A 72,089-nucleotide genomic window follows, 5' to 3' on the forward strand; every position below is an offset into this window, starting at 1 on the left:
GAAGGCCCTGACCCGACTCCTTGAGGGGAAGAGACACCTGGAGGTGTCTGCAGCTTCCTCCAAATAAAAGGTGTGGCTATGGGTACCCGCATGGGCCCCAGCTATGCCTGTCTCTTTATGGGGTATGTGGAACATTCCTTGTTCCAGTCCTACTCCAGCCCCCTCCCACAACTCTTTCTCCAGTACATCGATGATTACTTCGGTGTTGCTTCATGCTCTCATCTGGACCTGGAAAAATGTATTAATTTTGCTTCCAATTTCCACCCCTCCATCATTTTCACATGGTCCATCTCTGACACTTCCCTTCCCTTCCTTGACCTCTCTGTCTCAATTTCTAGTGATAGACTATCCACCAACATCCATTACAAGCCCACCGTCTCCCACAGCTACCTCGACTACAGCTCCTCACACCCTGCTTCCCGTAAGAACTCCATCCCATTCTCTCAGTTCCTTCGTCTCCATCACATCTGTTCTGATGATGCCACTTTCCAAAACAGTGCTTCTGACATGTCTTCCTTCTTCCTTAACCGAGGTTTCCCACCCACGGTGGTTGACAGGGCCCTCAACCGTGTCCGACCCATCTCCCGTGCCTCTGCCCTCACACCTCTCCTCCCTCCCAGAACATGATAGGGTTCCCCTTGTCCTCACTTTTCACCCCACCAGCCTCCACATTCAAAGGATCATCCTCCGCCATTTCCGCCAACTCCAGCATGATGCCACCACCGAACAAATCTTCCCCTCACCCCCCCGGCGGCATTCCGCAGGGATTATTCCTTCCGTGATACCCTGGTCCACCCCTCCATCACCCCCTACACCTCAACCCCCTCCCATGGTACTTTCCCATGCAATCGCAGAAGGCGCAAAACCTGCCCCTTTACTTCCCCCCTCCTCACTGTCCAAGTGAACTCCTTTCAAGTGCAGCAGCATTTCACTTGCACTTCCCTCAACTTAGGCTACTGCATTCGCTGCTCCCAATGCAGTTTCCTCTACATTGGAGAGACCAAACGCAGACTGGGTGACTGCTTTGTGGAACACCTTCGGTCTGTCCGCAAGCATGACCCAGACCTCCCTGTCACTTGCCATTTCAACACTCCACCCTGCTCTCATGCCCACATGTCCATCCTTGGCCTGCTGCAATGTTCCAGTGAAGCTCAACACAAACTGGAGGAACAGCACCTCATCTTCCAATTAGGCACTTTACAGCCTTCCGGACTGAATATTGAGTTCAACAATTTTAGATCATGAAATCTCTCCTCCATCTCCACCCCTTTTTTATCCCCTTTTTTTCAAATATTTATTTTTTAAACTTTTTAATATATTTTTTCCCACCTAGTTCTATTATTTTTTAAACATTTATTCCCATTCATTGTTTTATCCCCACCTTTTCGTCTGTTTTGATCTTTTTCCCCCACACCGTTCCCTCCCCCCCACCCCACCCCACCCCACCCGGGCCATCTGCCACTTGCTCATCCTGCTTTCTACTCTTAATGTCACCATTAGCACCTCCTTTAGCCAGTATCACCACCATCAACACCCCTTCCACCTTTTGTTAATGACATCTTTTGCAATCTCTCCTTTGCCTCCACCTATCACTGGCCTTCTATCCAGCTTCACCTGTCCCACCCCCCTTAAACAGTATATATTTCACCACATTTCTACTTCTCTTTATTTCTGAAGAAGAGCCATAGAGTCATTTACTGCACAGAATGAGGCCATTTGGCCCATTGAGTCTATGCCAGCTCCCCACAGAGCAATCAACTCAGTCCCACTCACCCGCTCGATCCCTGTAGTCCTGCAAGTTTATTTCCCTCAAGTGCCCATCCAATTTCCTTTCAAAATAATTAATTTTTTCTGCTTCCACCACCCTCATGGGCAGCAAGTTCCAGGTCATTACTATTCATTGCATAAAAAGTTTTTTCTCACTTTCCTCCTGTGTCTCTTGCCCAAAACCTTCAATGTGTTTCCCTCTAGTCCATGTACCATCAGCTTATCCTGGTCTACCTTATCAAATGCTGCCGTGATTTGTACACCATTATCAAATCTCCCCTCAATCTCCTTTTGCTCCAGGGAGAACAATCCCAGCTTCTCCAACCTAACCTTGTAACTATCCCCCTCCCTGGAACCATCCTGGTAAATCTCTTCTGCAACTTCTCAAGGACCCTCACATTCTTCCTAAAGTGTGGTGCCCAGAACTGGACACAATCCTATAGTTGGGGCCTAACCAGAGCTTTAGAAAGGCTCAGTGTAACTTTTGTACTCGATGCCTCTATTTCTAAAGCCCAAGGTCCCATATACTTTACTAACCGCGCTCTCAACATGTCCTGTTACCTTCAAAGATCGATGCACATGAATCCTCAGGGCCCTCTCTTCCTGCACACTCTTTAGAACTGTGCTATTAAGTCTATATAGCCTCTCCCTATCCCTTCTGTCAAAATGCATCACCTCCCACTTCTCTGAATTAAATTCCATCTGCCAATTATCTGCCCATTCTGCCAGCCTAACTCTGTCCTGTTGCAGTCGATTGGTAATATCCTCACTGTTTGTCGCTGTCAGGAAAATATAACACTTTTCATAATGTTATTGGAATTTATTGTAAGGTAGGAATAGTGTGTGTGTGTGTGACTTAACTAAATGAAAGACTGCTGGGCTGAGTGTGTGTGCTCTACTCAAAGCAAAAATGAAACTAAGACCAGATTGCACAACACATTTCCCATCATGATATCATGCTGATATCCCTTAAAGGCATATTAGAACAATAACTCTGTCTTCTATCCAGAAGCCATTTTCTGTCATCCAATCAGATACTGACCCTGCTATTCCATAAACTGAGATGATTGACCTCCAACAACCACAACCATCTTCCTTTGTGCTCGGTATGACTCTGACCAGTGGAGAATTTTCCCCCGATTCTCATTAACTCCAGTTTTGCTCGGGCTCCTTGATGCCACACTTGGTCAAATGAGGCCTTGATGTCAAGGGCAGTCACTCTCACCTCACCTTGGGAGTTCAGTTATTTTATCCATGTTTGAGCCAAGGCTGTAATGAGGTCAGGAGCTGAGTGGCCCTGGCGGAACCCAAACTGGGCATCAATGAGCAGGTTATTGCTAAGCAAGTGCCACTTGATAGCACTGTTGATGACCACTTCCATCACTTTACTGATGATCAAGAATAGACTGATAGAGGGATAATTTGCTGGGTTGGATTTGTCTTGCTTTTAGTGGACAGGACATACCCGGGCAATTTTCCACATTTCTGGGTAGGTGTAGGTGTTGGAGCTGTACTGGAAGAGTTGGCTAGGGATGCTGCAAGTTCTGGAATACAAGTCATCAGTACTATTACTGGACCTATTGTCAGGGCCCATAGCCTTTGCAGTATCCAGTGCCTACAGCCGTTTCTTGATACCACGTGGAGTGAATTGAATTGGCTGAAGTCTGGCATCTGTGATGCTGGGGACCTCCGGAGGAGGCCGAGATGGATCATCAACTTGGCACTTCTGGCTGAAGATTGTTGCAAACATTTCAGCCTTATCTTTTGCGCTGATGTGCTGGGCTCCCCCCATCATTGAGGATAGGATATTTGTGCAGCCTCCTCCTCCAGTCAGTTGTTTAATTGTCCACCACCATTCATGACTGGATATGGCAGGACTGCAGAGCTTAGATCTGATCCATTGGTTGTGGAATCGCTTAGCTATGTCTATCACTTGCTGCTTATGCTGTTTGACATGCAAGTAGTCCTGTGTTGTAGCTTCACCAGGTTGACACCTCATTTTTAGGTGTGCCTGGCACTACTCATGGCATGCCCTCCTGCACTCTTCATTTGAACCAGGGTTGATCCCCAGGCTTGGTGGTAATGTTAGAGTGGGAGGTATGCCAGGCCATGAGGTTACAGAGTGTGGTTGAGTACAATTCTGCTGCTACTGATGGCCCACAGTGCCTCATGGGTGCCCAATCTTGAGTTGCTAGATCTGTTCGAAATCTATCCCTTTTAGCATGGTGGTAGTGCCACACAACACGATGGAGGGTATCCTCAATGTGAAGGTGGGACTTTGTCTCCACAATGACTGTGTGGTGGTCACTCCTACCAATACTGTAATGAACAGATGCATCTGCGGCAGGCAGGTTGGTGAGGATGAGGTCAAGTATGTTTTTTCCTCTTATTGGTTCCCTCACCACCTGACCCAGTCTAGCAGCTATGTCCTTTAGGACTCGGCCAGCTCAGTCAGTAGTGGTGCTACCGAGCCAGTCTTGGTGATGGACATTGAAGTCCCCCACTCAGTATATTCTGCGCCCTTGCCACCCTCAGTGCTTCCTCTTAGTGATGTTCAACATAGAGGAGCACTGATTCATCAACTGAGGGTGTGGCAGTACATGGTAATCAGCAGGAGGTTTCCTTGCCCATGTTTGACCTGATGCCATGAGACTTCATGGGGTCTGGAATCAATGTTGAGGACTCTAATGGTAACTCCCTCCCAACTGTATACCACTGTGCCACCACCTCTGGTGGGTCTGCCCTGCCTGTGAGACAGGACATACCCAGGGATGGTGATGGTGGTGCCTGGGACATTGTCTATAAAGTGTGAGTATGACTATGTCAGGTTGTTACTTGACTAGTCTGTGAGGCAGCTCTCCCAATTTTGTCACAAGCCACCAGACATTAGTAGGGTTGACAGTTTTTCCTGCTTCCATTTTACTCTGGCTAGATCCCTTCTTATCTCATTGAAGTTAGCCTTCTTCCAACCTGGATGTTCTAATTCATATTGTTTCTTGCTTTTCTCCAGTATTCATCTAAACCTTATATGATGAAGTGATGATCACTCTTACTCAAGAGTTTCCTTTTGGCCCACCTCATTCCCCAGTAGCAGATCCAGCAATGCCTCCTTTCTAAGTTGGGCTGAGAACATACTGATCAAAGGCATTTTCCTGAACACACATAAAATTCTTACCCCTTCTTACCCTTTACTCTAACATTCTCCCAATCGATATTTGGGGAATTAAAGTCCCCCAATATCACCACGCTATAGTTCTTTCACAGTCTCTGATTTCCCAGCAGATTTGCTTCTCTATCTCTCCTTCACTATTTGAAGCACATAGGATACTCCCCTGTTTACTTCTCAGCTCTAACCAAATAGATTTGAACCATGCTCCCTCAAAGGCATCCCCTCTTTCCAACAGCACAATGTCTTCTGTAATCAGTACTGCCACTTCACCTCCCTTTTTTTCCATAAGCAACTTCTTGTGGTGAATCCATCCCTTACCTACTGAGCTACATAAATATGGGGTGAATTGAGCTAAATATATAGCGTTAGATACCACATGATCCCACCAGCACCTCCCTTGACCTCTCCAATGCCTACGACTTGTCAAGCTGTTTATCTGACTGGATGAGCAGAAATTCCCTCCAATTAAATATTAAGAAGGCTGAAGCCACTATATTTTGTCCCCAACACACTCCCTCGCTACCAACTCCATCCCTCTCCCTGGCAGCTGTTGAGGCTGAACCAGACTGTTCACAATCTTGGTGTCATATTTGACCCTGAGATAAGTTTTCAACCATATATTTGTGCCATCACTAAGATATATCATTGACCGACTTCACACCAGCTTCAGCTCATCTGCTGCTGAAACCCTCATCCTCCTTAGTTACCTCCAGACCAGACTGTTCTAATATGCTCATGGCTGGCCTCCTACCTTTCACCCTTCATAAAGTTGGGGCCACCAAAACTCTGCTGCCTATGTCCTTACTCACATCAAGTCCAGTTCACCCCTCACCCCTGTGCCTACTGACCTACATTGGCTCCAGGCCAAGACATGCATCAATTGTAAAATTAAAACCCTTGTTTGTAAACTCCTCCATTGCCTCACCCACTCTCATCTCTGTAATCGCCTCCAGTCCTCTGAAATCTCTTTGCTCCTCACATCCTGGCCTCCTGAGCATTCCCAATTTTAATCACTCCACCATTGGTGACTGTGCCTTCAGCTGCCTGGACCCCTAAGTATGAAGCTCCTCCCTAAACCTCTCTATCTCTCTGTTATGTGTTCATTGGTTTGCTGTATTTATTATCTTATTTATCTCAGAGCAATGCAGAGATAACAGTAGTTCTAAATCCAAGCTGTTTAGTTACAGAACGTTTAAACTATCTCAGAACTCACAAGAGCTCCAACACATATGTTCACAGCTCAGAGTCCAGATCCTTTATGGAACATTCCCTGTGTCGTGTCAGTGCCTGGAATGGGCAGGTTGCCTTATGAGGAAAGGTTGGACAGGTTAGCCTTGTATCCACTGGAGTTTAGAAGAGTAAGAGGCAACTTGATTGAAACATATAAGATCATAATGGGTCTTGGCAGGGTAGATATGGAGAGGATGTTTCCTTTTGTGGGAGAATCTAGAATTAGAGGTCATTGTTTAAAAATAAGGAATCGCTCATTTAAGACAGATGAGAAATTTTTTCTCTCGGGTTGAGAGTCTTTGGAACTGTCTTCCTCAAAATGTGATGGAAGCAAAGTCTTTGAATATTTTTAAGGCAGAGCTAGATAGATTCAAGTATCCTGATCTGCTCACTATCAAGTGCCTCATGTTCTACTTTGTGTTGTCATCCAACAGTACCGAGCAACCACTTGATCTGCTTTAGACCTGATGGAGATGATGTTAGTCTGTGGTTGTGATTTGACAGTTTAATATGAATCCAATCTCCAACTTCAAATCCTGGTTCCTTTGTCCCTGTTCACTTGTTAAAGTATGTTTTTATGTTACCTTGTCACTTTGTGATTTCATCTGCTTTTGCTCTGAAATGCTTGTTAAAGACTTAAGAACAGTTGTGGCATGCGAAAGTTACAACCTATCACAAGTTCGGCTGGTGTCTTCATCTATCCATCTAAGCCCCTCTTCTGACTAAATCCTTGTTACATTCTGAGTACATAGTTTTTTCTGTGTGTGTTCTAATATGCATCTTTAATCTATCATTCTTGATGAAAACATTGTCACAGTGGGGATGCTAGTAAGGTGTTCACCAAATGTGCAATGTCATTGCTGGCCACACCATGGACAAATCTCTTTCTCTCCAGTATGTGTCTTTTTATGACTCTTAAACACAAAGGCTTTATCACATAGTTCACAACTGAGAGTTTGTTCACTTTTTGTGTCAGCAGGTGTAGAAGTGAGTCCGAAACAAAGCCTGACATTGGAACGGTCACTTTTCAAAGTGTGTCTTTTTGTGGTTCTTGTACACATTTCTGTGGGCAGATCCTTTCCCATAAGGTTTGCATTTGTAGGGTTTGATCTCGACTGAGCACTCCTTAAAATGCCCTGCTGTTTTACCATTTGTGACGTTATATACAGGCTGTACCTCACTCTTAGGAAGAGACTCTCCCATGTGCTGAACTGATGAAGTGTTATTCTTTGACAACTGCACACCTTAAGGCATGAGTCGTACTTTTTTCCTCAAGCTGGACATGGTGTTGTGGGTTGTTAGCATTTCCACAGTTTGGACACTGTTCTGAAGATCATGATGGGGCACAGGGAGAGCCAGGGAGGCTATGCTGTACGTGTATAAAACATCAGTTAGGCTGAAACTTCAGCACTGTGCGTAGTTCCAGTCACCTCATTACAGAAAGGATGTAATCGCATTCGAGAGGGTACAGAGGAGATTTCCGAGGATGTTGCCCGGATTGGAAAATTGCAGCTATGAGGAGAGATTGGATAGGCTGGGGTTGCTCTCCTTGGAACAGAGGAGGCTGAGGGGAGATTTGATTGAGGTGTACAAAATTGTGAGGGGTCTGGATAGATTGGATGGGAAGGGCCTATTTACTTTAGCAGAGAGGTCAGTGACAATTTAAAGTGATTGGTAGAAGGATTAGAGGGGAGATGAGGAAACGTTTTTTCAGCCAGAGGGTGGTGAGGGGGTCTGGAACTCACTGCCTGAAAGGGTAATAGAGACAGAAACTCTCCACTCATTTAAAAGTTATCTGGATATGTACCTCAAGGTGCAGGGCTACAGACCAAATGCAGGAAAGTGGGATTAGACCGGGTGGCTCGTTTTCAGCCGCCGCAGACACGATGGGCCGAGTGGCTTCGTTCTGTGTGGTAAACTTTCTACGATTCTATGTTGAGGAGATTGCTGAGATCCCTGCCCGTAAACCTTGCAGGTGAGCTGGTTGGGCAACCCTGAAACTGAGGGTGCACACTGTGTAACCTCTTCAAATCTAACATGGCAGATTCGATTTGGACTGTCAAGGTTGCGCTTTTTCCAGGTTAAATCATCACCTTCCATGAGGAAGCATTCCTTAATTCATGGAATTGAAGTCTTTACAATTAATTGATCATGAATTAGTTAGTTGGTTATTGTACAAGATTTACGTCCAGAAGCCAATTGCTACAACACTGTCACGTATTATTTGATTGACTCACTGTTTCCCTGGGACCTCTGATGGAATGTATATCGTTCAATCATCACACTTTCCTCTGGCCCAAAGTATTTTTTGGAAGCATTTACTGCCGTAGCAAACATAGGCATATCTCCTGTGAGCTGTTCGAATATTTGCTGGCTGTCTGCTCCAAGACAATGTACAAGTATTGCTTTCTTACAGATTGCTGCTACATCTGGACTGCCCATCGCTATAGAAAGAAAGTAGGTCTTGAACCCCAAAATCCACCACCACAACATGGTAGGAATTCCCACCAATGAAAGAAATGATCCTGGAACTGGGAAAGTTAAACTTTTCTCAACCATCCTCATGGCCAATTTTTGTTTTGTATTCACCAGTTCACTGTATATCTTATTTATCACAGAGCAATGCAGAGATAACACTAGTTCTAAATCTTCATTTATAATAATTCAAAATATCTTAGAACTTACAGGAGTTTCAACACATAAGTTCACAGCTCAGAGCCCAGATCCTTTCTGGAACATTGTGTGTGGTGTCAGTACTTAATTTAGTTCCACCCAGAGGCTTAAGCAATCGAGCGAGTATACAATGATGTAAGAACAGATAATCATAATCAAACATGGAACAAATCATTGGACACTACACTCTCTTGCTCTCTCTCCATTTTATAATTGTTCCTTAAAGCTCAGCTTTTGAACAATCTTTTGGTCATCTGTCCTAACATGTGACCTGGAGTCAAATTCAGTCTGTTAATACTCCTGCGATGCATCTTGGGATGTTTACCACATTAAAGGTGCTAAGCAAATGTAAGTTGCCATTGATTATGTAGTGACTATCTGAAAACCAAAATATAGGACAGTTACTGCTAACTGACCCATTTTTGTTGAATCTTATTTCATTTCATTCATCAATCATTCAGTCAAGCTGAGTCGGGGCCCGAAACTTGTATTTCACAGGAAAGCCTTGAGTTTTCTCTGGATAATATTACAAAGAACGATATTAGTAATAACAGTAATATTGTCGTGAATACATCTAGCTGATTCATACGCTGTGAATCGGTGAATGAAGGTTCAACTGAACTGTTATTGAGCCAGCCAATGCTGAGTGATTATCACAGAATGACATCAGCACTCATTGTTTAAACTCATTGAGCAGAATTTAATCCAGGTGAGAGGGGTCTCATCTATCTTTGGGTGTAGCCCGGTGTCCAGTCACTTAAGTGGCCAGCCCTGAGTTCGAGGACCCTGGGGACAGAAATCCTGACCCCCCGCCCTCCGAGAGCTGCTGGCCAATCAAAATCCAGCTGTCCATTGCCATAAGCCCCACCGGGAACGGTAATGCACCCACTAGAGGCCCAGGATCAGTGAGGCACCCATGCCACAGGTAAGTGAGGGTGGGACGGGGGTCACAGGGATGGGTATGCTGGCTCAGGGGGTTTCGGAAGAAAGGGCAGGGGAGTGGCTCTTGGCGGCACCCCCTCTCCCCTCCTCCCTGATGTTGGGTCTCTCAATCAGGCACTGACTGTCTCACAGCAAGGGATATTCACCGGATAGTGTTGCCAACCCTCCAGGATTGGCCTGGAGTCTCCAGGAATTGAAGATCAATCTCCAGGACATTGCTGTGTGCAACCCTGGAGAAAAATCGGGGCATTAAAAAAAATAGTTTTCTTTCAAATTTTCTTTGAACATTTCTCTTTACCAGATACAAAAATATTGTAAATGGTTGGGTGGAGGTGTGGAAAGGCTGTTTGGCTGACAGTGAATGACTGTCTCTTTTGTAATGAGTCTTTTTGTCTTCCAATCACCATAGGAAGGCAGCACATCTCAGGGATGGATGGCTGGAGCTGGGAGGCATAGGGAGCAAGTCATGTTGGGAAGCCTCCAGGAATACTTTTAGTCACAGTCGGTAAACCTACTCCAGGAGCCAGCAAGCAAACCTGATGAGGGAACCACCTGGCCTGCTGGTTGAATACCATTAAATTGCCCACTTAAGGGCCTCAATTGGAAGCAGGGTGGGGGGAAGCTGTCCATGAGCCTTCCTGCTCCAGACTTAATCAGGGTGGAGGCAGGAAGGTGGTAGGATCCCCACTCCGCACCCTCTAACTTGATTAAATCCCTTTCCCGCCGCCAAACATGTTTCGTAGGAAGGTATTAAATTCCACCATTGTCAATTTTGCATTCTTCAGATATGAGTAATAGCTTGTTATTGCCTTCACTTTAATATCAATATAAGCAAAAGGCTGTAGTGGATCTGGGGAAGTTTTATTTGGGTGCACTATTTCAATCCACCAGACGATGGCACTGAATGCCTTGACCTGGGGAGTGCTGTGACTCTGGCCTCCTTACGTTCATGTCAACATCTCAGCTTGTGTCGGGAAATCTAAAATAACTGCACAGTCGCAGAGTGACATCGGGGGAATGACGGGAATCTGTTATTTGATGAAACAATGTCCATGTCAGAACCAGGGAACTGGTCACAAAGGTGTCACAGCCTTTGCAGCTACCTTTGTGTTTAAAGAAAGAACTTTCACTTATTCAGGCAGATGTGGCAGTCAATTTATGTACAATTAGTGCCCCATGAATAACAAACAAGATAAACACAGAAGAATAACAGTGAGTTACATCAAAGTGTGCTCCATTTTTAGATTGAAATGAGTGAGTCCCACTCCAAATGAGAGATGTTCGGGAAGCATTTTGCTTGCCAAGCAGAATTCCATGAAGATAACCACCCTCCCCCTCCACCACCTACACACGTGAATGGAGCTAACAGATACATTGAAAAAAAGGACTTACATTTAGTTTTGACTTTTCACATCCTCAGGCTGTCCCAGTGCTTCACACTCAATGAGTTGCTTATGAAGCAAACTTATTGTTTCACAGAGAAACACGGTAGCCAATTTGTATATAGCAAGCTCTCAGTAACAGCAGCGAGATACCAGGTTAATCTTAGCTTGATGTGATTATTTGAGGCATTAATGCTGGCCAGGCCATTCCAAAAACCCCTGCTGTTGATTGAGTCATCCTGGAATGCAAGGATAACCCCCATCTTCTCCACGCAAACCCTATTAAACCCCTTTCTCCTGCCCCCTCCACTCCTCACCTCCAACAAGTGTGAGGAGCTCATATGAATTTCTTTGTCACTATGATTGAGACAATCTAATTCAATGTGTCTGCCACTTCCCTCCCTCCCACTAAGCCACTGGATCACACTACATCTAATGGTTCCCCCGTCATAGCATTGAACTTGCATCTTTGTCTAGTCTGTCTCCCATTTACCCTTGTTTGTCCCCTTATCTTGTCTGTGAGAGCCATCTCCTGTTCCCTTGACACTATTCCAATGAAACTACTGGCCATCCAATTTCCCCTCCTGGCCTCCATGTTAGCCGATCTTGTAAATGATTCTCTCTCCTCAGATGTTGTCCCTCTCTCCTTTAAATCTGCTGACACCACCCTGTCGTCAAAATAAACCAGGCCCCTCACCAACCCCTCATTCCCCTATCACCCCTGTGCCCATTGACCTACATTGGCTTCCTAGTCAAGCAACGCCTTGATTTAAAAATTTTCATCCTTCTGTTTCAAATCGCTCCATGGTCTCACCCCTCCCTATCTCTGTAATCTCCTCCACCCCACAACCCTCTGAGATATCTGCGCTCCTCTAACTCCAGTCTCGTGTGAACTCTTGATTTCAATTGCTCCACCACTGGTGGTCGTGCCTTCAGTTGTAAGGGTCCCAAGCTCTGGAATATCCTCCCTAAACCTCTCCACCATTCTACCTTGCTTTCCTCTTTGATACTTCCCTGTTTGACCAAGCTTTTGGTTATCTGAGCTAATCTCCTTCAGTGGCTTGGTGTCATTGTTTCTATAAGCTCCTGTGAAGCATGTTGGGATGGTTTATAATGTTCAAAGCACTATTCAAATATAAGTTGTTGTTGTCGATTGATACGATGGTGGCTTTTACATCTACCCGAAAAGACAAGTTTAACGTTTCATCCTAAAGAATGCATCTCTGACAGTGCAGCACTGAAGAGTTAGCCTGGTTTGCCATTAATGGGCCAAATCTTCCGGTCCCTGGATTGTTGGAAGTTTCAATTTCCGGTGGGCAATCCCCCTGCTCCCTGCTACCCTCCGCAATTGTATCGGACTCTGAATTAGAGTCGGAAACTTTAGCACGCTACTTACCTGGATAGTTACCCAGGAAATGTTAGGCAGATTACAACCTCGGCTAACACCTGGGCAACTACAGAACAGACAGGTCCACCAATCAGCTCCCATGACCCTCTGACTACCTCTGACCACCCCGACCCAACTCCCCATCCGATCATCTGATGACTCCCTGCCCCCTCGACTACTCTCCTGATTACCCAACTACCCCCCAGTCCTACCTGACTACCCCATCTACCCCTTCACCTGACTACACCCCTGGCCTGACTACCCACTCAGCTGCTTACCACCTCGTCCACTTAACACCTCACCCACTTATCCACTACCCACCTCACCCACTTATCCACTACCCACCTCACCCACTTACTCACCTCACCTACCTCACCCACTTAAACCTCACCCACCTATCCATTCACTCACTTACCCATTCACTAACATTTACACTGGACTTTTGAATTTACCATACGGCAGTGAGTGCCGTATAAAAAGGTGTGAAGCGTCTCACCCTGACTCTACACTGTTCCGATGGAATTCCCGAGCGACACCACACTGCACATTTCTCTAGAAGCTCGGCTCGGAAGATTCTGGAGGAAATGCATAGCAGCATTAAATCAGGGGAATTTTCAATCACATGGCAAACTGACAATCATTGTCACCACTCAGAAGATCCAGGCCATTAATTTCCTTGGAGCTGCTACATGCTTCTTGGAGCTATTTACATCTCCAGAAATTCCATTAACATGAACAGGAATTCCACTAAACCTCAGGCAAGTTATAGTAATTGAGGAGCTTGAGCACACAGATAGTGAAGAGGATTGTCAAAGGATACAACGGGATATAGATCGGTTGGAGACTTGGGCGGAGAAATGGCAGACGGAGTTTAATCCGGACAAATGCAAGGTAATGCATTTTGGAAGGTCTAATACAGGCAGGAATTATACAGTAAATGGCAGAACCCTTAAGCGCATTGACAGGCAGAGGGATCTGGGTGTACAGGTCCACAGATCACTGAAAGTGGCAACGCAGGTGGATAAGGTAGTCAGGAAGGCATATGGCATGCTTGCCTTCATTGGCAGGGGTATTGAGTATAAAAACTGGGAAGTCATGCTGCAGCTGTATAGAACCTTGGTTAGGCCACACTTGGAATATTGCGTGCAATTCTGGTCGCCACATTATCAGAAGGATATGGAGGTGTTGGAGAGGGTGCAGAGGAGGTTTACCAGGATGCTGCCTGGTCTGGAGGTTATTAGCTATGAGGAGAGGTTGAAGAAACTCTGATTGTTCTCACTACAGCGACGGAGATTGAGGGGTGACTTGATAGAAGTTTACAAAATTATGAGTGGCATGGACAGAATAGATAGTCAGAAGCTTTTTCCCAGGATGGAAGAGTCAATTACTAGGGGACATAGATTTAAGGTGAGAGGAGAAAACTTTAGAGGAGATGTGCGGGGCAAATTTTTTACGCAGAGGGTAGTGAGTGTCTGGAATTTGCTGCCAGAGGAGGTGGTGGAAGCAGGTACGATAGTGGTGTTTAAGAGGCAGCTTGACAAATACATGAATAGGATGGGAATAGAGGGATACGGACCCCGGAAATGCAAAATGTTTTAGTTGACGGGCAATATGATCGGCGCAGGCTTGGAGGGCTGAAGGGCCTGTTCCTGTGCTGTACTTTTCTTTGTTCTTGTTCACAGCAAGACTGTATAGAATAAGTCAATGGAGTGGATGACAAACCAGTGTTATAGAGGACAGCAATGGTTAATATGGGTTTATCACTGGTTAGTGTAGATTTATCATTGGTTAATATGAGTCTTTCACTGGTTAATGCATGGATCTATTAATGTTTTTATTTTTGTCAATGGTTAGTGTAGGTCTATGATAGGTTAGTGCAGGTCTATTAGTGGTTAGTTTGGGCCTATCAATGGTTCGTGTGTGTCCATCACTACTTAGTGCCTGTCTGTTAATGATTAATGTGGATATTTCAATGGTCATTGCAGGTCTATCACTAGTTAGTGTGAGTTTATCAGGTTAGTGTGGATTTATCAATGGTTATGGTAGGTCTATCACTGGTTAGTGTGGGCCTTTCAATAGCGAGAGTGGGTCTATCACTGTTTAGCGTTGGTTTATCAGTTGTCAGTGTGGATCTATCACTGGTTCATTTGGCCTAGTATCTAATTCCATTCCTTGCTCCTTGTATGAACTATCTTTCAGTAATTTGACTCCACTGGAATTTAATCTTTGGTCGTTGAAGAGATCTCCACTCCCTCCAGTGGTGAATGTGCTCTTATTTTGGATATATGATCAGTTATTGAGGTTTACTGAAGTGTTGCCCTGTAAAGTGAGTTCTCACATGTTTGAAACATGCTGAAACCTCTGAGACCCAAGTGGAGTTTGATGTGTTAATGAACCAGCTACTCTATTGTTTATCTTAACAATCAGGAATTAATTATAACACTGTAGATGGCCTGAGGCAATCCATTGTAGACATTTGTGTGGTTGGAGTGGCCTCTCTGTTTAGAAAACTTTCATCGGAAGGAGGTTAGCAGTCTGGTTGACAGGCTGGAACAGAATGGCATTTGAAAGCACTTTCACAGCCTATAAATGTGAGGAGAAAAGAGAGGAGATACACCTAAATCGAGGATTTTAAAACTGTCAGGGGTTGGCATTAGCCTCAGACTAGGCGCAAATACACAGGATTTTAGTTCTTGCAGTTAGAAGGTGTCTAGAAAGGTGAAGCCAAAATATAAGTCAAGAATTGGATGAGTTTATTAATTATTCTTATTTTTCAAAGAGAGAAGTGAAATGGGCAAGGGGCACTGGTGACTATCAGTCTGCATGCTCCATTAATCTATATGTGGACCATTTCCCATGTCTCGGGAGCCTCCTCTTGATAAAGGCAGATATAGATGACAAAATTCATCATTGCCTCCAACGTGCCAGCTCAGCCTTCAGCTGACTGAGGAAAAGAGTATTTGAGCAGGATCTTAAACCTGAGACTAAGGTCATGGTTTACCGGCAGCAGTGTCCCCCATGCTCCTAGATGCTTTGGAGACTTGAATGACCTACAGCAGAAACCTCAAAGTACCACCAGCGGTCCCTTCACAAGATCCTCCAAATCCAGGGGTAAGAAAGGCAGTCCAACAGCAGCGTCCTCCCCCAAACAAACATGCCCGACATCGAGGCGCTAATCACCCAAAACCAGCTCCGCTGGGTGGGAATGTCATTCGTATGCCTGACACCAGACACCTGAAGAACTGCTCTACTCAACTCAGTTACAGCAGGAGACTCCCAGAAGGACAGTGGAAACGCTTTAGGGATATCTTCAAAGCATCCCTGAAAAGATCAAGCATCCCCGCCAGCCTGTGACCGACCAAAATGGAGAAGGCTTATTCGGGAAGGCACTGAACACATCGAGACACTTTGGCGGGAATGTACAGAGGAGAATTTGAGGCATCAGAGAGAGGACACAAACTTCCAAACAACCCATCTCACCAGCCCTTCAAACACCACCTGCCCTGCATGTGGCAGAGTCTGCAGGTCACACATTGGACTTATCAGCCATCTCAGAACCCACTGAACCAAAGTGGAAGCAAGTCATCCTCGATTCTGAGGGGCTGCCTAAGGAGAAGCTAGAATAAAGCCGTTTAATGGTTCATATTTTGCCTTGGATAATTTGGTGAGATGAGGAGATGTGTCTGTGAGGGCATGTGTGGATGCCACAATGGCCCAAAAACTCCTGCAACTGATCAATGAACTGTGACATGGCCATGCCCCTTTTACCTCTGATGTTTTGTGCTGCAAGTTGCTAGGAGAAAGGTGGAAATGGCGTGGCATCCTGTACAAGATATTTGGGATCAGAATGAACAAGGCAAGCAACTAGATATCTCCTTAGCCAGATTCAGAGATTGTAAAATGATTAACATAACACCTGAACTGAAGAATGTTCAATTGAGAATGGTGAATTCAACTTCATATCAGGTATATAGAAGGAAAAAAAATTGGAGTAACAAAAAAAAGAGACAGAAAGAAAATAGTTTTAAGAAGAATCTCCAATGTTAATTCCACTAATCATACATTGAGGAAAGAATGAATCTGAAGCCACTGTTCACCTTAAGACAGGTTTCTTTCCAAGACTACAGAATAAGGACACTGATTCTTCCAGTTCCCTCCAACACCCCGTGTGAACTGGTTTTTATACTCTTGCAATGAATCCCTAATCCTTCCCCAATTTGGGATAGCTGCTCTTAGTTACCAACTGAGAGCATGTCCTCTGTTATAGCATAATTTCAACATTACCATCCGACAACAGTGAAAACCTGCAAAATGAGGATTCACACATATTCATCGTCAAAGAGATTGATTTGCAATAATGAAACCTTCGCTTACTGGTAAAAGGCTATTTTAATTTTAAATGGCTTGACTAAACTCCCTCTGACATATTTCCTTCACATCTACAGTTCATGGACCAGGACCCCTCGTCACTCAATGCCACTTTAATGGGGAACCCCAGATAACAAAATGCCATTTCACAAAGATAATGATGGAATTGTTCATCTCTAACAGTAACTTGTTGATCTGTATGAAACTGTGCAACGGCCTTCGCCTAAAGCTGGGTGGCATTTGCAGTTAAATAACGGATGGTGAACACACTTAGTCTGGCCATTGTTTTGACAGGAATTTTTAGACTAGTTAAGATTATGGCATTGTCCTTTGGTTACAAGCTCCAGATTTACCATTCTCTACTTAGGTATTGTCGGCATAAGACCCTGAATGTAAGAGCCTCAAACCATTAATGAGGATAGCCAATACCCCCAGAGCCATGGCAGAGATATGGAAGCTTGTGTTGAAGTGAGCTAGAAATATTTTACTGTTCCCAGGTTTCAGTATCATTTACCTGCAACGTTTACAGAATATATTCTGGAAACCCTGTCCTGCTAAATAATATAACCTGTCCATAACATCATCAAATGTCATGATAAAACCCTTAATGGAGTTTAAAAATAAGATGATACAGGTAAATAGAAGAAGGATCAGAGGCAGTGGCTAAAGACAAGATTAAAGGGATAGTTCAAGAGTAGGTTTTTCAAGCGAGAATGAGTTAGAGAGACTAGGGTCGGAATTTTCCAGCCCTGTTGACGTCGGGTGTCATGGCATGGTGGGGGTGGTGGGGGGTGGGAAATATGGCAAGAAGGCCAAAAATCGGTTTCACGCCAGTGTGAAAGCACAGCGGGATCATCCAATGGTGTCCGCCATGGCAGAACGCCAATCCCGCTGGAGGCCAGTGTGAACCCGAATTGCATCTCATTAATGGGATGCAAAATAAGGCCTGACCGGAATGCCCACTTGCCCAGATTTACAGTTACGCTGGTGGGAAAACACGCCGGCCCAGAGCACGTCTGGACAAGTGTGACGTGCAGAAGTTGGGACTTACCGTGAGGGCCTTGCTCAGATCGCGGACATCCGAGGAGCAGAAGATGCTGGAGTCCTACAGCTACTGGACCCTGGAGGAACACGTGCTTCGCAGGCTGGGTGGATCCTCATGGACATGGCTCTGCCGCGAAGCAGCTCTCGGAAGGTGGGAGGTCTCCATAATGTCTGGGCTCTGCTTCGGAACAACATGGTCTTGGGTCCATGAGCTGCTACAGATGATCGATGAGGAGGGTGAAGAGGAAGGTTCAGCTGTGTGTAGGAGCGGAAAGTGTACCGGGTTGGGGGGTGGGGGGAGCGCGGTAGGAGAGGAAGGTCTAGGTTTGACTGGGAGAGGAAGGTGTACCGGGGAGGGGAGGGTGTGGTGAAATTGGGAGGGTGGGTGGGAGAAGGTCTTGGGGGGCTGAGGTTGGGAGGGGTGGATGAAGGTGTCAGGGTGGGGGTGAGGTTGGAAGGGGGAGGAGGGTGTAACGGGGGAGAATGCGGCAAGTGGGAAGATAGTTGTAAAGGGGGAGGAAGTTGTAAGGGAAGGAGTTTGGAGGGGGGTAGGAGCCTAGAGGGTGGAAGGTGTCCAGGGCAGAGGAAGGAATTCCAGAGGGTGGGAGGAGTCTGGGGAGAGGAAGGATTTCAGAAGGGGGAAGAAGTCCATGGGGAGGAGGGAGTAACGGTGGAGGAGGGAGTAACGGTGGAGGAGGGAGTAAGGGTGGAGGAGGGAGTAAGGGTGAGGATATCAAGATGAATGTGCAAGGGAGGGGTCTGTGGAGTCAATGCCTCCTGGGGAGTGAACTGAGGGTGGGCATGGCAGGAGGGAATGGTGAGTATGAGAGTGGGCAGAGGGAGTCAGAAGGTTAGGAGGGTGAGGGTCCGAGAATAGCGGTAGAAGGGAAGTGAGGGTGGTTGGTGAGAACTCAGAGCCAGACATGGACCCTGGGATGAAAAGTAGGAGGTTGGGGAGGTCAATGTGATTGGGGCTGGGATTCTCAGGAAGGTAGAGAACGTGCATGTTCACCTGGACATCCTGGAAATAGAAGGGTTCGGGTTGGTAGGTGATGGTGGGAAGGTGGAGGGTGATGTCAGGGGGGTCAACTGTGATGGGGGAAAGGTGACTGGGGGAGGAGGGAAAGGATGGGGGAGCTGAGCAAAAACTTAATGACTACCATACTGTGTAAATGGAAAGTGAGCAGAGCCTCGTGTGGAGAGGTGACAGAGGATGAGGTTCAGGGGCTCACAGGTGCTGCATGGGAGTGTGATCAGTGCGTGGGGGAGATGCAGCTCAGCTCTGAAAGAGAGCCCCAGCAGGCAGCACTGAAAATGTTCAGGACATTGAGATGAGTGTGATGGATGAAGGATCTGCGTGTGTGGGAGAGGCTTGCAACAGTCTCTGAAAGGTCCTGTCACACACTCCTCTCCCTCCAGAATCACTCATGGTCCAGCTATGTGCAGCTGAAATGCTAGTGGGTCTGGATGAGGGGGGTTGAATGCAGTATGAGGACTCGCAAAGCCTGTAAATAAAGCTGAAAGATCATTACACACTATTCAATGCAAGTGAATATGTTTTCAGATTATAAAGTGACTAAATGTGTTCACACATGCAACCCCTTGTGATCAGAATTTCTTAACTTTTCTAGGCCGAACACTTCTTCTAGGTGCTGCCCTGACATCCGCAGCAGGGCTGGAGACAGCCTGTGCAATGGTTGACCCCGTTGCCTCTGATGACTTCGGTGTGTGTCCTCTGGAGGGACGAGGCCTTGAGGCTTGGTTTGGCTGACCTCCTGTGGGCCAGCTGCTCCCTCTGTGGTGACAGAGGATGAGATTGAGTGGGTCACAGGCAAAAGGGACTCAGAGGGAGCGGGCAGCCTCTGAGATTCCTCAGCGGATGACCCAGGGGTGTCCAGCTGCTGCTCCTCCTCCCTTTGGGTGCCCGACTCCTGACTCCTTGAGGGGAAGGAGCATCTGGAGGGACGTTGAGGTGCCCATTTCCCTCTTGCGTTGGCACTGCAGGAACTGATCAATGCTGGCTGTGATGGAGTGTGGGTCTGCACACACCTCTGCATTCTGCTGGACCAGGGTCTCCATGGTGTCTGCCTTCCTCCCCATGGAGACCTCCATACGCGCACATGTGGGCACCACTTCATCAGAGAGCAGGCAGACACACTCCTCCGGCTCATGTGCTATTCTGTTGAGGGCTTCCAACAGCTCTGCGTGATGTTCCCACGCCTTCTGCTGACTCTCCACGATGAGTTGGAAGGCCGAATCCAGGGGCTCTTCATCTGATTAGGACCTCACTGATGCCTCTTCCCCAGTAGTCCTCCAAGTGCCGGGGAGCTCGGCTGAACCTGCCTCCTCCAGCTGTGGACACGTGTCCGTACGGTGACCGGCAGATTGTGAACCCCAGCCTGCTCTAGATCTAGGTCCCACCGAGGTGTGTGTCTCTGTGCTGGTGGAGGGTGTGGGTAAGCACTGTGACGGGTCTTCCAGGCTGCTTATCTCCAGCTCTTCAATGGAGGAGGAGTCCTCTTGGCTGGAGGTGAGGATGTGGTTGGAGCTGAAGGACTGGCTGGCTGAGGGTGTCGCTCGCTTGGCAGAGCTCCCTGTGAACCAAAGTAGAGATAATTAGTGCATGGCAGCAGGGTCAAAAGCAGGAGAGAGAGCACTCACAGCTGCGTTGACAGAGGGATGATGTGGTGCAGGATCCTCATGAGGGTGTTCACCGCTGACCTCACCATCACCGCACTCACGGTCCATGTCCTCACCAGTCAGTGTGATGGTTCACTCCTCAAAGTGAGTGAGGGCCTAATGTGGGCCACTCCACTCCCAGTCTGGGACCTGTTCCTGCTGTTGTGAGCCAGCTTCTCCTGCATGAAAACAGATGGAGAGAGTGTGAGCAGGACACATGACACTGTGTGGAATGTTTGTGTGGTGAGCGGAGACACGGACAGGATGAGGATGTGAGCTCGAGAGGATCTGATCCTGATGGAGATGTGAGGGTGTGTGTGAGAGTTAGTGGTGTTGTCCCTCGAGGTGTGAGATCCCTGTGGATGTGTGAAGTGTTTGTGAGTGTGTGAGTTGAGAGTGATGAGGTGGTTGATTTACTCTGGTGGAACAGAGGAGACCATTCATCCTCTTCCTGCACTGGGTGCTGATCTCCTCTGTGCTCTGGTGGTGCTGACCACCGCTGCCACCCCCTCCCAGGCCGATTGGTGACTCTGGACCTCCTGTGGCCAGAGAGGGGGTAGAGCACATTGTGGTGGCCTTCCACTGTGTCCAGCAGGCGCCCCAGGGAGGTGTCACTAAATTTGGGGGCTGCCGTCTTCTTTGCTTTTGGGTCCACCTGACACCTAGAGCAGTCCTGGTCTGAACAAATGAAGCAGGCTGTGCTCTCGTGCGCTTTAAACATGGCGCCCAGAGTGAGGAAGCGCTCAGGTCACGGCAGGATGGGGCGTGTAAATCCCAGCCCGCCTGCCGGTGATCCGGAGTGCTTCCCAGATGATACAGCGTGAAAACCTGCCATTGCAGCCGACAGGTAAAACATCCTTTATTGCGCTTGCTACTACACTTTGTGCAAATCTCGGACAATTCCGCCCAAGGTCACAAATGGCTGAAGATGAGGTAGCTGTAAAGGAAGATGCAAAGATTTGGGAGAGTGAAGGTTGTGTACAGGAAGCAAGGGCTGCTCGAGGTTGTGGAGCTGGGATGGCAACATGAAGGGGCTTGCTAGATGAGGGCATGGATTTTGAATTTGGTGTGTTTTGGTGCAATGGAGCCAGGGAAACCTGTTGAAGACAGGAGTGGCTAGGAGAGTGAGGCATAAACCAGGACAATGTATGGGGAGCAGAATATTGTGAGCAAATTTCATTTTGTGAAGATGAGCATTCAGAAGACCAGCGAAATGAGATCCACCAGAATGGAATTTGGTAGTTTTAGTGATGACTGGAAGCTTGGGTTTGATCCTCAGCTCAGTCACATACTCAAAACATTAACTCTGTTTCTCTCACCATAGGTGCTGCCAGACCTGCTGGACATTTCCAGAATTTTCTGTCCAGATTTATTGCTCACCCCTAGTTGCCCTTGAGAAGGTGGTGGTGAGCTGCCTTCTTGAACCGCTGCAGTCCATGTGGTGTAGGTACACCCACACTGCCGTTAGGAAGGGAGTTCCAGGATTTTGACTCAGCGACAGTGAAGGAACGGCGATATACTTCCAAGTCAGGATGCTGTGTGACTTGGAGGGGAACTTCCAGGTGGTGGTGTTCCCAACTATCTGCTGCCCTTGTCCTTCTCAGTGGTAGAGGTTGAAGATTTGGAAGGCCCAGTCAGAGATGCCGTCTTTTGAATGAGGCATAAAACTAAGGCCCATCTGCCATCTCAGGTGAAAATAAGAGGTCTTGGGGCCACTGTCCAAAGAAGGGAAGATTCTGCAGATCACGTTCAATATTTCGCCCTCAATCAACATCACTCCAACAGATGATCTGGTCATTATCACAATGCTGCTTGTGGATCTTGTGGTAACAAGTAAACTACAATGTTTCCTATAATGACAGCAGTGATTACATATCAAAAGTATATCATCGATTGTAAAGCATTTGGAACACCCTGAGTTGTGAAAGGTGCTACATAAATGTAAGATCTATTATGACATCCAAAGGGAGCATACGGCCGTCCAGTTTACATGCTTTGAAAGCAGACCGCAGTGAGAACTTCTGCTGTCATCTGAGCAGAGAATTGGCATACTGTGACCAAACTCTTTGGTGGTCTTTGGCTCACTCGCTGGTGCAGTGAGCTGGAAAAAAATTTTGGAGAAAAGAATGAAGTGAATTGAGGAAAAATGACTTGCTGGTGGTGCACCAGCCTTCTGAGACCACGGTTATTTAAAATGCCTTGAACTTTCACACAAAACGGAGATAACTTCAAGATAATAACATTCCATAAATGTAATTCAAGTGTGAGCCTTCCTTCACAGTGTCGATTGCCAAGATTTTTGAAAGTGCTTGAATTCCATTAGAACTTGAAAAAAATGGAAAAATGTTTCGCTTTAAGCTGAGCTTCAGCACATAAGCAATGGAGATTTTTATTTTTCCCAGAAACTGTTTCAGTGCTATTTATAAAACTACTGATCATTCTAAGATTAAACATAGTTCAACCCTGTTTGGGCCTTACAGATATTAATAAATAAAATGCGATGCTGTACAAAGAATATCAGAATGACTGAGCTTTAATCTTGAGATAAACATAGAAGGATTTACATTTATAAAGCGCCGTTCATGACCTCAGAACATCCTTCACACCTAATGAAGTACCCCTGAGATGAGCTCTGATCTATTATCAAGACTGCCTTTTCCACATCTGTAACTCCATCTTTGCCTCATCTTATCCGCTGCTAAAAATTCTTATCCAGGTCTTTGTTACCTCTGGACTTTGTTCCAATGTTCTCCTGGCCAGATTCCTACCTTCCACCATACATAAACAGAAACTCATCCCGAACCCTGCTGCCCATATCCTAATTCACAAAAAGCCCTGTTCACACATTGCGCCTGTGCTCACTGACCTACATTGGCTCCAGGTTTGGCAACACCTTAATTTTAAATTCTCATCCTTGTTTTCAAATCCCTCCATGACCTTGCCCCTTTCTATCTCTGCAATCTCCTCCAGCCCCACAATGCTCCAAGACCTGTGCAATCCTCCCCAATTTTAATTGCTTCACCTGTGCCTTCAGTTGCCTAGGCCCTAAGTTCTGGAATACCTCCCCTGCGCCTCTTCGTCTCTCTACCTCTATTTCATCCTTTAAGACACTCCTTATAATCTACCTCTTTGACCAAGCTTTCGTCAGCAGGCTTACCTGATTGTGTGGATTGTGTCAAATTTGTTTGGCAACACTCCTATAAAACAGAAAGTGCTGGAAAACCTCAGGTCTGGCAGCATCTGTGGAGAGAAAAACAGAGTTGACATTTCAAGTCCAATATTACTCTTCTTCAGAACTGGAGAGAGGCAGAAATGTGATGGGTTTTATGCTGTTGAAAAAACCTCCGATTAAGAACCATGGGAAATTTTACTATGTTAAAGGGGATATATAAATGGAAGTTATTGTTGGTGATGTTGTTTTAAAATGTAGTTGCTATTGTAATGTAGGAAATGTAGCAGCCAACTTACATGCATCAAGTGCCCACAAAAGCCATTGACATAATAACGTGTTTTACTTTGCTGAGGGAGAATTATTGCCCAGAACACTGAGGAGAACTCACCTGTTCTTTCTTTTCATTATTCTTTCATGGGATGTGGGTGTCACTGGCAAGGCCAGCATTTGTTGCACATCCCTATTTGTCCTGAACTGAGTGGCTTCCTAGGCCATTTTGGAAGGTGTTTAAGAGTTAACCACATTGCTGTGGGTCTGGAGCCACACGTAGACCGGACTGGGTAAAGACGGCAGATTTCCTTACCTAAAGGGGATCAGTGAAACAGATGGGTTTTTACAACAATCGGTGATAGTTTCATGGTCACTGTTACTGAGACTAGCTTTCAATTCCAGATTTATTAATTGAATTTAAATTCTACCAGCTGCTGTGGTGGGATTTGAATATTAGCCTGGGCCTCTGGATTACTAGCTCAGTGAGATTGTCACTACACCATGGGACATTTTGGGTGCATCTGAAAAGGCAGAGAGTGTCTCAGGTTAATGTCTTATCTGAAAGATGGCACCTCTGACTGTGCATCACTTCCTTAGCATTGCACTGAAGTCTCAGTCTGGAGTGAGAATTCAGCACACAGCCTTCTAACTCAGAGGGTGCCTCAATAAGATGGTGTCGGGTCATTGGTAAGAGCATATCTGAACTCATCATCACCTTCATGTCAAGGATAATTCTTCCTTGCGGATGGCTGGGTTTAAGTGAGTTGTCAGTGTTGGCTGTGGTTTTACAGATGGCGTATGAACCCTATCTTAGTCTTACAGTCTCTCCCACAGTGGGGACATTAGCTGGTAGAGGTGGTGCTCGCAGCGGCACTGTCTTTCTGCCTCTCTCGCCATTCTCTCTCACTGGCTGCTCTTGTTGACTGGAAGGCCTTACACCATTTTTGATGATCAGTCACCGTTTTGGTCACAATGGACATCTGCTTTCCATGTGTTGGTGTTAATGGAACAGTCCTTCATGGAGGCTTTGAGATTGTCTTTGAAACATTTCCTTTACTCCCCGTGTGAACCTGTCCCCTGGTGTAGAGTAGAACTGGCTTCCGAGTAGAACAAACTGCTTGGGCAGTCTTGAGTGGGGTATTCTGATGGCGTGTCCCATACACCTCGACTGATGTGTGATTATCATGGCTCCAATATTTGCCATGTCTGTGTGTCGGAGGACATTCATGTTTGTTCTTTTGTCCTCCAACTTAATTTGCAAGTTCCTTCTAAGACAGTATTGATGATGTTGTTCTAGGGCCTGGATATGGCGCTGTAGGTTGTCCAGGCTTCAGCACTGTACAGAAACATGGGGAGAACCACTGCCCAATAGACTGAGTTTAGTGCCAGGCCTGATGTTATGACTCTCAAAAGCTCGAGTACACAATTTATCTTAGGCTGAGCTCACCCATTGGATTCGATGGTGTACCTTTTCATCAATCAGCTTTTGGGATAGAGCATTTCCAAGATATGGGAAGTGATGGACACTTTTCAACACTTCACCATGAATCTCAATTGAAAGTGTTGGATTTGTTACATTCAGTGTGGGGTGGTAGAAAATTTTGGTTTTCCTAGTGTTCAGTTCCATGCTCTCTTAGGCTTCAGTGAATGCGCCAACTAACTATTGTAGTTCTTCAGAGTGAGCACTAACTTCTGCATTGTCAGCATACTGTAGTTCAATTACAAATGTGATTGTTGTCTTAGGAATGGCCTTTAGCCATTTGAGGTTGAAAAGTTTACCATCAGTGCAATGAGTTATTACCACACTTGGAGGGAGCCTGTCATTAGTAAACTGCAAGGTACGTTGCTGCAAGAAAGATTGAGAATAGCGTTAGCGCAATGACACATTTTCATTTGATACCCGTTTTGACAGGTTGGGTCTGTGGTGGAGCCATTGCATTGTCCTCTTACTGTCATATAGGAGATGGATGATGTTTGTGAACTTAGCTGGGCATCCATATCACTGTAGCACCTTCTAAAGAGCAGTTTGAATCACCAAGTCAAAAGTTTTTGTGAGATCAAAGAGACCCATGTAAAGGGATGTTTTGCTCTCTGCACTGCCTATCTCCATTCATAGTACAGGGTTTGTAAAGTGGACCTTGACAAGGACACTGCTCAGTATTGCAGTCCTTGTCCCTGCCCATTAACAGCACCAGCTGAGAGCCCTTTCATTTTAATTGATTGAAATTACCAAGCTGGGTCATAAAAACATTCCTTAAAGGACAAGTGCATTCCTATTGAATTGGCCCACACTTCTTAAAGGGAGACCCTGTGTGCTGATTGGTGTCCCTAAATTGACTATTGTCACTATTGTGTTATATGACCTGTTGGGAGCTCACATCCCTATAATCCCTGAACATGATGCTTCAATGATGGGTAGGAATCAGTTCCTATTCTCTGCCTAGCATGAAGCTTCATGGTGGAGAGTTTGCCACAAAATGGTTACAAAAGCCAGTGGGTGTAGTATAAGTGTGTTCAGCACTGAACACCATTGTAATCATCCTGAGGGCACTGGTGAGCTCCATCTTGCCAGGAACATCTCATCAGTAGTCCACCATGATATCATAATGACTCTCAAACCAGGAAGCTGATCTGTTTTTGTGGAAGGGTTAAAGGCACTGGGTGGAAGTACTACAGATGTGAATTCAGGACATCCAGCTCTATATTCAAAGAAGAGAAGGTGGGTTCTCCTCAGCATTCTGTCCAATAACAATCCTCAATCACCCTTTAGCATTTTACCATTCCTAATAGTGACTTTCAAGCTGTTTGATGATGGTCTGGAAGGAGATACTGGGGCATAAATTCACCATTGTTCCAACCATCTTTCAGGCATACATTTTTAGGCAATAAAAAAAAATTTAGCAGGGTTGGGGCCTGTGCAGAGATATTGGCCAGGACCAGGCAGTCCTTTCAGCTGCCTGAAGCAAGCACAATATTGAAATGTGGGCCCAGTCCCCATTTATGAGTCAATTTCTACATTTTATTAGACCAATCAGAATTTGTGACGCTAAATATTTCAGAGTCTTGAGCTGTCTAATCAGAATTATGAGGGATCATTAGAGGCCAGTTGGAGAATGGCTTCAAAAGTTGTAACGTATTGTTTTTTGTGCTTCTCCTGGCTCCAGAAAATAACTGCCAGTCACCGTAGGCCTGTGGTTGCAACCCGGCCTGTTGCTCACACACTCCCTACCTCCCCTTCAGCGAACCTCTCTCCCAACCTCCAGCCCTCCCCTCCCATCTCCACCTCTTATCCCCCACCTGCCATCTCCATTCCCCCCCTGCCCCATCCCTATCGCTTTACCCTCTCTCCTCCCCACCTCTCCCTTCCCCATACTCTTTCTCCCCTCTCCTCCTGTCCCTCCTTACCTATTTCTCACTTCCTTCCCCTTTCATTACCCTCACTCTCCCTCTCCTCATCTCCCCTTCCCTTTCACTCTTAGCCTCCCAGTGGGCTTCAGTGGCAGTAAAATTGATCAGGCCCGGATGGACGAGCTGAGCTGGATTCCTGATTGGTGTGTATAGCTCGTTGCCAGTGCCAGGATTCAGTTCTGGGACCAATTTAAGAGAATCCGCTGGCCTCTCTATTTTGATGCACTGTCACTGCCCAGTTTCAAGCAGTGTTGCACTCTATCTCCACTTTGTGTGGAACTCCCTGTTGTAACTTGATGATGTTTTGATTCAATTACAGTCATGAATGGGAGCTGGGAGTTGCCAGCCTTCCCAGATTGCCTAGGAGCCTCCGGGAATTAAAGATGAGTCACTGCTGCCAGTAACCCAGAAGAAAAATCGCGGGCAAGACAAGTATTGGAGGTGAGAAAGTGTCTGTTTGCTTGGCAGTTAATCTGATTGGTTAATGAGGATTCTGTTTACTTTCCAGTTGGCATGGATGAGCGTCGAGCCTCGAGAATGGACCTATTAGGTGACCCATGACCGGAATGCAGAGCAGAGCAATTAGAGGCTGAAGATCATTCATCCAGGATCATTCAATGGGAGTACGAGACTGAGGCAATAGTCATCAGGGTCATGGTACAAGAGGGGAATCTGTGCTTTTGTCTAGACTCTTTCCACCCATAGTTCTACAATAGAAACATTGGGCAATGATGAATACCATAACACTTCATTTTCAAAATGAGCTCCACATGAACTCATCAATAGAAGGCTATTTGAAGCATGACCAGGCGCTCGTTCTTGGGATGTGGATATCTCTGGCAAGGTCAGCATTTATTGTCCATCCCTAATTGCCCTTGAGCAGTTGGCAATGTGCTAGCTACAACTGAGTGGCTTGCTAGCCCATTTCAGAGGGCATTTAAGAGTCAACCACATTGCTCTGGGTCTGGAGTCACATGTAGGCCAGACTGCGTGAGTATAACAGATTTTCTCTCCTGAAGGATGTTAATGAACCAGATGGATTTTATGATTATTATTAATAATGAGGCTAGCTTTTTCTTCTATATTTATTAATGAATTGAATTTCAAATTTCCCCAGTTGGCATGGTGGGATTTGAACTCATGTCCCTAGAACATTTATCCTGTCCCCTGGATTACTAGTCCAGTAACATTACCACTATACTGTCTCCCGAAGAGGAGGCTCTTCATTCCAGGGAAGGGCAGGTTTTTAGTGGGGGCTGCGGAGCGTTGAGCATCAAGCACATTGAGTTTTTTGGGAGCAGGCAAAGCATTTGTCTTGATCTGCTTGGTCCCAAAAATGGACAGTAACTCAGAGGAAAGTTCAGGCCAATGAATCTGTCATCGTTATGTACCCCCTTCCAAAGTGTAATAAAACCTAATATCAGAAAAAACATTCTTTAGTCCTGTTGACCCTTGTGTAAAGCACAAAAATAGCAAGAAAAGAATAAACAGTCAATAAAAAAAATAGCAGTGCACTGTATCCTGGGATTTTCAAATACCAAGCTCATTAATGCAAACCATGTGCAGTTTGTTGTGTAGCTCCTAATTCGGAAATTGAGACCAGTTAGCAATGTCATGAGGTATTCCCTTGTGAAAGGGCAATTGTGCTGGTAAAACTTTCAAGGTTGATGGGCAGTGAGAAATCTAAAGAGATCCAAAGGTGATTTTTCTTTTAAACGATGCAGCAAAATTTTAGTGTATTTGGTTTGGCCAGGGACTCACCCAAGTAAAGTGGAGGAATTCTGTTTCCATGGATACCTGCTGTGTAGACAGCAACAAACTGAAGAAGTTGTGAGTGAGGCAGCCAGCCTGCTTGGAACAAGAGGCCTCGCAAAAAATGTTAAGCTTGTCAAAGAGCAACTGGTGTAACTCCTTAATGACTATTGCTGACGCTTTAAGCAGGGAGAGAAAAACGAGGCTGAATGGAAGTTTGGAGGCAGCTGCAGGAACGCAAGGCCCAGGGTGAGGGTGAAGCTAATTGATCCATAAAATCAGCTGATCCCTACCCACTCCCCGTACTTGTAAACAACTTCATTGCGATGTGAGGTTTTATTTATTAGATAATAATTAACTTGTAGAAATTGGTCCACACCACCTCTTGACCCGCCTTTTGCCATGGAGATAGGCTGCACGCAAGCCTTGATCAAATCACCCCTAAACCTTCTTAGTTTGAGGGAAAACAGCCCTCGTTTGTGTAATCCCCTTCGTAGCTTATCCCTTGGAGTCCAGGGGCTGTATTTTCCTTCTAGGGTCAGGAACCTGACATCAAAACAATCTCCAGACCCCGATCCCTCACTCCATCAGACGTAGACCCTTAGCACAATTTTTCAGTACCTGACTAATTAATTGCCGAATGGTGCACTCACTATCCAATTACCAATAGCAGGTGGGCTCCCCGTGGCTGGAGGGCCAATAGGAGACACTAACTGTACAAGGTGGGAGGTGCCAACGAACGTAGGAGAGACTCCATCTTGAGGCAACCTCTGAACACTTCTTAAAAAGAGAAGAATAGAAAGAGGCCACAGCTGCCAGGCTGCCAATGTAGAGGGGGAAACCCTCCATAGAGCAGCCTGTGACCGCGGTTGTGGTCATCGCAGAATGACAACTGTGAGGGGATGGTTTAAGAAACACATGGGAATGCTAAGACCCCAGTCTGCGACCGGGAGGCTGCCTGCTCTCACTGGTCAGTGCAGAAGAGAAGCCTTAATGGGTCTTTTAGGGCTGCCTGCCACTTGTGTGCCCCCAACTCGGCCTTTCTCAAAATTACTCCGGGTCAGTGCCTAGTCTAAAATTGGCAGTGAGAATTTCTGGGATTGTCCACCTCCATTCCGTCCTCATTGGGCTTAGAAAATCTGGCCCCTGATTTAATTCTAGTCAATCTTCCCTTGAGGCCAATAAATCATTCCTAAGTTGTGGTGTCCAGGGCTGTTCACATACAGGGGATGTCCATGGGTGTACCATTCTCAGCATGGGGCACCTTATGGGGCATGGTCGAAGTGGCTGGAGGTGCAATGTGTTCCACTGGGAGGACATTCAGCTTCCAGAGCACCACCTCCAGCAGGGCTATGGATCCGAATTTTGAGCCCAGAGATTTTAAAGCAAAAATATAAGTAGCCACATATGGAAACTTATTGTCTCATAGTCAACGAATCAATGAGTTTGTTATTGTTTATGTGCTCTTAACATTTTGTGTTTCAGAGTGCTTGATTGTGTGTGTGTGTGTATACATGCATGAATATATGTACATATACATACATATACACATAATCTATATCTTGAATGGATGTAAATGATCCCATGGCACTCTTCTAAGAAGAGCTGATGAGTTCTCCTTTGTGTCCTAGTCAATACTTGTCCCCCAACCAGTATCAATAAAACATATGGTCTGGTTATCCATTGCTGTTTGTGGAACCTTACTGTGGGCAAATTGGCTGCTGCACTTCCTACATTTGTAGGAGGCACTGTTGTTGCAGAGTTATTATTTCCTCCCTCCAGTGAGGACTCTAGTTTTGAGCTGGGAGAAGAGGAATGTCTGTCTCCAGCTATCTGGCTGTAATAGGATTCTGTACTCCTGCCATCAATTGTCCACCATCAATGTGAGAATGAATCTCAAATTCCCACTGAATTCTCAAATTCTCATCGGAGTGAGAATGACTGGCTGTGTGTGCTCCAGATTCCTGTTTACTTTGGAGACATTAATCCCAGTGCCAGAGGCTTTATTGCAGCTCAATCTCTGGCCAATGTATTCTCAGTGTAAATCTGGCAACAATATGCAAATCAGGAGCCATGAATTTAAGAGCAACTGCATCCTGGAATCCTGGCAAATTAATCTCTCCTGTCCAAGTGTGTAACATGATTCATGATGTGTATTAAATATTTTACAATGGTTGACATGGCAACAACACATTTCTCATAAAGCTTGAAATGAACTCATTCCTACATATGAATTTGGAAGGCTGAGAGGTGGTTTGATAAAAGCGTTTAAAATGCTAGAGCGATTTGATAGGATAGATACAGAGAAACTATTCCTCTGGCAGGGGAATCCAGAACAAGTAGGACACAATCTTAAAATTAGAGCCAGGTCATTCAGGAGTGATGTCGAGAAGAACTTATCATATAGAGGGTAGGGGAAGCTGGAATTCTTCCTCCCAAAACGCTATAGATGCTGGGGACAATTGGAGCTTTCAAGAGTGAAATAGATTTTTTTGGGGTAATGATATTGAGGAATGTAAGTAGTAGAATTCAGGTACAGGGCAGCCATGATCAAAAGTAGAACAGGCTCAAGGGACTGAAATTCCATTTCAATACCCATTAGCACTTAAATGAATGCTGGATCTAGTATTATGTAATGAGGCAGGGTTAATCAGTAACCTCATAGTAAAAGATCCTCTGGGAACAAATGATCATAACACACGTTAAGTTTGAAACCAACATAATACAAATACAATTAAGATGTTTAAAATTAAACAAAACCAATTACATAGTTATGAGGGGAGAGCTGGCTAAGGGCACTTGGGTAAGTAGACCAAAAGCTATGGTGGTTAATAAACATTGGGGAACGTTAAAATAAACAATTCAAAATGTTCAACAAAAATGCATTCCATTGAAAAACAAAAACTCAGCAAGAAAATTCCAGTTGTGGCTCACTCAGGAAGTTAAGGATAGTATTAGATTAAAAGAGGTTTTTTTAAGTTGCAAAGAAGAGTAGCAAGTCTGAGGATTGGGAGTATTTTAGAAACCAGCAGAGGGCCACCAGTAAGTTGATGAAAAGAGAAAAAAATAGAACATGAGAGCAAACTAGGCATGAATATAAAAACAGATTGTAAGAGATTTTACAAGTGTATAAAAAGGAAGAGAGTAGCTAAAGTAAACATTGGTCTGTCAGAAGCAGAGACAGGAAAATTTATCATAGGAGTTAGGAAATGGCAGAGACATTGAACAAATATTTTGCGTCTGTCTCCCCAGTAGAAGACATAAGTTACATACCAGAAATAGAGGATCACCTAGATGCCAAAAAGAGTGAGAAAATTAAGGAAATTAAGATCAGAAGAGAAAAAGTACCAGAGAAGCCTAACGGACTAAAATCCGACAAATCCCCAGGACCAGATGGCTACATCCAAGATAGCTGCAGACATAGTGGATGTGTGGCTGTGATTTTCCAAATTTCTCTACAGTCTGCAATGGCCCCTTCAGATTGGAAGTTAGCAAAAGTGACACTGCTATTCAAAGAGGAATGGAGAGTGAAAACAGGGAAATATAGGTCAGTTAGTCTGACATCAGTCAGCAGGAAAGTGCTGGAATCTATTCTTAAGGAAGTCTTAATGCACTCAGAAAATCAGAGTATAATTAGACAAGTCAACATGGTTTTACTAAAGGGAAATCAAATTTATTAGAGTTTTTTGAAGAAGCAATTAGTAGGATAGAAGGGGAATCAGTAGATGTAATGTACCTAGACTACCAAAAGACATTCAATAAGGTGCCACACAAAAAGTTGATAGGCAAAATATGGGGGTAGTGTGTTAGCACAGATAGAGGATTAGTTAACGGACAGGAAGCAAAGTGTAGGTATAAATGGTGCATTCTCAAGTTGGCAGGAGTGACTAGTGGAGTGCCGTAAGGGTAAGTGCTGGGGCCTCAGCTATTTACAATCTAGATTAATGATTTAGATAAAGAGATGGAGAGTATTCTATCTAAGTTTGCTGATGATACAAAGCTTGGCAGAAATGCAAGCTGTGAGGAGGAGACAGAGAGGCTGCAAAGAGATATAGACAGATTAAGCGAATGGGCAACAAGATAACAGATGGAGTATGATGTGGGGAAGTGTGAAGATATTCAGTTTGGTCATAAGAATAGAAAAGCAGAATATTTGTTAAAAGGCACTAAACTTGTAATTGTTGATGTTCAAAGAGACTTGTGCTCATACAAGGAACACGTAAAGTTAGCATGCAGGTTCAGCAAGCAATTAAGAAGGCAAATGGCATGTTGGCCTTTATTGCAGAGGGATTGGAGTACAGGAATAAAGAAGTTGTATAGGGCTTCAGTGAGACCACATCTGGAGCACTATGTGCAGTTTTGGCTTCTATATTTAAAGAAGGATATACTTGTATTGGAGGTGGTACAGTGAAGGTTCACTAGATTGGTCCCTGCAATGAGGGTGTTGCCCAATGATGAGAGACTGAGCATTTAGAGGAATGGGAGGTCATTGAAATATACAAAATTGTGAAGTGGCTTGACAGGTTTAGACACAGAGGTTGTTTCTACAGACTGGGGAATCTCGAACACGTGGGCACAGTTTCAGGATAAGGGGCTGATCATTTAGGACTGAGATGAAGAGAAATTTCTTCACGCAAAGGATTGTGAATCTTTGGAATTCTCTACCCCAGAGGGTTGTGGATGCGCCATCACTGAATAGATTTAAAGCTGGGATAGACAGATTTTTGGTCCCTCAGTCAATCAAAGATATAGAGTGTGGGTGGGAAAGTGAAGTTGAAGCCCTGGATCAGCCATGATCATACTGATTAGTGGCAGATCAGACTTGATGAGCTGTATGGTCTACTCTGGCTCCTATCTCTTGGGTCATTGTGTGCTTCTGCATGTTCACAGCTAGGGAAAGAAAAGTATATTTTTCTTACTTGTTCTTGATATGTGGGTATCGCTGGTGAGGCCAGCTTTTGTCGACAATCCCTAATTGCCCTTGAGAAGGTGATAGTGAGATGCTTTCTTGAACCACTGCAGTCCATATGGTGTAGGTACACCCACAGTGCTGTTCAGGAGGGAGCACCAGGATTTTGACCCAGCGACAGTGAAGGAACGGCGATATATTTCCAAGTCGTGATGATGTGTGGCTTGGAGGGGAACTTGCAAGTGGTGCATTCCTATACTTCTGCTGCCCTTGTCCTTTGAGGTGGTTAAGGGTTTGGAAGGTGCTGTTGAAGGAGCTTTGATGAGTTGCTGCAGTGTATCTCACATATGGTAGACACACTGCTGCCTCTGTGCTTCGGTGGTGGAGGGAGTGAATGTTGAATGTTGTGGATGGGTTGCCGATCAAGCGGGCTGCTTTGACCTGGATGATGTTGAGCTTCTTGAGTGTTGTTGGAGCTGCATTCATCCAGGCAAGTGGAGAATATTCCATCGCACTCCTGACTTGTGTCTTTTAGATGGTGGACGGGCTTTGGGGAGTCAGGAGGTGAGTTACTCACCACAGGATTCATAGCATCTGACCTGCTCTTATAGTCACAGAATTTACATGGCTAGTCTAGTTCAGTTTCTGGTCAATGATAACCTCCAGGATGTTGATAGTGGGGAATCAGTGATGGTAATGCCATTGAATGTCAAGGGGTGATGGTTAGATTCTCTCTTGTTGGAGATGGTCATTGCCTGGCACTTGTGTGGCGTGAATGCTATTTCAATGTAATAATAAATCTGAAATATAAAGCAACATTGTTTTAAAAGCCCATCTGGTTCACTAATGGAAATCTGCCATCCTTACCTGGTCTGACTAACATGTGACAGCAATGTGGTTGATGCTTAACTACCCTCTGAAATGACCGAGTAAACCACTCATTTCAGGGGCAGTTAGGGATGGGAAAGAATGCTGGCCTTGCTAGTGATGCTCATGTCCAATGAAAGAATAGAAAAATTACAAAGTACATCAACAATAGTAATTGTAGAAGAACAGGCCATTCAGCTCCTTGTGCTTTTACACTGGGACTTCCCTCTCTGTCTCCTCAGACTGATCACTTTTAAAATGAATCCAACTTTCCTGCCTTCTCACCAATCTTCTCGATCTCTGTGCTAGATCATCCATCCACGTTTGCTCTTGTCTTACCATCTTTCATTTATTGAGATCTTAATTCTTCAATGGCTATATTTCCTGATGAAACGGCCAACTTCACAGTCAGGATCATTTCTGGTTTAATCATTGTCTTTGTTTGGTTTTGCAAGACTTGTTTTTCCACTTCAGATGTATCTACACAAACGTCTTCTGCCTGTTTTTCAATATCTTGAATGTCTTCCCTTTCCTTCACTTCTCTAACCCCTCCTAACCAATTTCCTTCACTTCTCTAACCCCTCCTAACCAATTCTTAGCCCATGTATTTGCAACCTGTGCAGCCCCTTTAGATGGCAGGGTGTAATGACAGGGTGAAGCATTTACATCAGTACTTTCCATTGTAAGTGTGAACATTGGAATTTAAGATGGAAATAGAAAAACAAGCTTAGAATGTGTCATTTTAACATATGCACTAAATTATATCTGCACATGGGCCATGAACTCTCATCCTCTGACCTCACTTCACTGTACGATTTGGTCAGGGAGTTACAGATTATTCACAAAGGTGGGTGAAAGTCATAGGTGATTTGAAAGCAGTTTATTAAGAAGCAACGTAGGTATAGGCAGAAAATACCAGGAACAGGTGAGAATAGTTTACTGATTCCGAATTAGACAAATGGATAGGGGAAGCAGGGGGACGTTGATCTCCATGGCTGGAGGTGGCAGTATTCTCTGAGCGATTTACTGGGCCCAGACGTACGTACAGATGATCTACATAGCCAGAGGTGACAGTGTCTACTGTCCTCAGTCTTCTTGAACTAGCTACAGTGCGAGGCCAAAGCCAACATGGATCACTTCAAAAAGGTTTCCTCTGTTCTCAGTCCTCATCAGCTACCCCATTGGCACCCCATCTACAAACACTCACTCCCTCCATCACTGACGCTCAGTGGCAGCAGTGTGTACCATATACAAGATTCACTGTAAGAATTCACCAAGACTCCTTAGACAGCACTTTCCAAACCCACAGCTGTTACCATCTCGAAGGGCAAGGGCATCAAATACATGGGAACACCACCACCTGGAAGTTCCCCATCTCCCCTCCAAGCCACTCACCATCCTGACTTGGAAATATATCGCCGTTCCTTCACTGTCGCTGGGTCAAAATCTTGGAACTTCCTCCCTAACAGCACTGTGGGTGTACCTACACCACATGGACTGCAGCAGTTCAAGAAGGCAGCTCACCACTACCTTCTCAAGGGCAACTAGGGATGGGCAATAAATGCAACGCCCACATCCCATGAACGAATATAAAAAACAATTAAATTTCACTAGCTAACATGGTGGGAATTGAAATCTTGTCCCCAGAACATTAGCATGGGCCTCTAGAATGACCATTTCACCACCATCACCCCCAGTAATGAAACTGTGTAAAGTACAGGGGAGACAAAGATGAACAATTCAGAAGAGCCAAAGTCCATGGATACTTGAGGCTGATAATGTGGCAATGATTGGAGGGTGCAGAAAGTGGATGTAAATGCTTCAGGTTTGAAAGATTAAATGAAGCCAACTGAAAGGGAATGTTCGTAAACTCACAAAAATTATGGAAGAACATCAAAACAAAACTCTTATTTCATCTCGAAGTCTGCCAAGTCTTCAAAGTTTATCACCTGAAGACTTTGGCAAATTATGAAGAGTTATAGTCATTCAGTAGCCTCAGGCTCAGAAATCTACAATCTGGAAAGTCCACCTGGTGGTTAAGTGTGAAATGAGCAGCCATTCATTAGATTTAACAGCTATGCACAGGCACTCCTCACTCCCGAGACATGGTCATTTTCCATACACCTTACCAGCCAACATCTAAAACACTTCAGCTGCCACCAGAGATGGTGCCACAACTTAAAACCAGGCAGTGTCCCAAGAGAAAAATTCTGAAGAAGAGTCATATGGACTCAAAATATTAACTCTGTTTTTTTCTCCACAGAAACTGTCAGACCTGCTGAGTTTTTCCAGCATCTTCTGTTTTTGTTTCAGTATCCAAAAGGGTTGGCTGATGAGGAAGGAGTTTCTCACAAAGGGAGCAGTGTGCCCCCATTCTCTTTCATAATGGGACTATATCTTACTCTAGAGATGGTTGGTAACATAGCCCAGATAGGTTTTCTGTGGATGAGTCAGAGGACCTCCCATGAATCTTTAAGAAGTGGTAATTGTGGCATTACCTGGATTTTCTCAGGAGTTTCTTTGTTCCAGCATGACACCTGATATTAGAAGGTTATATTTTGAGAGAACTGGAAAGCACATGTTATTTATTGGCCTAATAATCATGGTTATTATTTGATAACAGTTGATTTGATTGTACATTAACTAGTTTTATGTGGAAAGAATTTAACCATGTAGGAGCATATATTCTTTTATGAGTAGTAGAGGTCAAGCTGTGCAAAGTTTGCATGGTAGTTCTCCAAGTTGAGCCTGAAAGCTTTCTCAGAAGGTTACTTCTACTTTTGATCTCCTCAAGTACCTTGGTGAGGAAGCCTTGTAGCTAAGTGTATGATTGAGAGTTACGCCAAGATATATTAGCTTTGGGTTAAGTGTCAGCCATTCTCCATTTAAGAAACTGGTTTCAGCCAGGTAATTTGAGTGTGTGGATACTTGATGGGGACACTACTCTGAAGTATGGGTGGAACCAAATCAAAACTCTGCTTCCATATCCTAATTCACACCAAGTCCCGTGTAGCTATCACCCTTGCTGAGGCTCCTGGTCCAGCAACACCTCCAGGACAGTTGACATTTTTTTTTGGCTCCTCTATATGTTTACCCTTTTTACCAAGTTCTTCCTGATGTTATCTAATCTGTTTATCATCACGTTCTGCACAAAAGGAGCAGTTTATGAGATGAACTTCCATGCTTTGTCTGAATAATCTGTCAGGTGTTAACCCTATCTGAGGAGGACTGAACAACCTTTCCAAATGGAATCTGCTTACTTCCTCCTGTTAGATAGTCCACAAGGAGCATCTGCATTCCTTTACCAATTTTATCTCCTAATTTATCCTGTAACTCGCCTAACAATGGCACTCCCACTACTGTTCTCTGAGCTCCTCTAACACTTTATCATGTGGTGACGGCATGCCTGCTGTCATCCTGCCAAGAGTTCCCCTGCCATCTCCGAGCTTCTCCATTACTGTATCTCTCAATGGTAAAGCAGCCACGACCCATCAAAAGAACAAAACTACTGGACAGCTTTGAGCCTATCACTCCCGTGGCTTCCCCTACCGCACCTTATCGCTGGCTATTCGGATGGTACAGCAGTCACATGATAATCACCCCCAAATGTCTGATTTAAGAATAGTCAGATCCCACCTAAAGGGTGTCATTGTGAGGTTTCTGTAGGATTTCAGGATCTTGATGATTCTGAAACCCACTGGGCACAGACACTGAATGATTTGATTAACAAAACGAGTTTATTGAGTTGAATTAATGTGCACAAATTCATACTTAGCAAATGGCAGAAGTCTATCAGCAGCCTCGGGTTCTTGCTTCCCAGGATTACTGGGTCACTATGTTCTTCAGGATCTTCTCTCATTTCATCCTGTCCCGGGACTGATCTTCAAACTTCGCCAACAATGCCCAAAACTTCCCCTCTTTTATCCTTTCGAGGAGCCAATACCCACACCACCAGTTAATTTAATTGGCTCACACTGACCTCATCATTAGGCCAAGGTTTGTTAATAGTTCCATAAGTATACCTGGCAGATGTTCCCTGCTTTTCATCTTAGCAACAACCCCAGAGTCTGCATTTGGACCCTTGGTCACTGGGATTCCACTTATATTATAACAAAGTTCACAATAAAGCATTACAGAAGGTCATGTCAGGCAAACTTAATTCACTGTTTGGAAGAGCTTATTTCATTATATAATAAACTAAGGTAAGAAGGCATGTTTGAGAACCTAATGCTTTTTGAAAGCTTATTTCATTACACCCTACACCTTACAACTCTCTAAGATCTCTGTGTTCCTCCAATTCTGGCCTTTTGAGCTTCCACAGTTTCCATTGCAGTCGTGCCTTCCCTAAACTCCAGAACCCTAAACTCTGGAATTCCTTCCCTAAATCTCTGCCTCTCTCTCCTCCTTTAAATCGCTCCTTAAAACCGACCTCTTTGACCAAGGTTTTGGTTACCTGACCTAATGTTTCTTCACGCGGCTCAGTGTCAAGTTCCGTTTGATAATATCCTGTAAAGCCCTTGGGATGTTTTGCTACATTAACAGTGCTATAGAAATGAATGTTGCTTTCTGTGCTAATCCAAGCTCCCTGACGAATGGTCATGTTTTTCTACTGGACCTTGTACTGACTGTACCTGATGTAACAACTTCTCAATGTTTCCTGTGACAGGCACATTTAAGGGTTTGACTCGTGTACATGAGGGAGAAGGGAATAGAGGGTTAGGATGGGCAGGGTAGTTGGAGAAACAGGTATAATGTCTCAAAGCCTGCAACCTCGGGATCAAATGCATGCCGGATTTCAGATCAGGTGGTTCAGGCCGGATCAGGTCAAGTGGCTCAGGCCAAGCTGGGTTGGGTGGTGTCAAGGGTCACTCAGACCACTCAGAGCGTGGGACAAGACTGACGTGTGAAGCCGATAACTAATCTGACATGCCACTGTGCCAATGCGGCACCTAGCTGGCAAACTGGTAAGTTATTTTACTCATTTAATAAGAATTAAAATTCATGCACGGCAGCTTATAAAAATGCTCGGTTTTTTGATATCCCCAGTTTCCCGCTTAGCTGGATTTGAGACACCGTATCTGTAATTAGAGTGTGAGGAGGCCATTGTGGAGCGTTAGGTCTGGTGTCCTGTTTTTCGATCGTAAATGTTACGTAAGTCTGTGTAGTTTGAGTGAAGGAAGGTTTGATATGCTGACAGCCTGAGTTACAAAGCCATGGCCAGCTTCACTTTCATTGCAATGTTTCACATGACACAGTTTAATTCAGGACCTGTGTGAGATGGTTAGCTTCTTTTGGGGATGTGACGGCTACCAATAGCTGGTAGGCAGCACTGAGCAGGTGACATTGAGCTCATTCACATTCATTCTTTGGCCTGGGGTACCTATTGTTTCTCTCTCCCATCCTGCTGAAGCATTTAGCCAGTTTTAATTTGTGATTTAGGGTTACGCCAGAAACGTTAAGGAGAAGCCTGAGAGCCCAGCATATTCCCCTGGTTCTCCCCTTCTTTGCATCTGCTGTGCTCTGCATTACCCAGATGACAAGCAACTTGCCCCTCTAGCCCTTTTCCATTGAACGAGTTAACATTGCTGTGCATTTGTACTGTGGAATCTGCTGCAGATTATCTGGCTCACCACCATCTATGTAAAGCAGCTTGACATTCAGTTATTTCAGCAGAAACGTTAATGAGCTGAACATTCCACAAATATTTATACAAATGAACAAACAAGCAGAGCTCTTGAAAAAAAGGTCAACAGCTAGTTTCTGACAGTGGGAACAATGTGAATAACCATCAGGTCTAATTTGGGAGATAAGGAGACAGGAGTGACCCCTCAGTTAGGAAGACTCTGTCAATCATTTACTGCAAGATTATAACCATGAGGAAGATACTGCATGTGAACTAAATGAAACGTAAATCTTTAAGCAACACACATCTATCCAAGGAAGTGGGAGGACAGGAAGGAAATTTTTAAGCAATATGTTTTGGCTATTACTTGATAATACTGATCCAGTTCAGAGAATAATGCCCTCATGTTGCCAAAACAAATACACCAACACCATATCAAAATGCTTGACATATTTCTGCTGTTTGCACAATACCTCAAACAGTCAGGGATAAAGTCCACTTTCTTTATTGTTTTTTAACATTTAATCAGCTTCAAACTCCAATTTTCATCCAGGGCTTGAGATGAACACAAGAAATGGGAGCAGAAGTATACCATGTGGCTAGTCGAGCCTAAAGCAGAAGTTACCTCCCCCCGCTAGCCCCCTTCCCCAACCTCTCCATGTGATCAATGGTTGAAGGAAAGAGGAATAAAGGGATAGACAGGGAAAGACATAGGATTAGGAGACTGCTGGCGTGGAACAACATGGATTGGATGGGCTGAACAGTCGATTTCGACGTTGTAATTTGTAATTATTCTATGCAGCACACATTCACAGCAAATGATATTCTGGAACTATCTGCTTGATTATCTCGAGCCCAGGTCCAATTGTTCTGCGGTATAAAACACTGTGGGGCAGTGTTGGTGGTGGAGGTCCTGTGTGAGACTTATGCTTAGTGCTCCCCCATGCTCTTCCTGTATTTTAATCCTTCTGAGGAAAGATGCTGCAACCCTAACAGAACATATGAGAGTCTCCAGCATTAACTAATGTTAATGATTCATTTACAGAATAAGCTGAGAATCTGCTGTTGGCACCATTAGTAAGTGAGTTTACAGGCCTAAACTTCCATGGCGTAGCAATAAGAGTCGGATTGCCACTCCGCTTTCATACCTGGAAATAATCTTCTCCATCCTGTCTTGCCTGACCTTCTGACTCAGGCCGAATGAGGACTGTGCCGGCAGCACATTCAGTCAAATCCTGCAGAATCGCATGGGAGGCGGCCATGTCCCTTTTTAACTGCACTGGCTGCTGTAAATTAGGTAAGTTTAAAGGCCTAGCCTGGGGCTGGGGTCAAGCAGTCGGGGGTTGGGGACGTTGGTTGGTGGGCCTGGGCAGTTGGAGGGTTGTTGGTGGTTGGGAAGTAGGTGGGGTAGGGTGGGTCGGGCAGTCGGCAGTGGGGGTGGTTGGGAGGATCAGTGGGGTGGGCAGTTGGGGGGGGTCAGGTTGATGGGGGGGTTGGGCAGTTGGGGTGGGGTTGGGCAGTCGGTGAGGGGCTGGGGTAGGGGGGTTTGCACATGTCGGGGAGGGGGCCGACAGTTGGAGGAGAGTGAGACAGCTGAGGTGGGGGGTGGGGTGGTTGGGTCAGGTCAGGCCCTGCAGGCAGGTAGTTGGGCATTAGGGGGAGGGGGCTTGGGGGAGCTCCGGGGTTAGGGCCCATGGAGTAAAGTACTCGAGAGGGGTGGGCGGATTTCCCTAGACTTTCAGGGAGTCCTATGGGAGGAAATCCTTTTGAGGGGGAGGGGGTAGTTAGGGGTTGAGGGAATCCCCTGTAGATTCGGCGTTTGTGGGGGGTCCCATGGGTGGGAATCCCGTGGGTTGGTGGAGGCCCATTGGGGTGGGGGAGAATAATGGGGGGATGGGGGTAGCCCCCTGCGGGTTCTGGGATGTGGGGGGAGTCCCGTGGGGGTTGATGTGGGTCTGTACAGTAGTTATCCAGAAGCTAGAAATGGATTTAATTCTTCTAACATTTTCTGGGTAACTATTGACGTAACACAGTCAGGACCATCCAGAGTTTGCGATTTAAATCAGATTTTCAGATGTTTCCCAGTAGCTGGCAATTGCCATGCAATCCTTACCTGGGAACCTCTGGGGAGAGTGGGGTGGGGTCTCCAGGGAATCACTGGGGTACCACCCAGATACACTGCCCTGGCGCTCAGAGGTACATGTTTGTATTATATCTGTTAATCCAATATTTAAGGGGAGGCAGTAATCAATTTGAAATAAAAAAGTTAGACCTTGAAAGGAGTGGTGATGTTTGTAGTAAAGAGACAGCAATTGCCTGAAGTATTCTATGTTAGTAGAATGGTATCTATATTAGATATCGCACAGATGCTCAGTCTTCAATTTGAGGAGATTATAAACTAAAACCAAAATGCACAAAGCTGTGGCTTATGACTGTCTTTTTGCTGATGGGCTATGCCCTAACTGCCTGTTCAGAGCAAGAATGCAACATAACATGAACTGCTTCTGAACTGCATGGGATAACACCAGTCTCACCATCAGCATCAAAGAGACTGAAGTCATTACCAACCTGCCCCAGAAAAGCAGGATGTGAAGCCAAATATTACAATCAATAGTAAAAGGCTTGAAACAGTCGATAGATTGACCTACCTCAGCAGCACCCTGACCAGAATAGTTCACATTGACAGCAAAGTCAATGCCAGAATAGCTAATTAAGGTCAGTGTTGCCTTTGATAAGTTACAAAAGCTGTCCACTTGCCAAGAGGAACTAACCTTTCAACAAAAGTGAAGGTATACAGAGTGGTTAGCCTCCCCACTCTCTTGTATGCTTGTGAGATGTAGACTGTTTACCCCAGGCATGCAAACAAGCTACACCACTTTCACACTTCCTGCTTGTGGAGACTGCTCAAGATCAGATGGCAAGACAATGTTCCCGAATTCTAGCATCCACATTCTACTGAAGAGAGCTCAGATAAGATGGGCATGGCATGTTGCCAGAATGCTTGGTGAGCACTTGCCAGCAAAGCTCTTCCACAGTGAGTTAATTGATCCTTTGTCCGCCTTCAGCGCCTGAGCCCTTCAGGAGCACAGCATCACCAGACACAGATGCTGAACAGATGGGGGCCAGCCCCACCTTAAAGGTGCTGAGAGCACACAGAGAGAATGAGAGAACTCTGTGACACCTGCCCACTACATTCTGGCAGCAATGACCAGCACCATCGAGGTGCAGGCATCAGTAATGTGTCCAGGGAGTGTGAGGCTGGACCATCACTTTGGTCTGAAGGCTGCACAGAGCACAGGGAAGATGCACTGGACTGAGACACCTGCCTTTATCTTATGCAGAAAGGTTTCACATCTGAGTGAGATAAACACTGCTCATCAGAACAAGGAGCCATAGGCAGGAAGACATTCCTGGGAGTTTTTTGACAATAGTGAGCATTATGTATAAGTCATTAACACCCACGCCCAGGCTGTGAAGCTAATTCTCCTTAACTTTCCTAACCTTGCTGCTACATCTTGGTGCTCCCTGGACATCCACAGTGGAGGTGGAGGCAGCCTGCTGACTGTAACACCCTGTCTGTGATGACTTTGGCGAGCGTCCTTTGGAGGGCTGAGACCTGGAGAGCCCCGGCCTGCTTTCGGGGTCCTGCTGTGTGGCAGTGACACCCTCCTTGGCCTGTGGAGTTGGAGCTGCTGGGGTCACAGGAAGAGGGGATTTGGATGGGCCGGACACTCCCAGAGTAACCTGGGTGGATGGGCTTGGGGTGTGCACCTGCTGATCCTCCTCCCTATGGGTGCCCGAGGGCCCCAGGCTGACTACTTGAGGGGAAGGAGTGGCTGGAGTGAGACTGAGCAGCCCCACACCCCTCTTGCATACACACTGTTGTGGGCCAACTATGGCATCAGTGATGGAGTTGAGCCCGCGCAGCAGTGCAGGACCAAGGTCTCCATGGCGGCCGCTATCCTGCCAGTGTTGACCTCAGTGTGTTGCAATGACGGCGCTATCACCTCAGCCTGAAGACGGATGGACTCCTCCATCGTCCGTTGCAATCTGAGTGCAGCGGACATCCCTTATTGATGTCCCTGAGCTTGCCTTTGCATCTCCAGCAACTGTGACATGACTGAGTCCAGAGGCTCATCAATCAGCAGATTCCTGGCCTCCACCAGTCCTCCGAGTGCCGGAAACCTGGGAAGTCCCTGCCACCGCCTGCTGTGGATCAGACTGTGCACTGTGCTCACCAGGTTGTGATCCCGAGGCTACTCTAAGCTAGGTCCCACCGAGGTGTGTGCCTCCGTGCTGGTGGAGGGTGTGGATGAGCACTGTGATGGGACTCCAAGGAGGGTACCTCCACATTCCTCCTCCGAAGTTTCTTTGGGGCTTGATTGGAGGCCCTGGGTCATGGACTCTGTCAGCTGTTTCCCAGATGTGCCAGCGAAAGCAAGGAGAGATAATTAGTGCATGGCAGTGGCCTGTGAAAGAGCACACATCACTCACAGCATGGTTATCTGATGGATGTTGCACTGCTGGATCCTCACTTGGTAGAGCAGCACCGACCTCACTGTCAGCACAGGACCGGTCCAGATCGTGGCCGGCCAGCTGGATGGCTCTGTTTTCAAAGCCTGTGAGGACCTTGATTTCAGGCATTCCTCCACCAGCCTGCGACCTCTCCCTCTTGTTGTGCCAGCTTGTCCTGCATGAATAAAGATGGAGAGAGTGTATCAGGATGCCTGCCGGGCCAGATGATAAGTATGCCTGGCATGTGTGGGTGGTGAGTGGTCCCATGGACGGGATGAGGACAATGAAAGTGTGTGTGAGTGAGTGAATGGTGATGTCCCTTGAACCGGCAGTGAGTGAGATCCCTGTGGATGTGTGACGGGTTTGTGAGTGTGTGAGTTGGGAGTGATGAGAAGAGTGAATTACCCTGGCTTTCCGCTCCGGAGGAGATCATTCATCCTCTTGTGGCAATGGGTGGCTGTCCCTTCTGAAGGGCGTTGGCGCTGATCACCACGCCTCCCAAGCCAGATTGGTCACATTGCTGCCCATCCTGATTCTGGAGCAGGGGTACAGGTCATATTGGCGGGCTTCCATGGCACCCAGCAATGGCTTGAGGGACCCGTCATTAAAGCAGGGGGCTGAGGTATATTTTCCTTTGCTGGCCATGTCTCCCGGGCAACGGTGGTGAGCTGGTAGTGATGAGCGGTGAGCTGGTAGTGATGAGCGGTGAGCTGGTAGTGATGAGCGGTGTGCTGGTAGTGATGAGCGGTGTGCTGGTAGTGATGAGCGGTGAGCTGGTAGTGATGAGCGGTGTGCTGGTAGTGATGAGCGGTGAGCTGGTAGTGATGAGCGGTGAGCTGGTAGTGATGAGCGGTAAGCTGGTAGTGATGAGCGGTGAGCTGGTAGTGATGAGCGGTGTGCTGGTAGTGATGAGCGGTGTGCTGGTAGTGATGAGCGGTGAGCTAGTAGCGATGAGCGGTGAGCTGGTAGCGATGAGCAGTGTGCTGGTGGCGATGAGCGGTGAGCTGGTGGCGATGAGCGGTGAGCTGGTGGTGATGAGCGGTGAGCTGGTGGTGATGAGGGGTGAGCTGGTGGTGATGAGCGGTGAGCTGGTGGTGATGAGCGGTGAGCTGGTGGTGATGAGCGGTGTGCTGGTAGTGATGAGGGGTGAGCTGGTAGTGATGAGGGGTGAGCTGGTAGTGATGAGCGGTGAGCTGGTAGTGATGAGCGGTGAGCTGGTAGTGATGAGCGGTGTGCTGGTAGTGATGAGCGGTGTGCTGGTAGTGATGAGCGGTGTGCTGGTGGTGATGAGCGGTGAGCTGGTGGTGATGAGCGGTGAGCTGGTGGTGATGAGCGGTGAGCTGGTGGTGATGAGCGGTGTGCTGGTAGTGATGAGCGGTGTGCTGGTAGTGATGAGCGGTGAGCTGGTAGTGATGAGCGGTGAGCTGGTAGTGATGAGCGGTGAGCTGGTAGTGATGAGCGGTGAGCTGGTAGTGATGAGCGGTGAGCTGGTAGTGATGAGCGGTGTGCTGGTAGTGATGAGCGGTGAGCTGGTAGTGATGAGGGGTGAGCTGGTAGTGATGAGCGGTGAGCTTGGTAGTGATGAGCGGTGAGCTTGGTAGTGATGAGCGGTGAGCTGGTAGTGACGAGCGGTGAGCTGGTAGTGACGGGCGGTGAGCTGGTAGTGACGAGGGGTGAGCTGGTAGTGACGAGGGGTGAGCTGGTAGTGATGAGCGGTGAGCTGGTAGTGATGAGCGGTGAGCTGGTAGTGACAGGCGGTGAGCTGGTAGTGACGAGGGGTGAGCTGGTAGTGACGAGGGGTGAGCTGGTAGTGACGAGGGGTGAGCTGGTAGTGACGAGGGGTGAGCTGGTAGTGACGAGGGGTGAGCTGGTAGTGACGAGGGGTGAGCTGGTAGTGATGAGCGGTGAGCTGGTAGTGATGGGCGGTGAGCTGGCAGCTCCCTTTTATACATGGCAGCCAGCGTGATGCAATGGCGGGGTGATGGCGGGTGAGCCCGCCCTCCATGGAAACAGTGTGTTTCCCGGGAATGCATAAATAATGAGGCGGGTTTGGGACAATACAGCGTGAAATCCCGCCATCGCTGTCGGCGGGTAGGATGCCATTTTGCCCGCCCGCTACCGCACTTAGTGCAAATCTGGGAAAATTCCGCCCATTACTGGCCTAATAATCCAGGCATTTTACAGCAGCTGGGAAATTTAAACTCCGTTCATAAAATATGATCTGAAATAAAATGCTAGTCTTGTTAATGATGGCCTGGAAACTGTTGGATTGTCGTAAAAACCCATCTGGTTCACTAATGTCACTGGAGAAAATCTGCCGCCCTTACCCAGTCTGGCCTGTATGTGACTCCAGACCCATAGCATTGTGGTTGACTCTTAACTGCCCTCTGAAATAGTCTGGTAAACCACTCAATTAAGGAAAGTTATTCAAGTGCAATAAATGCTGGCCTTGACAGTGACAGCCACATCCCATGAACGGATAAAAAAAAATACAAGTTGTGTTGGAATGTGGACTAATCTCCATTCAGAACTGCTTGGGTATTGGATTCTTAACAGCTGTGGACCCACACTCCGGAGCTGGACTAGAGCTAAGATCCTTGAGGTCAAAGGACAGTTATCCAGCCCTCTAGACTGGAATGCTTTTTGTCTTTGGATCCAGTAACAGCACCAAGTGTTATCTGGGCAGATTATACACAGGGGAAATAAGGCTGGAGAGTTTGTGATGAGATGTGGAAGGTTTAGCACCACTTTCAGAGAATGTGCATTTATAGAACACCTCATCAGATATTACAGAAAAAAATCCTAAACACTTCACATTCAATGAGTTATTATGAAGTCCAGGACACAGTTGATATGCCGATGAATACAGTTATTTTGAACAGTAACATCTCGCTAACAGCAACACAATGAGTTGTTATCAGTATTGAGAGAAGGTTGTTGGTTTGCACGCAGGGAGCACTTTCTGCTCCTCTTTGGATAATGTTCTGGGATTTAGTAACATCAGATTAATATCAGAAAAGGGGTCTAAAGCTCAGTTCAGTGTGTAAACAGCATATAGGCCCCATGCTCTGGAATTCCCTCCCTTTCTCTTCTAATCAAAACCCACCTCTTTGAGCACATTTAAGGCCACCCCTCCTCTTTGGTTTGCTGCTCGCGCTTTGGGAGGGTTGTGCCTCTGTGAAGTACATTGGGAAGTCTTCCTACCTTAAAAGTTTTGTATAAATACCAGTTGTTGATGTTTTATCCAGAGGCCTGAGAGTATTACACGCTCAAGTCCTGCGGGAGAGTTTGAACCTGCAGTTTTCTGATTCAGAAGCCAGAGTATAAACCACTGAGGCAAACTAACACTTAGAAACAAGCCTACAGAAGATCAAAAAGAACCACATCAAAGGTCTAGTGAGATGTGAGCTCCGCATTAATCCCTGACACAGCCAGGCTCAGGTGGGTAGCAGACACTATGCTCAAATTCTGCAGTTACAAAGTTTGCCCTGATTGAATGTCCTCAGTGGTAAGGGTCAAATACCAAAAGCATTAGAGAAGCTTGTTATCCGAAGATCTGACAGACAGGAGTTGAAGCTAGTCAGCGAATACAATGACCATTTCACGTGGCTTCTACAGCACTCTATCATCTGTTTTAATTCAAGCTCCGGCCCATGGGTAAAGTTCTGCTTTACACAATGCTGTGTCCTGCCTGCCAGCAATGGCTGAACCCAATGAAAGTGAATCCGATTGTAACAAGATTGCTGCTGCCCAGCCTGAAACCAGTTAACACTGAGGGGAGACCAATACCTGGAGACCTGCTCAGCTGGACTGTCATGGCGTAATGTAGTTACTCACTAAGGAATGGCTGGAGCTAATGGATTCCTCTTGTGTTCCATTCATGGCGGTGGTATTGATGCTGGAACGATGAAATCAGTGGCGGAGGAATTAGGCCATGCAGTGACATCCCTGACGGCGATACCCAAAGTGCGTCTGATGAAGGGGCAGTGTGAAAGGGGTGATCCATAGCTGGAGAGTCAGTACTGAGGGAGTGCTGCATGGTCAGACGGCCGGTACTGAGGGAGTGCCACACTGTCAGAGGGTCAGTACTGAGGGAGTGCTGCACGGTCAGGGGGTCAGTACTGAGGGAGTGCTGCACGGTCAGAGGGTCAGTACTGAGGGAGTGCTGCACGGTCAGAGGGTCAGTACTGAGGGAGTGCCACATTGTCAGAGGGTCAGTACTGAGGGAGTGCCACACTGTCAGAGGGTCAGTACTGAGGGAGTGCTGCACGGTCAGAGGGTCAGTACTGAGGGAGTGCCACACTGTCAGAGGGTCAGTACTGAGGGAGTGCCACACTGTCAGAGGGTCAGTACTGAGGGAGTGCTGCACGGTCAGAGGGTCAGTACTGAGGGAGTGCCACACTGTCAGAGGGTCAGTACTGAGGGAGTGCTGCGTTGTCGCTGGGTCAGTACTGAGGGAGTGCCACATTGTCAGAGGGTCAGTACTGAGGGAGTGCTGCATGGTCAGAGGGTCAGTACTGCAGGAGTGCTGCACTATTGGAGGGTCAGTACTGAGGGAGTGTTGCATTGTCTGAGGGTCAGTGCTGATGGAGTGCTGCACGGTCAGAGGGTCAGTACTGAGGGAGTGCTGCACGGTCAGAGGGTCAGTACTGAGGGAGTGCTGCATGGTCAGACGGCTGGTATTGAGGGAGTGCCACACTGTCAGAGGGTCAGTACTGAGGGAGTGCCACACTGTCAGAGGGTCAGTACTGAGGGAGTGCTGCACGGTCAGAGGGTCAGTACTGAGGGAGTGCCACACTGTCAGAGGGTCAGTACTGAGGGAGTGCTGCGTTGTCGCTGGGTCAGTACTGAGGGAGTGCCACATTGTCAGAGGGTCAGTACTGAGGGAGTGCTGCATGGTCAGAGGGTCAGTACTGCAGGAGTGCTGCACTATTGGAGGGTCAGTACTGAGGGAGTGTTGCATTGTCTGAGGGTCAGTGCTGATGGAGTGCTGCAGTGTTGGAGGGCCAGTACTAAGGGCAGTGCTGCACTATCAGAGGGTCAGTACTGAGGGAGCGCCGCACTGTCAGAGGGTAAAGACTGAGGGAGCTCTGCACGTTGGAGGGCCGGTACTGGGAGATTGCTGCACTGTCAGAGAATCAGTACCGGGGATGCGCTGCACTGTTGGAGGGTCAGTACTAAGGGAATGCAGCACTGTCAGATGTTCAGTACTGATAGAGTGCACCACTGTCTGTACTGATGGAGTGCTCCACTCTCGAGGCAGAGAGTGCCGCACTGTCGGAGGGTCAGTGCTGAGGGAGTGCTGCATTGTCAGGGCTCAGTACTGAGGCAGCGCTACGCTGTCCGAGGGTCAGTACTGAAGGAGTGCTGCACTGTTATAGGGTCAATACTGAGGGATCACAGCATTGTTGGAGGGTCAGTACTGAGGGAGTGCTCCACTGTTGGAGGGTCAGTACTGAGAGAGTGCTCCACTGTTAGAGGGTCAGTACCAAAGGAGTGCTGCACCATCAGAGAGTCAGTATTGAGGCAGTGCTGCACTATTGTTGCACTGTTGGAGGGTCAGTGCTGAGGGAGAGCTGCACTGCCGGAAGGTCATTACTGCGGGAGTGCTGCACTGTTGGAGGGCCAGTGCTGAGGGACTGTTGCATTGTCTGAGGGTCAGAGCTAACGGAGTGCTGCATTTGTTGGGGGGTCAGTACCGAGGCAGTGCTACATTGTCACTGGGTCAGTACTGAGGGAGCACTGCACTGTCAGTGTCTGTACTGAAAGAGTGCTGCACTGTTGGATGGTCAGTACTGAGGGAGTGCTGTACTGTTGGAGGGTCACTGCTGAGGGAGTGCTGTACTGTTGGAGGGTGAGTTTTGAGGGAGTGCTATGCTGTCGGAAGGTCAGTACTGAGGGAGCACCAAACTGTCAGAGGGTAAGAGCTAAGGAAGTGTTGCATTGTCTGAGGGTCAGTACTGAGGGAGTGCTGCACTGTTGCAGGGTAAATACTGAGGGAATGCTGCAGTGTCGGAGGGTCAGTACTGAGGGAGTCACTGCATTGTCGGAGGAGTAGTACTGAGGGACTACTGTGCTGTCGAAGTGCCAGTAGTGAGGGAGCACTGCACAGCACTGGGTAAACATTGAGGGAGCACAGCACCGTCGGAGTGTCAGTATTGAGGGAGCACAGCACTGTCGGAGTGTCAGTAGTGAGGGAGCACAGCACCGTCCGAGGGTCAGTAGTGAGGGAGCACAGCACCGTCGCAGTGTCAATAGTGAGTGAGCACAGCACCGTCGGAGGGGCAGTATTGAGGGAGCACAGCACCGTCGGAATGTCAGTAGTGAGGGTGCACAGCACCGTCGGAGTGTCAGTAGTGAGGGAGCACAGCACAGTCGGAGGGTCAGTAGTGAGGGAGCACAGCACAGTCGGAGGGTCAGTAGTGAGGGTGCACAGCACCGTCGGAGTGTCAGTAGTGAGGGAGCACAGCACTGTCGGAGTGTCAGTAGTGAGGGAGCACAGCACTGTCGGAGTGTCAGTAGTGAGGGAGCACAGCACCGTCGGAGTGTCAGTAGTGAGGGAGCACAGCACTGTCGGAGGGTCAGTACTGAGGGTGCACAGCACTGTCGGAGTGTCAGTACTGAGGGTGCACAGCACCGTCGGAGTGTCAGTAGTGAGGGTGCACAGCACTGTCGGAGGGTCAGTATTCAGCGAGCACAGCACTGTCGGAGTGTCAGTAGTGAGGGAGCACAGCACCGTCGGAGTGTCAGTAGTGAGGGAGCACAGCACTGTCGGAGTGTCAGTATTGAGGGAGCACAGCACTGTCGGAGTGTCAGTAGTGAGGGAGCACAGCACTGTCGGAGTGTCAGGAGTGAGGGAGCAAAGCACTGTTGGAGGGTCAGTAGTGAGGGAGCACAGCACTGTCGGAGTGTCAGGAGTGAGGGAGCAAAGCACTGTTGGAGGGTCAGTACTGAGGGTGCACAGCACTGTCAGAGGGTCAGTAGTGAGGGAGCAAAGCACTGTTGGAGGGTCAGTACTGAGGGTGCACAGCACCGTCGGAATGTCAGTAGTGAGGGTGCACAGCACCGTCGGAGTGTCAGTAGTGAGGGAGCACAGCACAGTCGGAGGGTCAGTAGTGAGGGAGCACAGCACAGTCGGAGGGTCAGTAGTGAGGGTGCACAGCACCGTCAGAGTGTCAGTAGTGAGGGAGCACAGCACTGTCGGAGTGTCAGTAGTGAGGGAGCACAGCACTGTCGGAGTGTCAGTAGTGAGGGAGCACAGCACCGTCGGAGTGTCAGTAGTGAGGGAGCACAGCACTGTCGGAGGGTCAGTACTGAGGGTGCACAGCACTGTCGGAGTGTCAGTACTGAGGGTGCACAGCACCGTCGGAGTGTCAGTAGTGAGGGTGCACAGCACTGTCGGAGGGTCAGTATTCAGCGAGCACAGCACTGTCGGAGTGTCAGTAGTGAGGGAGCACAGCACCGTCGGAGTGTCAGTAGTGAGGGAGCACAGCACTGTCGCAGTGTCAGTAGTGAGGGAGCACAGCACTGTCGGAGTGTCAGTATTGAGGGAGCACAGCACTGTCGGAGTGTCAGTAGTGAGGGAGCACAGCACTGTCGGAGTGTCAGGAGTGAGGGAGCAAAGCACTGTTGGAGGGTCAGTAGTGAGGGAGCACAGCACTGTCGGAGTGTCAGGAGTGAGGGAGCAAAGCACTGTTGGAGGGTCAGTACTGAGGGTGCACAGCACTGTCAGAGGGTCAGTAGTGAGGGAGCAAAGCACTGTTGGAGGGTCAGTACTGAGGGTGCACAGCACCGTCGGAGTGTCGGTAGTGAGGGAGCACAGCACTGTCGGAGTGTCAGTAGTGAGGGAGCACAGCACTGTCGGAGTGTCAGTAGTGAGGGAGCACAGCACTGTTGGAGTGTCAGTAGTGAGGGAGCACAGCACTGTCGGAGTGTCAGTAGTGAGGGAGCACAGCACTGTTGGAGGGTCAGTAGTGAGGGTGCACAGCACTGTCGGAGTGTCAGTAGTGAGGGAGCACAGCACTGTCGGAGTGTCAGTAGTGAGGGAGCACAGTGAGGGAGCACAGCACTGTTGGAGGGTCAGTATTGGGGGAGCACAGCACTGTCGGAGTGTCAGTAGTGAGGGAGCACAGCACTGTCGGAGTGTCAGTAGTGAGGGAGCACAGCACTGTCGGTGGGTCAGTAGTGAGGGAGCACAGCCCTGTCGGGGTGTCAGTATTGAGGGAGCACAGCACTGTCGGAGTGTCAGTATTGGGGGAGCACAGCATTGTCGGAGTGTCAGTATTGGGGGAGCACAGCACTGTCGGAGTGTCAGTATTGGGGGAGCACAGCACTGTCGGAGTGTCAGTATTGGGGGAGCACAGCACTGTCGGAGTGTCAGTATTGGGGGAGCACAGCACTGTTGGAGGGTCAGTATTGAGGGAGCACAGCACTGTTGGTGGTGTCATCATTTTGAGCACAACACCGTAGCAGCGCCAGAACTGAAGTATCCTGAACACTGGGCCCTCAACCGTGTCTGGCCCATCTCCCGCGCGTCCGCCCTCACACTTTCTCTCCCTCCCAGAACCATTTTAGGGTCTCCCTTGTCCTCACTTATCACCCCACCAGCCTCCGCATTCAAAGGATCATCCTCCGCCATATCCGCCAACTCCAGCATGATGCCACCACCAAACACATCTTCCCTTCACCCCCCCGGCGGCATTCCGCAGGGATCGTTCCCTCCGGGACACCTGGTCTACTCCTCCAACACCTCCTACACCTCAACCTCCTCCCACGGCACCCTCCTATGCAACCGCAGAAGGTGCAACACCTGCCCCTTTTCTTCCCCCGTCCTCACCGTCCAAGGGCCCAAACACTCCTTTCAAGTGAAGCAGCATTTCACTTGCACTTCCCTCAATTTAGTCTACTGCATTCGTTGTTCCCAATGCGCTTTCCTCTAGATTGGAGAGACCAAACGCAGACTGGGTGACCACTTTGCGGAACACCTTCGGTCTGTCTGCAAGCAAGACCCAGACCTCCCTGTCGCTTGCCATTTCAACACACCACCCTGCTCTCATGCCCTCATGTCCGTCCTTGGCCTGCTGCATTGTTCCAGTGAAGCTCAACACAAACTGGAGGAACAGCACCTCATCTTCCGATTAGGCACTTTACAGCCTTCCGGACTGAATATTGAGTTCAACAATTTTAGATCATGAACTCTCTCCTCCATCCCCACCCCCTTTCCGATCCCCCCTTTTCCAATAATTTATATATTTTTAATATACATTTTTTTTTCTAAATATATTTTTCTTTACCCACCTATTTCTATTATTTTTAAATGTATTTCCATTCATTGTTTTATCTCCACCTTTTAGCCCATTTCGATGCCTTCCCCCCACCCCACACCCACTAGGGCCATCTGTCACTTGCTCGTCCTGCTTTCTATCCTTACTGTCCCCATTAGCACATTTCTTAGCTAATATCTCCACCGTCAACGCCCCTTTGTCCTTTTGTCTATGACATATTTGGCAATATCTTCTTTGCCTCCACCTATCACTGGCCCTCTATCCAGCTCTACCTGTCCCACCACCCCCCCCCTCAACCAGGTTATATTTCATCTCATTTCCACTTTTCCTTAGTTCTGATGAAGAGTCAGACGGACTCAAAACGTTAACTGTATTCCTCTCCACAGATGCTGTCAGACCTGCTGAGTTTGTCACAAAAACTGGTAATCTGTTCATTTATTTCATTATTATCTGTGGGAGCTTCCTACGCCCAGAATATCTGACATGTTTCCTACATTTCAACAATGATGATGGTTCAAATGTTCTTCATTAGCTGTAAGCACTTTGAGACCTCTTGAAGCTTTTGAAGGCTCTGTATCAATGGAAATCAATTCTTTTCCTCCAATTTGAATAAATAGAGTAGTGAAGTGATCTTAACACTGCCCTTTCATCCCTGGAACTCTGGGCAGGATTTTCCCAGTCCCCGTATAGTAGGCTCAGAAATGGTATGGTCTGGTAAAATAGCGGGGAGCCATGAAAGGACAGCTCCCTGATGTAATATAATGGGTTAATGTTACGTATGTAAATATATAGTCTACATCATCAATGACGTAAGGTCACATGATAACAGAGCATGGAGAGCGATAGTTCTATGTAGAACCTCGTGCTGAGTCTGTATTGTACAGAGTTAGTGTGATGTTCATTAAAAGTCAAGTTTTCCAACAGCCTTGCCTCTAACAATGTCTGTAAGACCAGATCATGAATAACTCCCTCTGAGACCACAATGATGATAACAGATGGCAACAGTGGAAAACAGGACGAAAAGAGAAACAACCGAAGAGCCCAGCAACTGGAAGAAGCAGCAAGAGGAACGACTGCAGGATAAGGAGAGCATGGAAAAATCTTCAACCGATCTCCAGAGAAGGCAACAGTAAAAGGAAGGCACGGAGAACATTCTACCTTTACCAGAGTTCTTCAACCATGTGGAAGGCCTGGATCAAGATGAGAAGTGACAGAACTGGTGTCACAGATTTATTAGGTTCATATCCGCCTTGGGACTAGCAGAGAAGACTGGCAAAGAACAGGTTAGTACCATACCTTATGCCACAGGCAGTAGTATTGATGGCGTAATGGTCAGATGGCATAAACAAAGTCACGGCAAGATTTGAAGAAGCTATCAAAGCCTTTGATACTTATTTTAGTTTTCAAAGGAACATCATTATAGAGAGAGGAAAATTCAATAGGTAAACACACAAAGACCTGGAGAGAATGTAGATTCCTTCATTAACAATTGATATTGATCAGTTGAGAATTGCGAAAATGGAGTCCTGAAAGCAGGATTGCATTGTTGCTGGAGTCTTAAAAGAGACTTTCCGATTCCTTACAGTCGAGGGAAGATTCGACCCCACCAAAGACTGCAGAGTTAACCAGGCAGAAATAAGAAAGCAAAACCATATTTTTATTCGAGGCAAACAAGAAATCTTGTGGAGAAAAACAGCTGATTGAGTGCAGTTTGTAGGACACAGAAGTAGCTGCGCAACTAATCCCAAGCAACGAAAAAGTGAAGAGGGTGTGGTAGCTGCCATGATTCCGTGTTCTCATTGTGAAGGTATTAGGCTGCATCAGCATGCAGAATGCCCCTCCAAAAATGTGGAGTGCCATCCCTATAAGAAGCATAGCCATTTTAAATCAGTATGCCACAGCAAAAAATTCCTAACATAATAATTAAAGGAGAAACAACCAAAAGATAATGGACCATTCAAGAAATTGAAGAAGAAAAAGACAATGAAGTGCCACTCTTGCAAGAAATTACAGCATCAAATGGGAACTATTGGAGCATAGGTATTATGGTCAACCGACATAAAACAAACTTCAAATTTGTTTCAATTCTTTCAGACTCAGACCAATGGTTAAAACAAGACTTCCTCCAGACATCGACCATAAGACTCCACAGTCCAGGAGGCGTTTGACTAACGGTCAAGGGACAGTTGACTGCTAAACTTCAGTACAAAGGAACAGAAATCACAGAAACTTTGTATGTGATCCACAATCAAGAATGTTCACTGTTAATACAAAAAGCTGCACAATTCTACAACCCATCGACAAAGTTAATGACTTAGGACAGTCAGAAAAATCAACAGAATTCAGGGCAGAATTCCCAAAACTATCCAGAGGTCTGGGGAAGCTGAAAACAGCCTACCAGATTCCATTGAGACCAGATACAAAACCAGTGTGCTTGTTCACCCCAAGGACAGTTCCCTACCCATTTTTACAGAAGGTGAAACAAGAAATTGAGTTCATGCTGCATTAGGGAGTCATTCTCACCTGTAACCAAATCCACAAATCGGTGTTCAGGCATGGTTCCGGTCTGAAACCGAATGGTGCAGCACAAATCTGTGTTGACCTCACACAGTTGAACAAGGCAGTGGAAAGGGAGATCACTCCAAGGGCATCTATGGATGAGATTTTGGCAAAACTAGCAAAAAGTACCCTTTTTACAAAGTTGGATGCAAACAATGGCTTCTGGCAACTGCCTTTGAACAAGGAATCCAAACTACTCACTACATTTACCATACCATTCGGAAGATATCGCTTCAATCAACTACCCTTTGGAGCCACATTGGCTCCAGAGATTTTTCAGAGAACAATGACAGGTATTTTGGAGCGATGAGAAGGAGTCATCTACCAAATGGATGACATCCTGATCCATAGGTGCACCACACTGGAGCATGATCCAAGAATGAGAGCAGAGTTGCAATGCTTGGAAGAGGCGGGACTAACTCTCAACAATAAATGTGAGTTTGCACAACCAACCATTACATTTTTGGGACACATCATTCATACATCAGGCATCGGGCCAGATCCCTAAAATAGCAAGATAATCAAGCATTTTCCACTACCCCACAATGTTGCAGAGCTCCAATGCTTCATGGGGAATGGTCAACCAAGTAGGGAAGTTCCTCCCTAATCTGGCACATGTGAACAAACCACTACATCAAATGCTTAGGCAACATCAAGCATGATGTTGGGGAGAGCATCAATAAATCTCATTCTAAAAGATAAAAGAGATTCTCATTTCACCAGGCATTTTGGCACACTCTGACCCACGTTTGCCCACAATAGTTTGTGCGGGTGCAGCAGTGACTGGACTAGGAGAAGTACACTTTTGAATCCAGAAAGATGGAACATGCAAAGCAGGAAATGACACATCTTGGTCATTGACCAAAATGGAATAAAGATATGCTGTAATCGAAAAAGAGGCATTAGCAGCCACATGGGCCAATGAGAGGTTTGCCAACTACATCTTAGGCCTTCAATTCACCATCGAGACAGACCACAAGCCATCGGTTACCTTATTAAATACCAGAGAAGTGGCAGAGTCCAGAGATTTCAGCTGAGACTCATGAGGTTCGATGCCACAACTGAATATGTCCAAGGCAAACAACAAGCAACAGCAGATACATTGTCATGCATTCCCGTTGAGAAGCCTGAACAGAAGAAATAAATCTAATTGAGGATGTAGAGTCATATACCTCATTGACTACAAAATTCCGACCAGCAACAGCACAGAGGCTGAATGAAGTCAGAGAGGCACAAAAAGTGGATGAAGAGTGTGCTAAAATTAAAGAATACTGCAAAAATGGATGGTCAGGATATGTTCCAAATAAGCTTACCCTGAAACAATTTAAGTAACCTTTAAGTAACACAGACATCTCAGTGTCATGGACAACTTGTTAATTTATGATGAGAGGTGGGCACACCAGGAGTCCTCAGACTCGAGATCCTTCAGAGAATATACCAGGGACACCTAGGCATTACAAAATGTCATGCAAGAGTGCCAAATTCAGTCTGGTGGCCGGGAAACTTAAAATCACCAGAGGAAATGATTTTGAGGTGCATCACCTGTATAATCCATTGCCAATAGCAAAAAGAACAGCTGATGGTCTCTTTCCCACCCAGACTGTGGGAACGTCTCAGAAAGGAACTTTTCGATCTCAAGGGGAAGACATCCTCATGGTTGTTGGCTATTACTCCAGATGGATTGAAGTTAAAAGTCTCCATGGCCTGACCTCAGGAGTAGTCCTTAACTCACAAAAAGAAATTTTTTGACACACATGACATTCCAGATCTCGTCATTTCAGACAATGGTCCACAGTTTGCGAATGAAGGGTTCAAGAAACTTACAGAAGACTATGGATGTGTTCAGACAACAAGTTCAGCCAGGTTTCCCCACAAGCAAATGGAGAGTGGAGAAAGGAGTAAGAATTGTAAAAGCTTTGTTGAAAAAGGATGATGATATCAGCTGAGCACTGTTGAGCTACCGTTCCACATCGCTTCAGAATGGGTTAGCTCCATCAGAGCTTCCGATGAGAAGACGACTATGGCGTCAACTTTCTGATCTTCCACATATGCTCATGCCATGTCTAATAGCAAGTGATATAGAGAGAGTGAGGGAGAAGGAGAATGAGTATTGTGCAAATCAGACCAGAAACTTCAATCAACACTATAGACCACATGAGTTCCCAGAACTCCAACCAGGTGAATCAGTCTGTATTAGTGACCAGAATCAAGAAGACCAAGTACTGGAAAAGATGAAAAACCAAAGATCTTATCTTGTAGAGATTGAAAATGGAATAGTCAGAAGAAATAGAAGCGCACTTATACCTACAAGAAGACGACCATGAATGGAATGGACCAACTACCCAAATGATCAGGAAGACAACCTGAACAGAGAACTGACTGTCTCTGATGATTAACATACTACCCTACAGAGTTCAATAGCAAACATGGAGAACTTCAATCCTATACAACCTCAGAGAGAGATGAGAACAAGTCGGGGAGATTGGTGAAACCACTACAACACTCATCTCTGTAAATCAGGGATGATGCCAGAGACTTGAGGAAGATGTAGGATAATGTAAATAATATTTATTGGAGTCAGAGACTTGGGGTGAGGATGTAGTATAAAGGGTTAATGTTAAATATGTAAATATATGGTCTACATCATCAATGATGTAAGATCACATGACAACAGAGCATGGAGAGTGATAGTTCCATGTAGAGGATCGTGCTGAGTCTGTATTGTACAGAGTTAGTGTAATGTTCAATAAAAGGTAAAGTTTACTAACAGCCTAGCCTCCAGCATTATCTATAAGACTAGATCATGAACAACCTAATTGAAGACCCACAATGATGATAACAGATCTGACACACTCCCACTGGCAGGTAAGTTTCCCAGTGGGGTGGATTGGGAGCTGCATCAGATGCTTATCACACTGAGGCAAGCGGAAAATTTAAATCATTGTCCCCTATTAGGGGCCACTCTTTGGGGTTGTCGGTATTTTTCCAGCAGCAGGGCATCCCACACTACTCACAACACCCCCAATCTGCCCGCCGCTTGTGGAGGCCACCAGCTTCAAGGAGGCAGCCATGCTGTAGCTGTTTGGGGATGGGAGGGGTTATTGGAGCCAGAATGGTGGCCACAGGGAGAATAGGCATCCCATAAGGTGTCAATTCTCCATCTGGAGGGGTTTTCCCTCCACCCACGAGTCCTTCACCCCTCCAAGGGTACCTCCATTTTTGAAGAACCCTCTCAATCCCTGACTTGCCTCAACAGCACCCGCATCGCCCAGTCAGGCTGTTGAGGCTTCAGAGAACATAAGAACTTCAGAAATAGGAGCAGGAGTACACCCTATGGTCTATTGAGCCTACTCCGCCATTCAATACAATCATGGCCGATCTCCACTTTCATGCCCGCTCCCCATATTTCCCTTGCTTCCCTGACAGACCTAAAATTAATCTCAGCTTAAATATATTCAATAATGTTACATCCAACAGCAACTGAGAAAGAGGATTCGAAAGATCCATAAATGAAGAATTCTAAGTGAAGAAATTTCTCCTCATTGTGCTAAATGATCATTCCCTCATCCTGAGACTGTGCCCACTGGCCTCCTGATTGGGCCATCTTTTCCATTAGGCAGTGAGCTTGTAGTTGGACAACAGGAGGCCGCCTCTGGGGATATTGTTGAGCTGGTCCAGTTGCCAGCAAGTGTGGGCTAAGAAGCACCTTTGGCCTGACATCAAGGTCCTAAAGCATGTGTCAAAATGCAGTGCTCTGGGTCTGAATGCCACCACATGAAGTAGGATGAAGTCTCTTGGTGATGCTTCTAATGAATCCAATTGGGATCACTTCAACAATCTTGACACTTATATCTTCCAAAGCTGAGCCTGACTGCAAGAGACCACAATGGTGGTTGGAATGGAAACTGTTAAATGTTACACTGTTATTTTTGTGGTTTCCTGTGCAGAGCCTGACTGACGGGGGACTCTCAGCCCTGTGACTACATAATGCTGGCTCTAAGAAGTGTTGTATTTGCTGCTTTGGGATAGTGAATTGGTATTTATACCTAATAATGTGAAGTGGTTATTAGGTTTGCTTTGGAGGCACATATTGCATCCTATGTGCCACTTATGTGCTACGTTAACTTCTCCCTGTCACTTCTGAAGGTGCTGAATGAACAGGTGACACTGTCTTATCCAAGACACCATTTCAAACATGCGCACATGGACATGAAGGAAACATGGAGGCTGTTAAAGCCAAACTGAGCCCTATCCACACATAGCGCTTCCCAGAAATGGAGCTGATTCTCTTCGAGCTGTGTTTTTCATAGTTCCCTCCCAGACATCAGTCCTATCATTCATCGTGTATTCCCATACCTTGTTTGTCCTGCCCAAGTGCATCACCTCACACTTATCCAGATTAAATTCCATTTGCCACTGATCAGTCCATCTGACCAGCCCATCTATATCTTCCTGTAATCTAAAGTTATCCTCCTCACTATTTACCACCAACTTTCATGTCATCCGTGAACTTACTGATCAACCCTCCTACATTCAAGTCTAAATCGTTTATATATACCACAAACAGCAAGGGCCCCAACACCGATCCCTGTGGAAACCCACTGGACACATCCATCCAGTCACAAAAACACCCCTCGACCATCACCCTCTGCTTCCTGCCCCTCAGCCAATTCTGGATCCAATTTGCCAAATTGCCTTGGATCCCATGGGCTCTTACCTTTGTTATCAGTCTCCCATGTGGGAACTTATCAAAAGCCTTGCTGAAGTCCAAGTGGCATTGTCCTCATCTACACACCTGGTCACCTCTTCAAAAAATTCAAATTGGTCATACATGACCTCCCCTTAACAAAACCATGCTGACTGTCCTTGATTAATCCCTGCCTCTCCAAGCGCAGATTAATTCTGTCCCTCAGAATTGCTTTCAATAGTTTCCCCACCACTGAGGTTAGACTGACTGGCCTGTAGTTCCCTGGTTTATCCCTTCCTCCCTTCTTCCCTTCTTGAATAACGGTACCACAATGGCTATCCTCCAGTCCTCTGGCACCTCTCCTGTGGCCAGAGAGGTATTGAAAATTATTGCCAGCACCCCTGCTATCTCCTCCCTTTCCTCACTCAACAGCCTGGGATACATTTCATCCAAGCCTGGAGATTTGTCTACTTTTAAGCCTGCCAGACCACTTAGAACCTCCTCCCTTTCTATGCTAATTTCTTTAATTATATCACAGTCCTTCTGTCTGATTTTGATACCCACGTCATCTCTCTCACTTGTGAACACTGACACAAAGTATTCATTTAGAACCCTACCTACGTCTTCCGGCTCCACATACAAATTACCACTATGGTCCTTAATGGGCCTTACTCTTTCCCTAGTTATCCTCTTACTCTTAATGTACTTTTAAAATAACTTTGGATTTTCCTTTATTTTACCTGCCAATGTTTTTTCATGCCCCTTTTTGCTCTCCTAATTTCCTTTTTAAGTTCCCCCTACACATTCTATACTCCACTCGGGCTTCTGCTGTTTTGAACACTTGGTATCTGCCATAAGCATCCTTTTTCTTTTCATCCAATCCTGTATATTCCTCGACATCCAGGGTTCCCTGGATTTATTGGTCCGACCCTTTGTCTTTACTGGAATATGTTGGCCCTGTACTCTCCCTATTTCCTTCTTGAATGAGTCCCACTGCTGTGGCGCAGATTTACCTAAAAGTAGCTGCTCCCAGTCCACACTGGCCAAATCATATCTGATCTCTTTTCAAATTGGCCTTCCCCCAATTTAGAACTCTGATTTCTGGTCCATCCTTGTTCTTTTCCATAACAACCTTGAAAAAACAGAGTTATGATCACTATCTGCAAAATACTCCCCCACTGATACCTCTACCACTTGCCCGGCTTCATTCCATAAAATTAAGTCCAGGACCACCCCCTCTCTTGTAGGACCTTCTACGTACTGGCCTAAAACACTCTCCTGGATGCATTTTAAGAATTCTGCTCCCTCTAAACCTATCACACTATGACAATAGGGTAGTAATAGTAGGAGATTTCAACTTCCCCAACATTAACTGGTTTAATTTTTACACTTCTCTGAAATTTGCCTACATATCTGCTCTTCTGTTTCTCTGACAGTTTGGGGGCCTATAGTACACTCCCAGCAATGTGATTGCTCCTTATTTTATTTTTCAGTTCTACCCATATGGCTTCATTTGAGGAGCTTTCTAAGATGTCATCTCTCCTTACTGCTGTAATTGATTCCTTGATCAATATCGCGATGCCTCCTCCTCTATTAACTCCTCCCCTGTCTCGCCTAAAGACCCTATATCCTGGAATATTGAGCTGCCAATCCTGCCCCTCTCTCAACCATGTCTCTGTGACAGCAATGACATCATACTTCCACGCCTTCATTTGTGCCCTCAACTCATCTGCCTTATTTGTCAGACTCCTTGCATTAAAATAAATACCATCCAACCTTGCCAAACTCCCTTGTGCCTTAACTAGCCTATAATTTCTATGCCTTCCAGACTCACTTGCTCTCTCTTTTAATTTTGGCTGTACATCTCCCCCTGCTGAACCTCCTCTCAGGGTCCCATCCCCTTGCCAAATTAGTTTAAACCCTCCCCAACAGCACTAGCAAACCTCCCCGCAAGGTTGTTGGTCCCATTCCGGTTCAAGTGCAACCCGTCCGCCTTGTACAGTCCCACCACTTCCAGAAACGGGCCCAATGTCCCAGAAAACTGAAGCCTTTCCTCCTGCACCATCTCTCCAGCCACGCATTCATCTGGACTAACCTCCTATTTCTATATTCACTAGCGTGTGGCACCGGAAGTAATTTGGAGATTACTATCTTTGAGGTCCTGTTTTTTAATGTTTCCTAGCTCCCTAATTCTGCTTGCAGGGCCTCATCCCTCTTTATACCTATGTCGTTGGTACCAATATGTACCACGATCTCTGTTTGTTTGCCCTCCCCCTTTAGAATGCCTTGCAGCCGTTCAGTGACACCCTTGACCCTGGCACCAGGGAGGCAATGTACCATCCTGGAGTAATGTCTACGGCCGTAGAAAAGCCTGTCTGTTCCCCTTACTATCGCATCTCCTACCACTATTGCTCTTCCCCTCTTTTATCTCCCCCTCTGTGCAGCTGAGCCACTCACAGTGCCATGAGCGTGGCTGCACTGCCCAGAGGAACCGTCACTCTCACTGTTTTCCAACACAGAAAAACAGCCCTCGAACGAGATGCAGCCTGGGGATTTCCTGATTACCTGCCTGACACATTTGTCCTGACTGACGGTCACCCATTCCCTCTCTGTCTGCACTTCCGTAAGCTGTGGGGTGACCATGTCCAAAAACGTGCTATCCACGAAACTCTCAGCTGCACGGATGCACCTCAGGCTCAGGTAACTGCAGCTGCTAGCACTTCCTGCACACATGGTCAGCCAGAGCACAAGGAGTGTCCAGGACTTCCCACATGTTGCAGGCGGTACATAACACGGGATTGAGCTGCCCTGCCATGCCTCTAATTGAGAAAAAAACATTTACTTTAAGTTAAATACAGTAAAAAAACATTAAACCACTTATGTACGTCAAATAAAAAATAGAACTCTTACCTTTCCTTTACTTAATCTAGTTTAAACTGGAGAAAAACACACCCACTACTCACCAATCAGCTCTCACCTTTGTACTGACGTCACTTTCTGAAGCTTCCCTGCGCTCGCGCTTGTTCCGATCTCTCGCCGCTCTCTCACGCTGTCTTGTGATGTCACTCTTGTTATTTTCAACAAGAATCAACTGCAGGACACTCTTCCCAGCAAAAGTTCAAAGCGTTCAAAGGTTAAGAAATTCTGATCACAGTTGGCTGCACAGGTGAACACATTTTGCCACCTTACAAACAGAAAATATATTCACTTTCACTGAATAATGTGTAATGGTGTCTTTCAGCTTCATTTACAGGCTTTGCAAGTCCTCCCCCTGCATCCTCCACCACTAGCAGTTCAGCTGTATGCAGCCGGACCACAAGTGATTCTGGAGGGGGAAGTGTGTGTGTGAAAGGGTCTTTCGGAGCCTCTCCCACACACGCCGAGCCTTCCTCCATCACACTTATCTTACTCTCCCCAGCATGTTCAGTGCTGCCTGCTGGGGGTCGCTTTCAGTTGTCCATCTGAACTGACCTGTATCTCCGCCCACCCACTGGCCACACTCCCATGCAGCCCCTGTTCCCGTCCATCACAACTGTCGCTTCAGTTTCAATTTAGCAAGAGTGCCCTGCTACAGTTTTTCTTATGCGCCCCCATCCTTTCAACCTCCCCCAGTCACCCAACACAGTTGACCCCCACCCCCCCGGCATCACCTTCCAACTCCCCTTCGTGACCTACCAGCCACAAACCCTTTTCCTTCAGGGATGTCCAGGAGAATGTGCACATTCCCTTCCTTCCTGAAAATCCCATCCCCATCCACACTAACCTCCCCGGCTTCCTCCTTCCCACCCACAGCGTCCGTGTCTGCCTCCGAGTCCCCACCAACCACCCTCGCTGTCCCTTCTACCGGTACCATCAAACCCTCACCCTCCCACCCTATTGCCTCACTCTGCCCTCGGTCATACTCACCATTCCTTCCTACCTCGCCCACCCTCAGTGAGGCAGTCATGGGCTCATCAGAGTCAGGGAGACAGCAAGACCCTCTCACTACACAAATCTCAACTGCCACATGCTATCTCACACCAAGTCCCACTTGCCCTTCACCCCTGTCCCTACTCAAAAGTATTGGCTTCTAATCCCCGAATGCCTCAAATTCAAAATGCTCATCATCTGGTTTCAGTACTTTCAGGAACTCACCCCCCTCCATTGTTATAGTCTCCTCTAGGATTGATGTTCCAATCAGCTCTCCATTCAACTCTTCTGACTCTGCCAGCCTCCTGCCTTCACCCCTCCATTGGCAACTGTGCCTTCACCTGCCACACACTGTGGAAATCTGTGTCTAAAATTCTCCACCTCTCCATCCTCTCCTTAAAACCTACCTTCAGCAAACGTTTGGTTACCCGTCCTAACTTCTCTTTCTGTTTGTGCATAGAGTTCCTTTACCCTCTGTGAGGTAGCACAGGACTTCTCTATACTGACAGAATGAAAGAATAGAAGGATTGGGTATGGTGAGGGAGAGGAAAGAAGTAGACAAATAGCAGATGTGAAAAGACTTCAAGAGTGAAACCGGAATCAGCAAGGATGAGCCAAACATTTAACAAGTCGCAGGACAGCAGATGATTGGTTCCAGGTAACAGTGCCTGTGATCCATCCAAAGGAAAGCAAATATTCTCGTTGCTCTCCTCCTTTCTCTCAGTGTCACTCTCATTGTCCTGGTCAATTCTCTCAATGTCACTCTCATTGTCCTGGTCAATTCTCTCAATGTCACTCTCATTGTTCTCATCCTTTCTCTCAATGTTACTCTCATTGTTCACATCCTTTCTCTCCATGTCACTCTCATTGTTCTCATCCTTTCTCTCAGCGTCACTCTCATTGTTCTCATCATTCCTCTCAGCGTCACTCGCATTGTGCTCATCAGTTCTCTCAATGTCACTCTCATTGCTCTCATCCTCTCTCTCAATGTCATTCTCATTGCTCTCATCCTTTCTCTCAATGTCTCTCATTGTTCTCATCCTTTCTCTCAAAGTCACTCTCATTGTTCTCATCTTTTCTATCAATGTCACTCTCGTTGTTCTCATCCTTCCTCTCAGTGTCACTCTCATCGTTCTCATCACTTCTCTCAGCATCACTCTCATTGCTCTCATCCTTACTCTCAATGTCACTCTTTCTTCTCATCCTTCCTCTCAGCATCACTCTCATTGTTCTCATCCTTTCTCTCAATGTCACTCTCATTGTTCTCATCCTTCCTCTCAGCGTCACTCTCATTCTTCTCATCACTTCTCTAAGGGTCACTCTCATTGATCTCATCCTTCCTCTCAGTGCCACTCTGATTGTTCTCATCCTTTCTCTCAGCATCACTCTCATTGTTCTCATCCATTCTCTCAATGTCACTCTCATTTTTCTCAACTTTTCTCTCAGTTTAACTCTCATTGTTCACATCCTTTCTCTCAATGTCACTTTCATTGTTCTCATCCTTTCTCTCAATGTCACTCTCATTGTTCTCATCCTTTCAATGTAACTCGCATTGTTCTCATCCTTTCTCTCAGCGTCACTCTCATTGTTCTCCTCCTTTCTCTCAGCATCACTCTCATTGTGCTCGACCTTCCTCTCAATGTCACTCTCATTGTTCTCATCCGATCTCTCAATGTCACTCGCATTGTTCTCATTGTTTCAATGTGACTCTCATTATTCTCATCCTTTCTCTCAATGTCACTCATTGCTCTCATCCTTTCTCTCAATGTCACTCTCGTTGTTGTCATCCTTTCTGTCAATGTCACTCATTGTACTCATCCTTTCTCTCAATGTCATTCTCATTGTTCTCATCCTTTCTCTCAATGTCACTCTCAATGTTCTCATCCTTTCTATCAATGTCACTCTCCTTGCTCCCATACTTTCTCTCAATGTCACTCTCATTGTTCTCGTCCTTTCTCTCAATGTGACTTGCATTGTTCTCATCATTTCTGTCAATGTCATACATTGTTCTCATCCATTATCTCAATGTCATACATTGTTCTCACCATTTCTCTCAATGTCACTCATTGTTCTCATCCTTTCTCTCAATGTGACTCTCATTGTTCTCATCCTTTCTCTCAATGTCACCCAATGTACTCATCCTTTCTCTCATCGTTCTTACCCTTTCAATGTCATTCTCGTCGTTTTCATCCTTCCTCTCAATGTCACTCATTGCTCTCATCCTTTTCTCAAAGGCACTCTCATTGTTCTCAACCTGCCTCTCAATGACACTCATTGTTCTCATCCTCTTCTCAATGTCACTCTCATTGTTCTCATCCTTTCTCTCAATGTCACTAATTGTTCACATCCTCTTCTCAGCGTCACTCTCATTGATATCATCACATCTCTCAGGGTCACTCTCATTGTTCTCATCACTTCTCTTAATGTCACTCTCATTGTTCTCATCCTTTCTTTCAATGTCACTCTCAATGTTCTCATCCTTTCTCTCAATGTCACTCCTCTTGCTCCCATCCTTTCTCTCAATATCACTCTCATTGTTCTCACCCTTTCTCTCAATGTGACTCTCATTGTTCTCATCCTTTCTCTCAATGTCACTCTCATTATTTTCATCCATCCTCTCAGCGTCACTCTAATTGATCTCATCATGTAGCTCCATGTCACTCTCATTGTTGTCATCCTTTCTCTCAAGGTCACTCTCAACTTTCTCATCCTTTGTCTCAATGTAACTCATTGTTCTCATCCTTCCTCTCAGCATCACTCTCATTGCTCTCATCACATCGCTCAATGTCACTCTCATTGTTCTCATACTTTCACTCAAGGCCGCTCTCATTGTTCTCATCCTTTGTCTCAATGTCACTCATTGTTCTCATTCTTCCTCTCAGCGTCACTCTCATTGTTCTCAACACATCTATCCATGTCACCCTCATTCTTCTCATCACTTCTCTCAATGTTACACTCATTGTTCTCATCCTTCCTCTCAGCATCACTCTCATGGTTCTCATCCTTTCTCTCAATGTCATACCTTTTCCTCATCCTTTCTCTCAATGTCTCTCATTGTTCTCATCCTTTCTCTCAATGTCACTCTCATTGTGCTCATCCTTTCTCTCAATGTCACCCAATGTACTCATCCTTTCTCTCATCGTTCTTACCCTTTCAATGTCATTCTCGTCGTTTTCATCCTTCCTCTCAGTGTCACTCATTGCTCTCATCCTTTTCTCAAAGGCACTCTCATTGTTCTCAATCTCACTCTCATTGTTCTCATCCTTTCTCTCAATGTCACTAATTGTTCACATCCTCTTCTCAGCGTCACTCTCATTGTTCTCATCACATCTCTCAATGTCACTCTCGTTGTTCTCATGCTTTCTCTCAATGTCACTCTCGTTGTTCTCATCCGTCCTCTCAGCGTCACTCTCATTGTTCTCATCACTTCTCTTAATGTCATTCTCATTGTTCTCATCCTTTCTCTCAATGTCACTCTCAATGTTTTCATCCTTTCTCTCAATGTCACTCTTCTTGCTCCCATCCTTTCTCTCAATGTCACTCTCATTATTTTCATCCATCCTCTCAGTGTCACTCTACTTGATCTCATCACATAGCTCAATGTCACTCTCATTGTTGTCATCCTTTCTCTCAAGGTCACTCTCAACTTTCTCATCCTTTGTCTCAATGTCACTCATTGTTCTCATCCTTCCTCTCAGCATCACTCTCATTGCTCCCATCACATCGCTCAATGTCACTCTCATTGTTCTCATCCTTTCACTCAAGGCCGCTCTCATTGTTCTCATCCTTTGTCTCAATGTCACTCATTGTTCTCATTCTTCCTCTCAGTGTAACTCTCATTGTTCTCATCACATCTATCCATGTCACCCTCATTCTTCTCATCACTTCTCTCAATGTTACACTCATTGTTCTCATCCTTCCTCTCGGCATCACTCTCATGGTTCTCATCCTTTCTCTCAATGTCATACCTTTTCCTCATCCTTTCTCTCAATGTCTCTCATTGTTCTCATCCTTTCTCTCAATGTCACTCTCATTGTTCTCATCCTTTCTCTCAGCATCACTCTCATTGTTCACATCCTTTCTATCAATGTCACTCTCCTTGCTCCCATACTTTCTCTCAATGTCACTCTCATTGTTCTCGTCCTTTCTCTCAATGTGACTTGCATTGTTCTCATCATTTCTGTCAATGTCATACATTGTTCTCATCCATTATCTCAATGTCATACATTGTTCTCACCCTTTCTCTCAATGTCATTCATTGTTCTCATCCTTTCTCTTAAGGTCACTCTCATTGTTCTCTTGCTTCCTCTCAAGGTGACTCTCATTGTTGTCATCCTTTCTCTCAAGGTCACTCTCATTCTTCTCACCCTTTCTCTCAATGTCACTCATTGTTCTCATCCTTTCTCTCAATGTGACTCTCATTGTGCTCATCCTTTCTCTCAATGTCACCCAATGTACTCATCCTTTCTCTCATCGTTCTTACCCTTTCAATGTCATTCTCGTCGTTTTCATCCTTCCTCTCAATGTCACTCATTGCTCTCATCCTTTTCTCAAAGGCACTCTCATTGTTCTCAACCTGCCTCTCAATGACACTCATTGTTCTCATCCTCTTCTCAATCTCACTCTGATTGTTCTCATCCTTTCTCTCAATGTCACTAATTGTTCACATCCTCTTCTCAGCGTCACTCTCATTGTTCTCATCACATCTCTCAATGTCACTCTCGTTGTTCTCATCCGTCCTCTCAGCGTCACTCTCATTGTTCTCATCACTTCTCTTAATGTCACTCTCGTTGTTCTCATCCTTTCTCTCAATGTCACTCTCAATGTTCTCATTCTTTCTCTCAATGTCACTCTTCTTGCTCCCATCCTTTCTCTCAATGTCACTCTCATTATTTTCATCCATCCTCTCAGCGTCACTCTAATTGATCTCATCACATAGCTCAATGTCACTCTCATTGTTGTCATCCTTTCTCTCAAGGTCACTCTCAACTTTCTCATCCTTTGTCTCAATGTCACTCATTGTTCTCATCGTTTCCTCTCAGCATCACTCTCATTGCTCTCATCACATCGCTCAATGTCACTCTCATTGTTCTCATCCTTTCACTCAAGGCAGCTCTCATTGTTCTCATCCTTTGTCTCAATGTCACTCATTGTTCTCATTCTTCCTCTCAGCGTCACTCTCATTGCTCACATCACATCTATCCATGTCACCCTCATTCTTCTCATCACTTCTCTCAATGTTACACACATTGTTCTCATCCTTCCTCTCAGCATCACTCTCATGGTTCTCATCCTTTCTCTCAATGTCATACCTTTTGCTCATCCTTTCTCTCAATGTCTCTCATTGTTCTCATCCTTTCTCTCAATGTCACTCTCATTGTTCTCATCCTTTCTCTCAGCGTCACTCTCATTGTTCACATCCTTTCTATCAATGTCACTCTCATTGTTCTCGTCCTTTCTCTCAATGTGACTTGCATTGTTCTCATCATTTCTGTCAATGTCATACATTGTTCTCATCCATTATCTCAATGTCATACATTGTTCTCACCCTTTCTCTCAATGTCATTCATTGTTCTCATCCTTTCTCTTAAGGTCACTCTCATTGTTCTCTTGCTTCCTCTCAAGGTGACTCTCATTGTTGTCATCATTTCTCTCAAGGTCACTCTCATTCTTCTCACCCTTTCTCTCAATGTCACTCATTGTTCTCATCCTTTCTCTCAATGTGACTCTCATTGTGCTCATCCTTTCTCTCAATGTCACCCAATGTACTCATCCTTTCTCTCATCGTTCTTACCCTTTCAATGTCATTCTCGTCGTTTTCATCCTTCCTCTCAATGTCACTCATTGCTCTCATCCTTTTCTCAAAGGCACTCTCATTGTTCTCAACCTGCCTCTCAATGACACTCATTGTTCTCATCCTCTTCTCAATCTCACTCTGATTGTTCTCATCCTTTCTCTCAATGTCACTAATTGTTCACATCCTCTTCTCAGCGTCACTCTCATTGTTCTCATCACATCTCTCAATGTCACTCTCGTTGTTCTCATACTTTCTCTCAATGTCACTCTCGTTGTTCTCATCCGTCCTCTCAGCGTCACTCTCATTGTTCTCATCACTTCTCTTAACGTCACTCTCGTTGTTCTCATCCTTTCTCTCAATGTCACTCTCAATGTTCTCATCCTTTCTCTCAATGTCACTCTTCTTGCTCCCATCCTTTCTCTCAATGTCACTCTCATTATTTTCATCCATCCTCTCAGCGTCACTCTAATTGATCTCATCACATAGCTCAATGTCACTCTCATTGTTGTCATCCTTTCTCTCAAGGTCACTCTCAACTTTCTCATCCTTTGTCTCAATGTCACTCATTGTTCTCATCCTTCCTCTCAGCATCACTCTCATTGCTCTCATCACATCGCTCAATGTCACTCTCATTGTTCTCATCCTTTCTCTCAATGTCACTCTCATTCTTCTCACCCTTTCTCTCAATGTCACTCA

This window comes from Cetorhinus maximus, chromosome 19 (genome assembly GCF_964194155.1).
Source record: "Cetorhinus maximus chromosome 19, sCetMax3.hap1.1, whole genome shotgun sequence".
Classification (NCBI taxonomy): Eukaryota; Metazoa; Chordata; class Chondrichthyes; order Lamniformes; family Cetorhinidae; genus Cetorhinus; species Cetorhinus maximus.